This window comes from Schistocerca americana, chromosome 10 (assembly GCF_021461395.2).
Source record: "Schistocerca americana isolate TAMUIC-IGC-003095 chromosome 10, iqSchAmer2.1, whole genome shotgun sequence".
Lineage (NCBI taxonomy): Eukaryota > Metazoa > Arthropoda > Insecta > Orthoptera > Acrididae > Schistocerca > Schistocerca americana.
In genome coordinates, this window is record NC_060128.1 from 84,171,870 (window position 1) to 84,243,958 (window position 72,089).

The following is a 72,089-nucleotide window of genomic DNA, read 5'->3' on the forward strand; positions in this document are numbered from 1 at the left end:
AGACCATAACTCCAGATGTTTGGTTGCAGGATCTATACTGGGCTCCTCCCAACCAACACATGGTCATCACTGGCACCAGGGTTAAACGGTTTTTATCCTAAAACGCAACAGGCTTCCACCCTGGCTTAAAATAAGCTCTTCCTTGACACCAGTGACACCGCAAATGGCGGTGGTTTCAGGGCCAATGGAATGAACGCTAGAGGGCGTCTGGCTCTGACCTGTCCTTGAAGTGTGTCACTGTGGTGATAACTGCTGCCCAAATTCTGACAGAGCGAGGTGGTGCAGTGGTTAGCACATTGGACTCGCATTTGGGAGGGCGACAGTTCACTGCCTTGTCCGGCCATCCTGATTTAGGTTTTCTGTGATTTCCCTAAATCACTCCAGGCAATGCCGGGATGGTTCCTTTCAAAGGACACAGTCGACTTCCTTCCCTAATCCAATGAGACCGATGACCTCGCTGTCTGGTCTACTCCTCCAAAACAACCCAACCCAATCCAAATTCTGTTGCAGTTGTAGTACGATGTGCCATACACTGAACATGGTAGTTTTTCCACTCAGTAGTGTAACGTAGTCTTCTGGAGCCCAGTTTTCTAACGAGCATTTGTTCTCGTCACCACCTCTACCAGCAGTTATGTACAGTGGCTACAATCCTGCCAAGTCTTTCTGTGATATCGCAGAAGGAACATCCAGCTTCTTGTAGCCCTGTTACGCTGTATCCTTCAAACTCAGTGAGGTTTTGATAATGGTGTTTATGTTGCCTTAAAGCAATTCTTGACTAACATCAACTCACCACCTCCAATATCAAAAGTAACTAACGCTCATAACCGTTACAACTAGTATTTAATGCAAACCGGATTGGATCCTTATAGTGCCTCTACTAGTACCAGTCTTTTGGATGAAGAAACACACCTACCAATTTCCATTTATGCCGCACAACGCATGTTGGTACTGCTATTTTCTTCTGTCAGTGTATATTGCTTGCACATTGTGTGTGCTACTTGTGTAAGTTCTTTCCTGGTACAAAATCTATTTTAAGATGAAACGTATTACAATCAAAACTACTTTTCTAAACACTGCTCGCTCATTTTCTTTCTTCCTGCCTCAATCCTTCCATAAATAACTGTATGTAACCTGTACATGTATCTTCATTACATATATATCTTTTCTAGAAGGAGAGACACAGTTACAACTCATTAAAAGTCCTCATTTTTTTAATTGCTTATGGTAGGCAAGCATTTCTGTTTTCCTCACATTTTTTTGTAGAATAGATTCATTTATATTCCATTAGAAGTGTTGAATGTCTTTACCCACACTCGACATTAGGCAGACAAATAAATTAACACTAGCTCTGCTGTGTGACTTATTGCATGGGGACCTGGCTGGTTAATGCAGTTGTCGAGGGTCTCTCCAACTTGAAGCGCGCAGTCCCACCATGACGATGGACCCGAGTGCCCGGAGGCTGCTGACCTCTGCACATGCTTTGAGTGTGGAAGTGAGCATCATCCCCAGATTTTGTTTAGTAAAAACATAAATATTCTTCTTCTTCTTCTGCTTTTACGGCCTCATTGGACCACTTCAGTCAATCATTTCTGGTCCTCTTCTTTGGTATCTTCCCCTTCCGAGTGGCCCAGTATCTCTTCATTCGTTCCGATGCTTTTCGTCGTTCCTTATCTGTAAATACCCTTTTCATTGTATGTCGTTTGTCAATTTTTGGTTTAAATCTTATTTCTGTGTCCCTCAACTTCTTTAAATTTGGCGTTTTGTTCTGCAAATCATCCAGAGTTATTTCCAGTTCTTCCATATCCTCTCTTATTTCCTTAAGCCATCCTCCTTGTTTCAAATTCCAGAGTTTCTCAATAATTTTCCTTGATAATCTGGTTTCTGGTGTCCTCAGAATGTGACCACAAAAAGAGATCCTTTTCTTTCGTATATTATCAGTGATGGGCTCCAGTTCTCTGTATACCACTTCATTTGGAACTATCCGCCATTGCCCAGCTTTTTGATATTTCTTATTTATGCATGTTCTAGCAATTCTTCTCTCTACTTTTAAAATTTTGTCAATTCTGTTTTTCTGGGTGACTTTAAAAAGAGTTTCACTTCCGTATGTAACCTCTGGTTGAACCACCGTCTTGTAATGTTTTAATTTTGTTTTAATTGATAGACATTTTTTATTGTATGTAGACCATGTTAGTTTTTGAGCTTTTATCATTTTATTAGTTCTTGCTCGCCATGCAGGTTTCTCGTCCAATTTATGTGTTATAATTTCACCCAGGTATTTAAATTGTTTCACTATTTTAATTTCCCTATTGTTTACTGTGATGTGATCTATTACAAGTGGATCCGTTACCATTATTTCAGTCTTTTCAAATGATATCTGGAGTCCTAATTTTTGTGCTATATTTTGTAAGCTTGTTATTTGTTTCGTGGCTTCCTGAATATTATTAGCTAGTAATGCTAGGTCATCAGCAAATCCCAAGCAATTTAGGTTTATTTTATCTTTCTTAGTTCCAATTTTAATATTCATAGGATTTTCCTTGTACCATTCTCTCATTACATATTCAAGAGCACAATTGAATAGCAATGGTGATAAACAATCTCCCTGTCTCAACCCTGTTTTAATCGTAAATGGTTCAGATATTTCTCCTCTAAATTTTACTTTGGATTTGGTGTTTGTTAAGGTTAACTGTATCATTTTTATTACTTTACGATGAAGTCCAAAATTCCTTAATATTTTCATCATTGAAGATCTATGGATGCAATCATATGCCTTTTTGAAATTTACAAAGGTTATGACATAAATATTCATATTCTATTTTTACAGTAAATGCTTAAATCGTACAAGTGAGCCAGCAACTGTGTGGTGGAAATTGCTTAATCATAGCAAAATAAGATATAAGATATAAGCTTAAGTCAAATCAGCTTCAGGGTTTAAACAAAGAGTGAGGAACTGTTATGTCATCGGAGTGGGGAAACCAGTGATTTTTCTTATTTCCCGCCATTTTAAACTTAGGGCTGATTTCTACAGTCAGCACATGTGATTCTCGGATTTAGAATATGCCCCCATTTTAAAGCAGTTTGTGGCGTAAGGGACAAACCTATCAGATATCTTGGATCGCAATCTTGAGTTTGTGGGCCAGTGGACTGTACTCATAATTGCAGGTCCCTCATCTGGAATTCTGAAATTATACAGCTTGGGGAAAACACAGAGGCTATCTTGAATTACCATCTTGAATCCTATACTTAGCACAAGTGGCCTACTTTCAACATACTGTATTTTCAACTAATACAATAATTGCATATTTTCAGTTTCCCGCGAATTTAGACTTAGGAGAGTAGGACTCTGAGCAATGATGTCAGAGGGGTGGGCGAAAACTCTGTGGCACAATGACGTTGTTTTAAGTTTCCCACCAGTTGCTGAATTTATGGCCCTTACATAAGGCGATTGTCTGATGTGTGGGAGGGGTAATCTGCTAACAGTGAATGACATCATCAATGATGCCATTGGCAGGTAGGGATAAAGCTGGCAACACTGCAGAGTGGTCTCGGCCTCTCTCAGCTATTCTACTCATATATACTGAGACAGCTTACTTTACTACTATACCAGACAATTTTTTCTACACCAACAGTTGTGACTGAAGGATGTTTTTTGTTGATGTTCTACTTACAGAAGTAGTCGGAGAGTAGTAGTCAGAGTACTGACTGAATTTCTTCATCCACCAACCCTTATTCCACTTTTGCCCATTAAAACGTGAACGGAACAGGACGCTCTACATGCACTCGACATTTACACACAACTAACTTTTGTGGAAGGTAGAGTATGGGTGATGCATGTAAGCCTCGGTGAAACTTGGGCCTGGATCCCCAAGCTGAATTTCTGTGTTACCACCACAGTTGAATGGAGTGATGAGTATGGCTTTTCCCGTCATTCATTCAACAGTATTAAAAGTAGTACTGACAGATTCTTCGTAAAATGTGTATGAGTTAGACATAGTTGATTGCAATTGCACAAGGTGAGGCATTACCAGAGCTGCAAGGGAAACATAAAACTGCAGAGCTCCTGCGATGTGCATATGGTCAGATCGTGAATTAGAAGCCACATACAACATATATTCTCAGACACTTGCTTTTCATGATGAAAGCATTAGAAAACTAGCTTACTTTCCAAGTTTCCATTTACTGATATCATACAAAATAATTTTGTGGGTCAATTCCACATAGAGGCAGACAGTATTCAAAGCAGGGAAATTTTCTGTAAGAATAGTATTTGTCTCCATCTTTAAACTTCATGTAGGCAACTATTTAAAAATTACTCTTACGAAACTTGATGTACAGATTCAGACACATTTTAAAAATAATGGAAGCATTCTTAAATACAACAATAGGTCAAGAACTATTCACAACTTGACATTACTTTTGGAAAGAAAGGAACGAAATATACAGGTATAAAAATATTCGACTAATTCCCTTCTGTATTAAAGGTGCTGGTAGATAAATGAAATTTTGGAAACAAATTAAATTTATTTCTGCTTGATAGTTCCTTCTAGTCCATAGATGTATTTAGGAATAAGAAGTATTTGTATGTGGTTCGCTAATATTAATCAAATTTTTTTGAAATCAAAGAAAAATAGTTGCATAATTGAGCAACACAGAGCCGCTTTTTTATATAGAGAAATATCTTATTTGACATATTCCACGTCGTATCAAGTTGTCATTCGGTCAACTGCAGAGACAGGTATTTGGAAGTATACATTTTTATTGATTGTGGTTTTTTAAAAGGAAAAATAGCTAAGTTGCAGTACAGTAAAGTTGTATCGAGCTTAATTCAGAAACAGGTTAGTGGGAAAGCAATATGTCTCCCACCACTGCAAGGAGCACAGTCAGAATGAGAAGTAAAGAAACTCTGCCGAAGCATGGCACAAGTAATGAAAGTTTATAAAAAAATCATTCCACTGCTGCAAACATTGTATAGCAGTTAGTATGTAAAACGTGCAGTGGAAAGATAGTTCCACCAGACAGCTTTCTCTGTCTCTCACAATAAATGAAACCACGCCCTCACAAAGCACTCACAATAAACGCGGCTTCTAGCAGTGACAACAGGAACAGGAGATGGAACACGCCCACATCCAGGGTCTGGCTCACACTGTCCCCTCGGGCCGAGTCGCACACAAGTGAAGTCTCCCCGCAGTCCCCCCTACTTGCCCTTCTTCCGCTTCTTCTTGGAATCGTCGTTGTCGCCCTCCACATCGCTCTCTTCGGGAGGTGGCATCTTCTTGACAACCTTGAACTCGTCGTAGTGCGCCTTCCTACGCAGCTCGAACTCCAGCTTCTTCTTCTTTTCATCTTCCGTCAGCCGTTCTTCGTCCATGTCCGAGAGGTCCTCGGACAGCGACGTGTTGGAGGTGTTGTGGTTAGTCACTGCCGGGTTCTCCACCACCGTCGGCATTGTCGAGCTCAGCGACAGCAGCTTCGACGCCAGGTCGCAGGCACTCACCGACTGCAACAGAGGGCAAGCTGGAGGTAGAGTTCACACAAATAACTTTACCCTTACCTGTGCAGATGGCAGAGGGACAGTGTAGAGGTTCACTACATGGGGCTGCCAGCTGCCACATGGGGGGACAAATCGATCTGAACAGCTGAAACCACCTCGCAAGCAAATTACATACATACATATGTACGTACATACGTTAATACTTGTTCCATAGATCATAAAAAATAGTTCCAAATTCCATGAAAAGTGTGCGAGGTGCCGGGGCTAGGAGTGTATTTAACATTAAATTCTTCTCGGATCTTCATATGGAAATGATGCTCTAAGCCCCCCTTTTCTAGCTCCTACTTTTGCTGTTGCACATGGATTAAGAAGAAACGCAAACTGACTGTAACTGACCCTGCAAGTGGAGTAGAAAAGAGTTTGGCACCTGCAATAACTTAATTTGACAGAAATTAATTTGATAAAGGAAAGTTTCATTAACGTAGTGAGAAATGAAAGGGTTACTTTACTAATCCACAGAATGAAAGTTCTGTCCAAAATAACAATTTGATTTATTATGACTAAACTCAAAATAATAACAAAACACATGAAACATTTACAATACGTCAAATTGGATACTCAAATAAATGCTGTGAAGGTGAAGTTGTCCATAAACTAGCTTGTGACATTTATGACCAAGTGGTATGTGGAGCCAATTCCTTGTAACTCAAATTTTAAGAGAAACACCCAGCCATCCCAACATTAATTGCTGCTACAGTAGCGAGAACTTGGGCAATGAACATCCAAGACAGAACCACGTAATAAAAAGACGGGAACAGGCACGCTCTGCCGAGCTCTGATTATCACAGAGCAAATTCCCTAATTTGCCGGTGCTGCGGACATACATTACCAACCTGTCTTCTTAACTGCAAAGACACGATCTGGCGTATCGGAAGCGATGGCTGGTTGCTTCGACGTCCCGTCATGGTGATGATAACGTCGCGAGTATATCCCGAAACAAATTATCCTGGTCTGGTTGTTCCAGACGAAAGACTTCCTATCAATGCAAATGCGCCTCTGAGGGAGACGAAGAAGGTTCGCCACACAATCACTGATGGTACAGCGATTGATTTTAACAAGCGAAGTCACACAGTAACTCCGATACAGTCGACTTTAGCCAAAACTGCTCAAGACGGACAACATAGGCCACTTGTACGCAGAATGCTCAATTGCCAACTGTACTCGGAAAGTTACGTTGAAGTCGAAACTTCAGCAACTTCATCAAACAGTTACAATTAAATGAAAGTATCTTAGACAGCCAATGGAAGGCAGGCTGTCCAGAGCAACGAGCAGTGAGAGCTCAGTCTTGTAACCTAGTCTGACCGAAAGGCGAGAGCCGACTCTCCTCAAGAGCACCCGCACAAGTCGAACACAGAACGTTGCCGCTCCCACGACAGTGGTCGTGGTTAAACGTTCCAATCAGCAACTCGAAAACCGGCGGAAAATTCCACTCTATTGCCGACGCACTACGAGTCCACCAATGGAGATACTTGGCGCCAATTTCTGCGCCGATTTTGCTACGTCACAGAGCTATTCCCTGGGAAAGCCAATCACAGTTATGATTTTGCAGGAAACGCGGGAATTTGCCCGCCAAGACTGCCTGGGAACACAAGTCATTCCCACGCCTCGCTGGTAGCCCACCAGAAAGTGGTTTCACTAAAGTTTCTGCGAAGTAACGGAATCTCTAGCCCAGCCACTCCTCCAGGCCCCTGCGGGCGTGTCGACGCCGCTCTCATAACAATGTCGGCGTCTGGAAAGCATCCACTCGACTCCCTCACACCCATCAGCTTAACCCTTTCAAGATCAGCAGAACCTGCCTGTCACCGGACCACCCGTGTGACGAGAGACACTGCGTGGGAAGTCTGCGTGTGAAGGAATAGCAACTTTTCACCGCATGCAATTAGAGAGGAAAATCGAATTACTCAGAGTAAGATAGAAATATGAGAGGGGGCTCATGCCACCTCTCAAATGAACAAGTAACCAAAGTTCCATTTATCTAGGGTGACCAGACATCTGGATTAATCCGGATATGTCCGCCATTTTTGCTCTTTGTCAGGGGTCCGGGCAGATTTTTATAGTGCCCGGCTTTTTCGCAAAGTTGAGCGTAATATAATAATTCGTCACGTTCTATTGCTCTTTTCATAAATACTTTAACTATTGGCACAGCCTTCGTGATAAACACACACGAAGGCGGTGTTAGTTGGTGGCACCAGGATTGTCGATGTTACCGTTGATCGACTATAAGCGAATGCAAATATCGATTATTTAAAATTTTGGTTTCGTATCTTCGCTTTGCGTTGGCTAGGCTTCCTGTAGTGCATGTGTGATATGTGAGTGTAATTTTTAACTGAGTGAGTTACGTAAAATATTTGGCTATGCCTAAACGAAAGTGTACGTTTTCTGATGTCCTTTCCTGCAAATATCCGGCTTTCAACAAAAGGAGGGATGAATTTGAAGCAGAATATAAGATATATAGAGCGGAACATACGTCGCAGTGGCCAATAAAGGTAAGAAATAACTCGACATATCAACTGTCATGGTTTTATTTCATTGTTTCGTAGTCATTCAATTTATTTGTATTCGGAAGGTTGAAGTGCAGTTTACATGTCGTCAGCTGCTGATTGAATTGTAGATGTTGGTAGCAGTGCTTCGAATGAAAGGAGGTGAATGGTATTATGTTTTTCGCTTTGTAAACAATTCCGTCTTGTTGACATAACAGGACAAAAGAAGTAGAAATGTAAAGCCTTTGAAATTAAAGATGCAAAATGCTTTGATCAGTTCTGCAATTTCAGGCAATTTCTAAAAAGGAATAATGATGATGCAGAATTTAGGACTTTATCTTGTAGTAAGAAATGGGCAAAGTTTTTTTGTCACAGTAAGTAAGTTGACTGTCACTCAGAGTTGCTGAAGCTTGCTGAATACTTTTTCAGTATTCCAGGGCATAATGCTAATGCCAAAAGAATATTTTCCCTAACTGCCACACAGTGGACTGATAAGAGGAATAGATTAAACTTTGAATCAGTGGAAGGTCTGTTGATGGTCCAATATAATTTAAAAGAATTTTCATGTGTGTCATTTTACAATTATCTGTTAAGTAAGCCTAAACTTCTGCAAAAAATTGGTTACTCCGAGAAGTATCAATAATTGTTAAAGAATGTATGTATGTTATGTGTATAAATAATAAACTCATTTATTTAAATTGAACGTATGTTTGATGGTGAATACTGCAGATGGGGTTACCACCCGTCAACTTTGGACAAGTCAAATGAAAGTAGCCAATCAGGAGTGGCGTTTAGGCAGCCGTCTTTGTGAAATCTTAAAACTAGGCGTAAATATAAAAACAATTGATCCCACACTGTCACCACAATCAATGTTTTTAATTTAAAATAAAAAAAAATATTGCTCTGGGAATCACCACCGGCAGTCACGTGACTTGTCCAAAGCTGACAGGTAGTATCCTCATCTGCAGTTGACCCGTTTGATGTGTCCTCATTTTTCTTCCTTTGTCCTCCTTTTCGAAGCTGCCTGTCCTCCTTTTTAAACAGCTGCATCTGATCATCCTACATTTATCACTATTATTTGAATAATAACCAGTAGTTGAAACAAGAACCTTATACTTAGTAATTTATCAACTTACAAAAGGAAGATAGAATCTCAGTGAACTCAAAATCATAGTAAATCGCAAAATCATTATAATTAAAATTAGCTAATTAGAACCAACGATCTCAAAGAATACTTTGTGTGAGTACTCTTTGAGAATCGTGAGTAATGGCTAAGGAAAATTTGATCCATTGTCTCTACATTACGAAAGTTAGCCGAAGCTGGTGAGACTTACTTGAATCCTCGTAAATGTAGACGCGGTTAGATTGTTTTTCGAGGATTGATATCATCTACTATGACGCAGTGAAACGAAACACTGACTTCGACTATAACATCGTTTAGAATTCAGATGGAGGACTACCTTATATTAGTCCAAAGTGAACTTTTTAATTAGATAACTCGAACTCAACTCTAGTTAGGCATTGAACAGTGATAGACAATTAACTTCATTCGTAATTGCAAATGGACTCTGGAACTGGGCAATAGTTTTAAAGCAGATAATTTATAAATTCCTCCTCCCCCCCCCCCCAAAACCGCCACCTCGGAAAGCTTCTTCCTCACGGCCTTGTTAGGAAGTGATTGTTATTGTGAAATAAACCACCTTTTCGTGCCAATTTACTCATTACAAATTACAAAATTGTTTAGAGAAACAACTGTGATCTTTTGCGTGCTGCGATAATATTTGATTGAAGCGCTCGGCGCATGTATAGAAACTCTTTGACGTTAGGAAGCAATCGCAATGTTACGACTTATTAGAAATTTGAAATTACAACCAAACTATGGGGAAGTTGGTGTTGGTGGAACTGAATTGAACTTATCATTAATATTTTTATAGCAACTGTTAAACCATCGGATATAAAAGAGTTAATTACGACGAGTAGCGTAATATTGGTCACAGTTGGTGAAGTAAATATCACGCACACGTCGAGAGTTCAGTTCAGCGCAGTTTTTTGTAACGTCTCTTTACCGCTCTACCGACTATCGCCGAGTTTTTGCCAGGGCCGATCAGTACTAATCTATCAACTACCAACTAGAAAAACCGGTGACGTTACAATAAGACATTTCGTAATGATGTGAAACGTGTCACTTTACGTGAGTTATCTTTACACAAAACAATTAATCAAATTTTTTTACAGTATATCAATTTTTTCCAGCAGACCTAAAAATTCATCTATTGAGTAGGAGGAGTGGTCATTCTTTTAATTTTTATTTAAATGTTCGCTGGCTATCTGTCAGACTTGTAATGCTATTTGGCAAATGATCAAAGATTTTTGTGGGAGCGTAATTCAGCCCTTTCTGTGCCAAAGTCAGATTTAACTCAGAATAGTGAATATCATCCTTTCATCTAGTGTTGTAGCTATGCACTTCGCTTTTTTTTAATTGTGGTGGGTTATTAATAACAAATATCATAAGTGAATTTATGTATTGCCAAGGTACCGTGAATATCCTGAGTTCCTTAAATAAATGTCTGCAAGGTGATATTGAGTGGACCCCAGCTATTATTTTGATTACACCCTTTTGTGCAATGAATACTTTCTCTCTTAATGACGAATCACCTCAAAATATGATGCCATATGAAAGTAGTGAATGTAAATAGGCATAGTAGGCTAATTTACTGATATGTTTATCACCACAATTGGCTCGTAAACTGACATTTTCAATCAAGAACAACTTTATGATGCAGACTCAGATCGACTAATGTTTGAATGAGGTTATGTTGACCGAGGTCAGAGCTAACTGCCTGACGTATGCGATCTGTTTCTTTCGACCGCTACTTACCGTTGTCGCCACCTATCCGCAAACGGCGGAAGCAAGGTTGTACACCTTGTAATAAAAAAACTTTGTTAAGTTTCAATCTCCATCTGTGACGTGTGTGGCAAGAATTTATGGTTTAAATGATTGTATGACAATTACCATCCAAGAAACGTACGTAATGGAAAATAAATATTTGATCACATTGCATAGCCAATACAAATAGATTATTTCGCCTTTTGTTTTTTGCCAGTTAGATCAACAGTTTTAAACGTTTAAATATTACAATAGATGAACGAAAATAATTAAAATCAGTTAAGAATGGAGGCCAAATGAAAACAGAATAAAAGAAAACAAAAATGAGAACAAATGAAAAAGTTGAATCGGTGATGTAAATGATGTGGAAACAGATGAAAAATAAAAATTGTTTACACCATAACTGACTAAAAATAATGGTCACAGTAATTTCGATAAAGACGTAAAAAAACAGATGTGAACACTCAACCTTCAGAATACTACCCAAATAACTCGACGCTATACTATGGGTTCATTCTGAAACTGGACACTATTTTAAGTGTCTAGTACAGGCTGTTCCACCTGAAGGCAGTTGGGAACCCGCAGGTATCCGGCACCTCGTTACTGGCATATTTCTATCTCTCTTTCCCTAAATTATGGCGGCTTTAAAAGTATTGCAGTGGAATGCGAGATCGGCTAATTCTAATAGAGAAAGCCTGCAACGAGAACTGTTCGTAAGTCAGCCTGATATCTTTCTGTTATGTGAAACTTGGTTCAAATTCGAACGAACTGTTCGCTTTCAAAATTATTCTATAGTAAGGGAAGACCGTCTCGATGGCTGGGGCGGCGTAGCTATACTGGTAAAAACTTCGCTGCCGCATCGACCACACCCGTTACACGTACCTGTCACCAACCTTGGATTAGTTGCTGTGGAAATACGAACTGCCCACAAAACCTTTACAGTTGTCTCGTTGTATAACGCTCCCCACCACAGTATCGTGGAAGATGACTGGAGACAATTAATACACTCCTGGAAATGGAAAAAAGAACACATTGACACCGGTGTGTCAGACCCACCATACTTGCTCCGGACACTGCGAGAGGGCTGTACAAGCAATGATCACACGCACGGCACAGCGGACACACCAGGAACCGCGGTGTTGGCCGTCGAATGGCGCTAGCTGCGCAGCATTTGTGCACCGCCGCCGTCAGTGTCAGCCAGTTTGCCGTGGCATACGGAGCTCCATCGCAGTCTTTAACACTGGTAGCATGCCGCGACAGCGTGGACGTGAACCGTATGTGCAGTTGACGGACTTTGAGCGAGGGCGTATAGTGGGCATACGGGAGGCCGGGTGGACGTACCGCCGAATTGCTCAACACGTGGGGCGTGAGGTCTCCACAGTACATCGATGTTGTCGCCAGTGGTCGGCGGAAGGTGCACGTGCCCGTCGACCTGGGACCGGACCGCAGCGAAGCACGGATGCACGCCAAGACCGTAGGATCCTACGCAGTGCCGTAGGGGACCGCACCGCCACTTCCCAGCAAATTAGGGACACTGTTGCTCCTGGGGTATCGGCGAGGACCATTCGCAACCGTCTCCATGAAGCTGGGCTACGGTCCCGCACACCGTTAGGCCGTCTTCCGCTCACGCCCCAACATCGTGCAGCCCGCCTCCAGTGGTGTCGCGACAGGCGTGAATGGAGGGACGAATGGAGACGTGTCGTCTTCAGCGATGAGAGTCGCTTCTGCCTTGGTGCCAATGATGGTCGTATGCGTGTTTGGCGCCGTGCAGGTGAGCGCCACAATCAGGACTGCATACGACCGAGGCACACAGGGCCAACACCCGGCATCATGGTGTGGGGAGCGATCTCCTACACTGGCCGTACACCACTGGTGATCGTCGAGGGGACACTGAATAGTGCACGGTACATCCAAACCGTCATCGAACCCATCGTTCTACCATTCCTAGACCGGCAAGGGAACTTGCTGTTCCAACAGGACAATGCACGTCCGCATGTATCCCGTGCCACCCAACGTGCTCTAGAAGGTGTAAGTCAACTACCCTGGCCAGCAACATCTCCGGATCTGTCCCCCATTGAGCATGTTTGGGACTGGATGAAGCGGCGTCTCACGCGGTCTGCACGTCCAGCACGAACGCTGGTCCAACTGAGGCGCCAGGTGGAAATGGCATGGAAAGCCGTTCCACAGGACTACATCCAGCATCTCTACGATCGTCTCCATGGGAGAATAGCAGCCTGCATTGCTGCGAAAGGTGGATATACACTGTACTAGTGCCGACATTGTGCATGCTCTGTTGCCTGTGTCTATGTGCCTGTGGTTCTGTCAGTGTGATCATGTGATGTATCTGACCCCAGGAATGTGTCAATAAAGTTTCCCCTTCCTGGGACAATGAATTCACGGTGTTCTTATTTCAATTTCCAGGAGTGTAAGTCAGCTTCGTCCTCCCTTTATCGTAGCTGGAGACGTGAATGCCCACCATGTAGCGAGAAGAGGAGACGTGACAGACAGGAACGGCAGGACCTTGATAAGCGTTATCGAAGATAATAACCTAGTGATACTCAACGATGGCTCTCCTACTATGATAACTTCACCTCTCCGTAGACCCTCCGCAGCTGATGTAACTCTTTGCACCCCCTGCTTTACTGAAATATCTAATTGGTGCGTTAAAAAGGATTCAATGGGATCCGATCATCTCCCAATAGAGTTTCACATTAACATCAACTTCGATACTACGTGCATCTGTTACTCTAATAGTCCGTGGAAAATCAAGGAAGCCAATTGGGCCTCTTATAAGGAAACGGTTCGGCGGGCACTCGCAAATACGAGACGTGACTTACGAGACGAAGATGCATACCCAGTTTTACTCGATGTTATGAACGTCGCAGCTGGCATCAGCATCCCTAAGAAAAAAGAGTTTACAGTAATGAAGACCCGTTCTCCTCCTTGGTGGAATTCTGAGTGCTCTCGGGAAGTTGCGAAGCGACGACTCGCCTTGAAAACCTATCGTCAGAATCCTTCATTGGACAACTTCTTGGCTGTGCAAAAAGTGAATGCGCGAGTTAACAAATTCCTGAAGAAAAATTGGAAACAATTTTGCCTGCCCCTAAATAATGAAACCAGTATGGCAAGCATCGGGCATAAAATAAAAGCTTTTAGAACAGGAAGACTGTCTTCCTCCCCTCCTGCTACCACGGCCTGGTTAGAGCAATTCATAGATACAATCGCTCCTCCCACGGTGCCATTTTTAAACCATCGGTTCCCTGCTGAAGAAGACCGCTACCATGTTCTCCCTCGTCCTTTCTCTAAAGAACAACTCAACGAAGCTATTAAAGTATCGAGCGATAGTTGCTCTGGCACTGATCATATACACTACTCTATGCTTGCACACCTGCCTATAGAAGCGAAAGACTTTCTCTTGAACATTTTTAATCAGTACTGGATGAAGAAAGACCTCATAACAACATGGAAGACGCAAGTAATAATTCCAATTCTCAAAAGTGGTAAAGATCGAAATGTCGGTACTAATTATCGACCTGTTGCCTTGTCGTCGTGAGTTGCAAAATCACTGGAACGAATGGTAAAAAGGAGACTAGAATGGTGGCTTGAAAAAAGTAATTTGTTACCTCGGAGTCAATACGGCTTCCGAAAAGGCAAAGGGACCATGGATAACCTGTTTTTGCTTAATATGGATATCACGTCAGCCTTTCAAACGAAAGAGACAGTAGTGGCAGCTTTTCTTGACGTTAAGGGTGCATATGATCACGTACAAATACCGATACTCTTGGACAAGCTGGCAGGATGCGGAATTCCTTCACAGATGATCTACGGTATCAGTACCCCGATTACTCAAAGAACGATCTACGTCCGTTTCAAAGGTACCATGATCGGACCTTTTTATGTCTCCCAGGGCTTGCCGCAAGGTGCAATTTTAAGTCCTCTCCTGTATACTCTATATACGCACGACCTAGAACGCATACTTACTCCCCCCACAAAAATCCTACAGTATGCTGATGATATATGTGTTTATTCTACTGCTGCTTCGTATCTTCAGGCCAAAACGGCATTAAGCACAACCATCGCACACATCGATGAGTGGCTCTCTATCAATGGGCTGGAGATCTAGGCTGAGAAATCAGCAGTCGTTCCCTTCTCCACTTCGACGACAGCTCGCACTGAAGATGACATTACCTGTGGCAAGTACACCTTCCAAATAAAGTCTCACGTTCGATTTCTGGGGATGATTTTTGACTCTCGGTTAAGATGGGCGCCCCACATCCGGTCCACCGTTACCAAGTGTGAAGAAGGTAATCAGATCACTCACTCGTGTCTGGTGGGGAGCGCACCAGAGTGTTTTATTCACAATGTACCTAGGGATAATTCGATCTCGATTAGACTATGGCTGTCAATTCTACCACACTGCGTCAAAGATTCATCTCTCCAAATTTTCAATATAGAGCCATTCGTACCTGTCTTGGAGCCATGCGATCGACGCCCACCAACGCCCTTTTAATAGAAACAGGGGAGATGCCCTTGAGCATTAGGCGCCAAATGTTATCGGACAAATTCTACATTCAAGGCATGGCCATTATGGACAGTTCCGTCTATCAAAGTAGAGACTGCATTTATCGACTGTGGATTGCATCCCACAGAAGGAATAAAGTGCCAGCTGTGACACTTGGTCACCTGTCATACATTCTATACGGCGTTCAGCGCATCTGCCTGTTTTTGAATATGATCTTCAAACGCTCTGCTCCCAGATCCCACTCCATTATTTAAGTACAACCTGGCTGGACAGTACTAATGTCAACGTTGGCTTCAATCGTCTCGTTCAAGCACAATGGCCGGGTTCTCTCTGTGTATATACGGATGGCTCCAAAATTCCGCAAGAAGAGTGTACAGGATGCGCTTTTTTCTGCCTTCAGATCTAGATCCGCAAAACCTTCAAACTGCCTACGAACACTTCTGTTTTTACGGCGGTGACAGTTGCAGTTTTGGAAGCACTTAAGTTTGTCTCTAGCACTTCCTTCCCCAAGGTATTGATAGTATCTGACTCGCAAAGCGTTCTTAAAAACATTCAGTACAGTCGATGGAACAAAACAACCAACCGTTACATCGTGGATGTGATATCTGAATATATTCGCAGCACACGCACGGGCCGGACGATCCATTTGTTGTGGGTACCTTCCCACTCTGGTATCCTCTATAATGATGAAGTTGATGCATTAGCCAAACAAGCGGCAACCTTAGGCACCGTCCTGAATCTGCTCCTTCCTTATACTGACTACTTACGTGAAGTCAAGGATCACGCAAGACAACAATGGCAGGAAATGTGGAACGTTTCTCAACAGACAAAAGGCGGCTATTATGCAGTGCTACAACCTCGGATTCCTTCACAGCCGTGGTTCATGAGGACACATCTGGACCGATTCACGGTTTCTACCATAATAAGACTCCGCTTCAATCATGTCTCTTTCCCACAACATCTACATCGGATCAACGTTTACAGTTCACCAGCATATGAGTGTGATCCTGAGTCGGAAGCTGATGTCAACCACATCTTATTTATGTGCCCCAAATTTGACCGTGAACGGTTGGTCTTTCTGAAGACATTGCTGACAAGGGAACCTCCCCATCGCACCCCCCTCAGGTTTCGTTGTAAGTTGGCACAGTGGATAGGCCTTGAAAAACTGAATACAGATCAATCGAGAAAACAGGAAGAAGTTGTGTGGAACTATGAAAAAAAATTAGTAAAATGTACAAATTGAGTAGTCCATGCGCAAGATAAGCAACATCAAGGAACATATGGGCTCAGGAGCGCCGTGGTCCCGTGGTTAGCGTGAGTAGCTGCGGAACGAGAGGTCCTTGATTCAAGTCTTCCCTCGACCAAAAATTTTACTTTCTTTATTTTCGCAAACTTATGATCTGTCCGTTCGTTCATTGACGTCTCTGTTCACTGCAATAAGTTTAGTGTCTGTGTTTTGCGAACGCACCGCAAAACCGTGCGATTAGTAGACGAAAGGACGTGCCTCCCCAATGGGGACCGAAAACATTTGATCGCAAGGTCATAGGTCAACTGATTCCTCCACAGGAAAACACGTCTGATATATTCTATACGACACTGGTGACGGCATGTGCGTCACATGACAGGAATATGTTGTCGACCCACCTAACTTGTACATGGGTAAAAAGATTCTTCTACCTTGCCCCATTTAGGTTTTCTTGTGGATGTGATAATCAATCTCAAAAAAGTGATGAAAACATAAGAGTTTGTCACATAAACTGAAAATAAAAAATTAAACTTTTCACTCGAGGGATGACTTGAACCTAGGACCTCTCGTTCCGAAGCTGCTCTCGCTAACCACAGGACCACGGCGCTCCTAGACTCCCATTGTCCTTGATGTTGCCTATCTTCGCATGGACTACTCAGTTTGTATATTTTACTAATTTTTTTCATAGTTCCACACAACTTCTTCCTGTTTTCTCGATTGATCTGTGTTCAGTTTTTCAAGGCCTATCCACTGTGCCAACTTATAACTAAATCTGAGGGGGGTGCGATGGAGAGGTTCCCTTGTGAGTATGGGCTACCATCTTCCTCAATCAGCTTCTTCTCTTTTGTGTACTAAAGACGTTCGTCTGTATAAAGTAACAGTTAACTTCATCAAGAGTACTGGTTATAATCTGTGGGTTTTAATGGTGTACATAAATTATAAATATGTCTTGCTGATGAAGATGTTTCAGAATTGGTGTGAATTGTAAGCCAAGACACTTTTAATTATTTTCCAATTCAATTCAATTCAATTTTTAAAACATTATGTACAAAACTGTAACAGTTAAGCTTTTTATTCTTGTAAATATGCATTTCTGTATTTGTTTATTCAATTATGTGTACATTGTCACTATGTGTTGCCGATGGCTAAATTGAGTACACACTCAAAGGCCAAATAAACATAAAAAAAAACGCAGGTAGCAGTGGGCAGGCGTGGGCAGACAGCTGGCGTGTGGGAAGTCACACGGCGTACTGACCCTACTTTCACTGGTTCTCTCCCACTGGCGGGGGTGGGCAACTGCTAGCTCCATAGCCATAGGGCGGCTATGCGGGGTTTCCTAGAAGGGTGCAGCAGGTAGCGAAGCTGTCCTGACAAACCGGTTCTCTAAGGAGGTGTTTGCGAACTGAGCCTCCCCCCACTGCTTGTCTATTCCAGTCGCTCACCCTCAGTGCAGTGTTGTCTCCGTTTCTCAGACAGTGTCGTCGTCGATAGCTTTCATTTTTTAAACACGATCATATTTGCCATTATTGTGCTCCAACAGGAGCATTTTTCAGCTGATTATTATGTAGTTCATTTTATAAAGGTGAAATTCCAACTAGATGAACTTTGGTAGAGTCATCTATGTTAAGCACCGAATTTTATCATCTGTAGACATCAACAACAACACTAGTTATCGAGAATTTATACGTCGCATCTAACCATAGGGAAATATTCTGTAATTTCTTTCAGATGAACACGCCCATTGTCGAGTAAGTCTTTATCTAATTACTAACAGTAAACCCGGTGTTGCCCGGATATTTATTCATCCCAGTTTTATGTCAGTTCATCCCCTCTTACCTCATCTCTCTTGTCCATTTAGTCCTAACTCGTCTCCCTATCCACCTCCTCCTTCCACCCATCTGTCTCTCTTTCCACCTCCTCCATCTGCCCCACTCTCTCACAACACTTCCTCCTCCTCCTCCTCCTCCTCCTCTCCATCCTCCTCTCCTTCACCATCCATATTCGCATCTCCGTCCGCCTCATCCTCCGCTTTTTCTAAATTCACAATAACACCCCTAATTTATATATTTATTACAGTGTTCTATTAGTCATTCATCACCTTCCCCCTTTCTCTGTTTACCTGCTGCTCACTCTCTCTTTTAATCTGTTTCTCTCACTTCTCTGGATGCACCTCCTCCCCCTTCCCCGCCCCCATCAAGTTCTCCTCTCTCTGTATATCTCCTCCTCCGCCTCCGTCATGCCATCTCCTCTTTACCCGTCTATGAAAAAAATACGTATATCTGCCTACTTTCTTGCAGATTGATGGAATGATGTTGAATGTATTTAAAGGTAGGCCAACCCTCCGCCATCCAGCATACGTTGGCTTGTGTAAGTGCCTTCACCACGAAAACATACATACATAAGCCAACTCCCAAGTTGATCAGTCAAACGGTGTGTAATTCTGTTGTAAGGTGCCCTCCGCCCTACACCGTATGAAATTTCACGTAGTTGGTGAGGTTCCCCTTGTTTTAAAGATCAAATGTAGAAAATTTCATCAAGATCGGAGGAACACTGTGGCTTTTTTTGAAATCCGTAAGTAAAGTACCCTCCACCATGCACTGAACGAAGTTTTCTGTAGACAGTGAATTTCCTCTTGGTTTGGGAAATAGGAATTCATTTTTATACACCCCGCTCGCTCTATGCCGACTTGGTTGCGAAACATAAATAATAGATTCAGACAACAGAAATCGTGTAATGATTTCTGTTGTATAAGGGGCAACATAGCTATTAAATAATAGCAACGAGATTACGAGAGCAGTCACTTTCAGTGTTACGTAAAATAACGTTATACCTTGTAAATTATCACGACACAAAATGAAGATGATAAGCAATGTGGGACTTCCTTCAGCTTGCGTTTGAAACTCTCGGAGAACTCCTGTGTGGTGAGGAGGGTGGGAGGGGGGCAGCAAGTGGAGCCTCAATTTGTTTAGCCGGCCCGGGCCTCTGACAGGTTTAGTGCGCCACTGCTCGTAGGAAACCCCACGGTAGGAAACCCCACGACACCCACAGGGCTACCCGGCAGATAAGCCTACCTACGAGCGAGGTGACGGGCACTCCCAACACCTGCGACCCATGGGCAACACTGGAACCGCTTCTCTCGTGGTTCACAAGAAATCTGAATTTTTTTTGTCAGTTATCCACAAACGAAAGCCCACCATGGTAAATGGCTGCTCTGTCTGCTACCTGGGACTATACAAATAGCTTACACCACTGCTTCAGAAAGTTGATCCCATGCCTGCAAACCTCTCCTTGCGAGATGGTCATCTCTCAAGAACTGCACAGGTCAGCAGGCGACAGCACGCTAAGGTGGCCACCTCTTCAAAATGGATTCGCTACGCGCTAAGGACGAGAAAGCTTTTCTCTGTTGATGTCAAGTTACACGAGAGTGAGTCAAATGAAACCATTGAATATTTTTTTAAATATTATTTATTGTGCAGACGTGGTACAAAGCTCTATCACTTTTCAATATAATCTCCCCCCGCTCAATGCAAGTCCTCCAGCTCTTACGAAATGCATAAATTCCTTTAGAAGAAAATTCTTTCGGTAGTCGGCGCAACCACTCGTGCACCACATGGCGTACCTCTTCATCAGAACGGAACTTCTTTCCTCCCATTGCGTCTTTGTGTGGTCCAGACGTATGGAAATCACATGGGGCAAGGTCTGGTGACTATGGTGTATGAGGAAGACACTCAAAATGCAGGTCTGTGATTGTTGCAGCTGTTGTACGGGCAGTGTGGGGCCTCGCATTGTCATGTTGCAAAAGGACACCTGCTGACAGCAATCCACGTCGCTTTGATTTGATTGCATTCCGCAGATGATTTTTTCGGAGGTCTGTGTATGATGCACTGGTGACAGTGGTCCCTCTAGGCACGCAATGCTCCAAAATGACACCCTTTTCGTCCCAAATGAGAGTCAGCATAACCTTCCCTGCTGATGGTTCTGTTCGAAACTTCTCTGGTTTTGGTTATGAAGAATGGCGCCATTCCTTGCTCGCTCTCTTCGTTTCCGGTTGGTGGAAGTGAACCCAGGTTTCGTCTCCAGTAACGATTCTTGCAGGGAAACCATCACCTTCTCGTTCAAAGTGCCGAAGAAGTTCTTCACAAGCATCAACACGTCGTTCTCTCATTTCAGGAGTCAGCTGCCGTGGTACCCATCTTGCAGACAATTTGTGAAACTGGAGCACATCATGCACAATGTGGTGTGCTGACCCATAACTAATCTGCAAATATGCTGCAGTGTCATTCAGTGTCACTCGGCGGTTTTCCTTCACTATGGCTTCAACTGCTGCAATGTTCTGTGGAGTCACAACTCGTTGTGCCTGACCTGGACGAGGAGCATCTTCCACTGAAGTCACACCATTTTCGAACTTCCTACTCCATTCGTAGACTTGCTGCTGTGACAAACATGCATAATCGTACTGAACCTTCATTCGTCGATGAATTTTAATAGGTTTCACACCTTCACTACGCAAAAACCGAACAACAGAACGCTGTTCTTTCCTGGTGCAAGTCGCAAGTGGGGAGGCAATCTTTATATTGATACTGCGACGGTATGTGTGCATCTGCACTATGCTGCCACCTACAGGCCATTCTGCAAGCTGTTTGTAGCACGCTTACCAACTTACAGGATACCGGCGCGAAATTTCGATTTGTTTTTGCGAGTTTAATGTTTTCATGTGACTCACCCTCGTATTATACAAGTTGTAATAGGGTTTCAGTGGGAGCGCCACAAACTCGTGGCCGACCTAAGGCATATATCACTTGAGTGTTGTACAGGAGAGAGACAGTGAACAAATTTCAGATGGCTTGGCCGACGTTGCTAATGACGACTGATACTACGTTTGATGATGACAAATCTGCATGCGCAGCTTGTATAGGCAGATGGATTCCACATGGCTGTGCCCACTTACTCATAGACTGTAAAGTCATAGAATGCAGAGAGGCAACGCATTCCAATTACTCACCAGGGCACCTCACGTAGTCTTGTAACACAGCTAGCCGCAATGTTTCCTTATATGCACGGTAAAGCCCGCTACCTCTTGGGTCACTAGTAAGTGAGGGAGCTGCCTGTTGAGTGAAGCCGAGACAGGAGAAAAGGGAGTGACGGGGAACGGAAGCCACTCACACATATGCAGTGACTCATGAGGAATACGAAATCCTCCAGGAATGTTACTAGTGTCCTCCACAATGGACCAGCAGAACGGCTGCTATCTTTGAGACTAGTATTACCGAAGATTTTCTTGAGAGACTCATCTCATGTACACTTACGATCATTGTATCTGCATCTACATAAGTACTCTGTAAGCCATTATACAGGTTGATTCAAAAAGAATACCACAACTTTAAAAATGTGTATTTAATGAAAGAAACATAATATAACCTTCTGCTATACATCATTACAAAGAGTATTTAAAAAGGTTTTTTCACTCAAAAACAAGTTCAGAGATGTTCAATATGGCCCCCTCCAGACACTCGAGCAATATCAACCCGATACTCCAACTCGTTCCACACTCTCTGGAGATGTTAGAGAATTGGCTGTTCCCTCAGCTCGAACAAGAAGCACAACAATTCATATTTCAGCAGGATAGAGCGCCATCACATTGGCACTTATCTGTCCGTAACTACCTGAACGTCAACTACCCGAGGCGATGGATCGGCCGCCAGGCAGCCCGTGACAGAGCACTTCATCACTGGCCTCCAAGAAGCCCTGATCTTATCCCCTGCGATTTCTTCTTATGGGTATGTTAAGGATATGGTGTTTCGGCCACCTCTCCCAGCCACCATTGATGATTTGAAACGAGAAATAACAGCAGCTATCCGAACTGTTACGCCTGATATGCTACACAGAGTGTGGAACGAGTTGGAGTATCGGGTTGATATTCCAGAATGAGATTTTCACTCTGCAGCGGAGTGTGCGCTGATATGAAACTTCCTGGCAGATTAAAACTGTGTGCCCGACCGAGACTCGAACTCGTCCCGAGTTCGAGTCTCGGTCGGGCACACAGTTTTAATCTGCCAGGAAGTTTCATCGGGTTGATATTGCTCGAGTGTCTGGAGGGGGCCATATTGAACATCTCTGAACTTGTTTTTGAGTGAAAAAAAAACTTTTTAAATACTCTTTGTAATGATGTATAACAGAAGGTTATATTATGTTTCTTTCATTAAATACACATTTTTAAACTTGTGGTATTCTTTTTGAATCACCCTGTATAGTGCATGGCTGAGGGTACCTTGTATCAAAGCCGCCCATACGATAGTTGGAAGGAGGTGTAGACCTGGGATATGGTGTATTTTCATATTTAGGAAGACGAATGAAGACTTGTAAGTGGCCAAAGAAGTTTCAGTTCCGACCATGTTAAAAACCGATGTAATACCCACTTCTAAATCATTCTCGATTGTCTCTTCTGTACGAGACGAGATTTCTCTTTTCTTGTCTCTGTGATTCATACGTGAGATGCACGTTGGTGGAAGTAGAAATATTTTGCAGTCGGATGGAAATTCCGGTTCTGTGAACTCTCTCAACAAAATTTTGCGAAACGACCGTGTTCTTCTCTTCAGAGCTGCCCATTTGAGTTCACGGAGTGTTTCTCTAACATTCGCGTGTTCATCAAACCTACCAGCAACGAATCTAGCAGCGTGCCTCTGACTTGCTTCAGCGTCTTGCTTTAATTCGACTCGATTGGTCTCGCGAACACTCGAGCAGTCCTCAAGAATGGGTTCACTACGGTCTCCTTTATAGACGAACTACACATTCTAACAATTCTACGAATAACCTGCTGCCGGTCATTCGCCATCCCTACAGCCGACCTTAGGCGCTCCTTCCATTTCATATTGTTTTTCTGCGTTAGACCTGGATATTTAATAGATATTACTGTCTCAAGCAGCACATCACCAATACTGCATTCGAATACTACTGTAGTTCTATTCATCTGTAATAGCTTACAGGGCAAAATACCAGTCGCAACACTTGGTAACTGGTCGATTATTACAGAGACGCTGAACGTATTAGATGACCAATCTTCTCTGCAATATTGATTCAATATATAAAGGTGCGGCAGAAAATAAGTTGAGCGGTTCCAAAAGTCCTTAGTCATCTCTCTAGATTTGCATTCACGAAGAACACAAGATGGAATTAAATGATAACAGCGGACGCTCTTCGAATGCTAATGGGTTTTACACGGCCAGAGCAAATATCAGAATATCATGTTCAACATGAAGAAATTTAAGTTCCAGAATTAACATTAAATAAATAAAAACAAAGGAGATAAAAGCAAAAAATCGGATTGAAGAATATATTGTGAGAAGCTACTCAGAAAGACACTTTCACAGAGGGGCAGTGTAAATTGTCACTTTTAAGATTTGTGGGTGGTGGTGGTTTCAAAATGTCCATCTTTAATTGGATACATTCAAATGTGCCTATATTTCTGACACAATAAAATTGTTCTCCACCAAAACAATGATAAAGGTGTTCTTTTAACTAAGAAATTAACAACGATCTCAGTTTGTTTAATTTATTACACGAAAATGCAAAGGCCATTGTTAACAATAATAGTTTACTACCTTGACGAACAAGGTCGTGGAATCTGGAATGTGATTCAGATGAGTGGGTATTGGGATAAGGCATCTACGAGGTGCGACAATAAGGTAATGAAACTGATGTGAAAAAAATGTTGCTTACCGTTTTAGTCAAGTTTAGCGTTGTCTTCTTCAAAGTAGTTCCCTTCTGAATGCACACACTTTTTCCAGCGCTTCTGCCATTCATGTAACATTTATGGAACTCATCTTCTGTAATATCCTCCAAGACCCTCGTCACAGCTTTTTGGACATCTGTTGTCTGAAGATGGTGTCCCTTGACCGCCGTTTTGACTCTTGGAAATAGAAAAAAGTCGCACAGAGCGATGTCTGGTGAATAAGGTGGCTGTGGTAGTACTGAAATTTGTTTTGAGGTTAAAAATTGGTGTACTGACAGAGCAGTATGGGATGGCGAATTATCGTGATGCAGAATCCAATTATCAGCAATGTTGGCATGGCCACGAAGAATCCTTTTAAGAAGTCTTCCTAAAATTTCTTCGCAGTAATATTGGTTAACTGTTTGTCCAGGAGGCAACCACAATTTATGAACAATTCTCTTGGAATCAAAGAAGCACACAAGCATTCATTTCACTTTTGACTTTGACATATGAGCTTTTTTTGGTCTGGGTGATCCCTTTGAGCACCATTGCGAACTTTGGCGTTTTGTCTCTGGATCGTACAGAAAAAAAAAATAACTTTCATCACCAGTGATAACATGGCTCAACAATTCTGGATTGATTTCCGTTTGCTCAAACAGATCGGCTGCCACATTTTTCCATGTTTCTCGCTGTTGTGGTATGAGATTTTTGGGGACCATTTTTGCACAAATCTTTCTCATACCAAGATCTTCAGTTATTATTAGATGGACCGTTTCTCGATTGGTGTTCAGTTCTTCTGCAATCATTTTCACGGAAAATCTTCGATCAGATCGTAGGAGTTCACGCATCCTGGCCAAGTTGACATCCGTCGATGAGGTTGATGGTCGTCCACTGCGGTCTTCATCTTCAACATTCGTTCTGCCTTCACTAAACATTTTATGCCAACGAAAAACTTGAGCTCTTGAAATAACCTCCTCTCCAAAAGCCTTCTGAAGCTTACCGTAAGTTGTCGTCGTGTTTTCACCCAATTTAATACAAAAAGTAATGGCATACCGTTGCGCAATATTATGCGATTCCATTTCCGTGACGAGAGACACAAAAACGTTTTAACTTACTACAGGACAATGAACGACTGAGCAGTTGCATAGATGTGCCGCTTGGAGTAGAAGCAGTCTATAGACTAAGGTCAAAGATATTGTGGCTGCGCAAGCCTGCAGGGTTGCCACATCTTGCGTAGAAAATCAGTCTCATTACTTTATTGTCGCACCTCGTATATTCGTGGATGTCTTATCACGACTGTCAAAGGATAGTCTGGAAAAAAAATTTGTTTTTAATTAAAAAATGGTAGTACTACAGAAGCGTATGCGTTTGCATCCATGACTAGAGTTGAAAGCTGTTGAAACTAAATGCAAGCGAGTCTTCCACTTAAGACTGAAATTACTGAAAATCGTTGAAAATCTCTCGAACTTCCCTACAGCTCACTTTGCAGTGGCCGCTGGACCTCACCATATGTGTAGTCTGCATAGGGGAGCTGAAGTACCTCCAGAACCAGTCCTTGGCTCTGTAGCAACAGCTTCCATCTAAGTTCAGCTCTAACATTCTGCATGGTGTCTGTTCTAGGTCCTGTCTCCCTACCACTTTCGCACAACGACACTCTGAGCATGTTTTTTAGTGAATTGAGTATCTTTAAACTGGGACCTGTTGCTGGTAAGAAGACGCCAGACCACACATGACATGTAGAGTTCAGAAGAGTTCAGTGAGACTAGCGATGATATAACCAAATACTTAATGATTTCAGCATCAGCTCCACTGCACTCCCTGTAAAAGAATCTTAATACTAACTAAATTTAGTGGAAGGGGTTCAAGGCTTTCCTATTTTTAGTTAGCTGGTAAAATAACGTCGAAAAATCAGTCAAGTTTACCATTGGAATTTTTATTCTACTCACAAAACATTCTTTATAAATTGCACTATTGATAAAAGGAAATATTTTAATACAGGATGATAAAAACCAACTGCGTTCAACCAAAATGTGAACGAATATTCCCTGAATGGGTTTCCAAGTTCTATAATGGATCGAAGGATGACCTATGCCATATCACATCTATAATCTAGGTTTAAATTAAGTTTCATAAAAGAGAAAACTATCAAGATGGTCTACAGTGACCCTCAATTATCTTTAATTACTTATCTAACTTGTCGTAAATTACAGTGGCTGGTGTGGCTTTTCAATAATCATATAACAGAAAAATCATCGCGTTTCAGATTTTAACTTCAAATAGCAAATGTGAATACCATGAAGTTTAATTGACGATCGACACTAGTATTACGTAAAAAGGGGATGTAACAGATGAGACTTCAGCAGTTCTGAGTGAAGCCTTATGCACTCTTATGCAGCATCGCGTGCGTTCATTACCTTGTCGGTGGTTAGGCAGCGTCAGGGGGCGGCACAGCTCCGCTCACCTCGCCGTCTCGGAAGCAACTCTCTCCTAACTTCTCCTTACTACAATTTACCGAAGTAGGTTTAAAAAAACTATCTGGCTGTGTTTTCATCTGACCAATCAGGCTCTCAATGTCAACCTTAAGCTCCGCCTACAAAAATTCTGTCTATCCAATGAGAAACGTTATGCTTTTCGTGGTGGGGCAATGTTTTTAATATTTGCTACGTAATAGAGACGCATATAGTCTCACACTAAAACTTGCAGCTGGTGTGGTACTCTTAGTGTTATTGTAAGATCTATACTGTTCTTCTGGAGGGCTGTATCTTTTAACATGGGCTGGGGGTGGTCTTGGCGGTCGGCTGGCGACGTGGGTGTCCGTCCCTCATCGTAGGACCTTCTAGCCTACACGGCTCTGCTCTCGGCTTCTGCTCTCGTTTCTCCCCTCGGAACTGCGTCTGTCTCACGGTGGGAAGGTATGACATGCATTTAGGCGTTCTTGTGTTAGTCTGTGGTATTCCATTTGCTCAGTCATTGATCGTATTACTTTGGTTAATTTAATGTCAGGATTTATTCGGAGCTATGTGTCATATTGCCGGACTTGCTATCATGTCAGGGTTTTCATGGAAGGTGTTGGATTTGCCTGACACCTTACACACCTCCGCCAAATGAGATGCTGCTGTTGTCACCTGAGGTGGTGCCTGGCTGGACAGCAACTTCCTGCAGTCCTCTTCCGACAAAGAAGACTCAGTCCTCTGCCTTTTTCTGTTCTCATACGATTATAATTGACTTAATGACAAATACTGCCAGTGACAAAAAGTGAGAAGTTATCTTAAAAGGTATTTGTCTCTCTCCCGTACCCTCATTTCAGATGCTTCGCCAGTGACATAAATCGTAATTCTTGGCGCTACGAAACTGTCTCCTACCCTCTCCTTCTCTCTGTTTAAGCCTGAGTATCAAGGAATAAGCACAGAGCTCTATAAGCACTGCCTCAGTTACGCGAAAGGATTCGTGATTTCCTGTCAGTCAGGTCACAGTATGAGTCGATGAAAAATCATCGAGTAAAACTGAAGTGATATCTGGAATTTCCCAAGGAAATGTTACAGGCCCTCTGATGTTCTTGTATAAATGATGTAGGAGACAATCTCAGCAGCCATCTTTGATTGTTTATAGCTGAAGCTATCATTTACCATCTAGTAAATAGGTACTGAGTAGAACTGGGAAGACAAAAAAAAATGGTGGCACAGCTTAACTAAAAGAAGGAATCGCTTGATAGGACACATTTCAAAACATTAAGGGATCACCAATTTAGTACTGGAGGGAAGTGGGGGAGGTGGGGGGGTAAAAATCTTAGAGAGAACCCAATGCAGTAAGTATGTAGAGATGGGCGTAGGTTGCAGTAGTCACTCGTATGTGAAGAGACTAACACGGGACAGAGTAGCATGGAGAGCTGCATCAAACCAGTCTACAGACAGAAGAGTACAACAAAAAATGTCATCAGAAGAGCGAAATAAATGGCAAAATGATTTAGACAAAATATCAGTACGCTGCAAAAAGTGACGACTGACTGTTAGGGAAAGTATCACGTCAGCTACATGAGTACTAAAACAATTGCGTTAAATTTCGCTTACACAATAAAATCACATAAATCTAAAGGCTGTCGATTCAAGTAAATGTCTAGGAACTACAATTACGTACAACTGAAATTTGATCGATCAGATAATGTTGTGGGGAAGACGAAGCGAAGACTGTTTTATGGCGGACCACTCAGAAGGCGCAACAGTTCTAGTAGCGAGACTACCTACACTATTGGTATTCGTCCTCTACTACAGTTCATGGTATTCAAAAAGGAGGAATAGGTTTCAAACATTTATTGCTTCGAAATTACAAAAGATAGAAACAGTTCCAACGTTGCTGGAAAGAGGAAAGTCTAAATTTGTATGCACTGAATGTCAGCACCATGTGCTACGCTAGAAATATTAAAATGATGGCTCATTTCCTGCCACACACGAAGCAGCTGGTCTCTCGTTATCGACTTCCCATCTTCAACAATGCGATATCGCGGACTTTCAAGAGTGTCCGGGCGTAGGGGGGATAGAAACACGGTCTTTTACGTAACCCCACAGACACCAGTTACAAAATGTTAGGTCTGCAGAAGAGTAAAGGAAACAAAAGAAAAATTCTGAGTAGGAACTAAAATCCGTGGAGAAGAAATAAAAACTTTGAGGTTCGCTGATGACAATGTAATTCTGTCAGAGACAGGAAAGGACCTGGAAGAGCAGCTGAACGGAATGGACAGTGTCTTGAAAGGAAGGTATAAGATGAACATCAACAAAAGCAAAACGAGGATAATGGAATGTAGTCGAATTAAATCGGGTGATGCTGAGGGAATTAGATTAGGAAATGAGTCTCTTAAAGTAGTAAAAGAGTTTTGCTACTTGGGGAGCAAAAGAACTGATGATGGTCGTAATAGAGGATATAAAATGTAGACTGGCAATGGCAAGGAAAGCGTTTCTGAAGAAGACAAATTTGTTAACATCGAGTATAGATTTAAGTGTCAGGAAGTCGTTTCTGAAAGTATTTGTATGGAGTGTAGCCATGTATGGAAGTGAAACATGGACGATAAATAGTTTATACAAGAAGAGAATAGAAGCTTTCCAAATGTGATGCTACAGAAGAATGCTGAAGTTTAGATGGGTAGATCACATAACTAATGAGGAGTTTGTGGAACAACGTCACTAGAAGAAGGGATCGGTTGGTAGGACATGTTTTGAGACATCAAGGGATGACCAATCAGGTATTGGAAGGCAGCGTGGAGGGTAAAAATCGTAGAGGGAGACCAAGAGATGAATACACTAAACAGATTTGGAGGTATGTAGGTTGCAGTAGGTACTGGGAGATGAAGATTGCATAGGATAGAGTCGCATGGAGAGCTGCATCAAACCAGTCTTTGGACTGAAGACCACAACAACAACAACAACAACAACAATAACAACAACAACAACAACAGATCTGGAGGCCTGGGAGTCCACCAGCGATGAAATTCATCTTCTGCGCCTCCTCTTCCAATGGAATGGTGTCATTCAGGTAATGTCGAACGTGCTTAGAGAAATTCTCTTTGCTGTCCAACGTCCTGGAATGGTGTCTTTCAGGTAATTCTCACGTCCGACGTTACCTGAATGACACTTTTCCAAGGCGTTGGATTGGAAGAGTGGGAGCAGAAGATGAACTCATCGCCAGTGGCCTCTCACGTCTCCAGACCAATCATCTTTTATCTGTGGGGTTACGTGAAAGACAGCATATTTATCCCCTCTATTCCTGACACTGTTGAAAGTCTGCGTCATCGCATCGTTGAAAATGGGAAGTCGATAAAGAGAGACCAGCTGCTTCGTGTGAGCAGGAAATGAGCAATCGTTTTAATATTTGTCGTGTACAACATGGTGCTCACATTGAATACATAACAGTTTGAAATTTTCTCTTTCCAGGAATGTTGGAATTATGTTTCTATGTTTTTCAGCTTGGTAGCAATGAGTGTTTGAAATCTGTTCCTTCTTTTTGAATAGCTCTGTATTGTTCCGCAGTATGCGGTCCATTCCAGATAGGATTGACGGAGGACGTCTAAAAAGTTCAAATGCCTGTTTTGTATTTACGTGAAATATGGGCGACAGTTTCACGGATATGATACGCTAATTGGGGGTGGCAATAATTAAAGCATTTGCGTTTTCTCCTCTTAATGCGAAAATACGGGGTGATCAAAAAGTCAGAATGAATTTGAAAACTATATAAATCACGGAATAATGTAGACAGAGAGGTACAAATTGACACACATGCTTTGAATGATACGGGGTTTTATTAGAACCAAAAAAATACAAACGTTCAAAAAATGTCCGACAGATGGCGCTTCATCTGATCAGAATAGCAATTATTAGTATAACAAAGTAAGACAAAGCAAAGATGATGTTCTTTACAGGAAATGCTCAATATGTCCACCATCATTCCTCAACAATAGCGTTTGTCAAGGAACAATGTTGTGCACAGCACTGTAAAGCATGACCGGAGTTATGGTGAGGCATTGGCGTCGGATGTTGTCTTTCCGCATCCCTAGAGATGTCGGTCGATCACGATACACTTGCGACTTCAGGTAACCCCAAAGCCAATAATCGCACGGACTGAGGTCTGGGGACCTGGAAGGCCAAGCACGACGGAAGTGGCGGCTGAGCACACGATCATCACCAAACAACGCGCGCAAGAAATCGTTCACGCGTCTAGCAATATGGGGTGGAGCGCCGTCCTGCATAAACATCGTACGTTCCAGGAGGTGTTTATCAGCCAGGCTAACATATCGGCATACCTCTCATCCGTCACGGTAGCAGTCACTGACGTTTTGTTGTCCAGCGCCATCAGTCGTAAATTTTGTGAACTTTTGGTTTTTTTTTTTTTTTTTTTTTTTACTAATAAAACCCCATGTCATTTCAAGCATGTGTGTCAGTTTTTACCTCTCTATCTACATTATTCCGTGGTTTATTAAGTTTTCAAATTTATACCGGCTTTTCGATCACCCGGTATTTTATTGATGCCAATCTACATAGTGAGATATGATCATCGTAATAAAGCAAGTGAAGTCGGAGCTCGCACAGAAAGTTTTATGTTTTCACTTCTCCCACGCGCTTTTCGAGAGTGGAGTGGTAGATAAGTGGTTTGAAGGTGGTTCGATGAACCCTTTGCCAGGCAGTAAAGTCTAAATTAAAGGGTAGTAGTGCACATGTAGATGTAAAGTACATAACTGCCGCCGGTGTATGTAGCTACTGCAGTTTGGAGAAGGTGCATTCCTACGCAGCTACAAGAGTCAAAGAGCACATTGCTTACTCCTCTATGTATCTCGCGCAAAGAAATTAAGGTAAAATTAGGGGGATTTGAACTGATACGAAGGCCTAGTAAGTCTTCCTTGTAACACAACTGCTGACAGGAGCAGCACAGAGGGTAAGTGACAGTGTTACATGAAATAACCTTCTCCTCCACACATCGTTAAGTGGAGTATGGATGTAGTTGTGAATGTAGACGGTGTCACTTTTTGAGGACCTCCCCACATTTTGTTCAAGCGGATTTACAAGATATCTCGAGAGATGCCTTGTGACTAACCTCGGTGGTGGCGGAGGTCCCCTCGCCGAGCTCCCAGTTGAAGGGCGTCTTGGGCTCGTCTATGGCGTCGTGGCCGTAGTCCTTGTCGGCCGGGTGCAGCGTCGCGATGATGTTCATCTCGTCGAACCTGGCGCTCTTCTTGCGCTCCATTTCCTTCTTTTTCTTCTTCTTTTTCTTTTCCTTTTCTGGTAAGTGAAGAAGAAGTGGAGAGTTACATGAGGAAACTGAGGAAACAGTGAAATCAAGTACAAGGCGACGAATATACGATATTCTGAGCTGCTTTAGATACTGTATCGTAACGGTGCGGACAACAGAAAGTTTAGTGTACTCTACATGCGTACTAGAAGACCGCAGGTGCTGACACATCCGCCTGCTCTTCACTGACCTGGTACGAAAGCGATAGGGCAAACCAATTTCTTGTACAGAATGAGATTTTCACTCTGTAGCGGAGTGTGCGCTGATATGAAACTTCCTGGCAGATTAAAACTGTGTGCCGGACCGATACTGTAAAGTTTGGAAGGTCCACGCAGTCCACCGAACAGTCGACATTGAGTTAGGGAATTAAGGGCGTTCAGGAAACTTCAAAGTCGAATTGCCAGAGAATTTTTGATAGTAAAAAATACAAAAATTGGATCGCCGCGTGGTGTCCTTGTGAGTCACACTCAAGATGAACGTCCTTCACTTTTCATCACATCTGGCACTGCCCTTGACGTAGCCAACGACCACTCTTACGGAACTCAGCCTCACTTAGAAGAGTGCCGAACTGCCTAGTACTCAGGTGCAACTGGATTAAGGCTACTGTCCAACACAGGGCACCGCACAGCTAGTACTAGTTTATATGATTATGCCGTACGTCACTCATATATAAAGGCCATCAAAAAGTTTCCGTTGAAGGGTTCTGTTGCAGCGTACATGCAACGCAGTGCGACGCCGGCGCGGCTATGTAAGCTCCGACATGTATTCCCGACGAGGGTGTGGTAAATACGAAAACATGATATATGGCGAAGTTATTACCAAACGGGACCAGAGTGATGCTATTCTTTTCTTGGCTGCCGAAGGTCCAACATCGCTAGACATCCATCGGGAAATGAGTGTGTATGGGGCCAGCGCGTCTGTCGAGACGCTCAAGCAACCACCTTGTAGTCCTGATCTCCTCCCCCCCCCCCCCCTCCAACCCCCATGCGATTATCATGCCTTTGGTCTCTTAAAAAGGCCTTGAAGGGTCGACAATTGCTGTCTGATGGGGATGTACAGCAGGCAGTTACGGAAATCCTCGGCCAGCAGAACACGTTGGTGGCACCGATTCTGCCTTATTGGCTTATTGATTCAGGACTATATGCCCTTAGAAAGTAAACTTTTTGGTCGCCCCTTATAACTTCTAAGTGGCATCAATCCGCCAAACGTGGATTTAAGGGAGGGAGGACGTCAAACGGGCCGACTTGGAGCAGGAGAGGCATCACAGGACATTTTATTTTCTACTGTCTATACTTTTACAAATAAATTCATAAAATTTTGTGAGCATGACCAGGAAGGATTAAGGATTCACACTCATACCAGTTGAAGTGCAAACACATAACAAAATAATTTTTTTTTTAGATATGAAATTTCATCATTTTTTCACTTACTGTTGGCTGCATTTGTTGCTATAGGTATATTTTTCTTCACAAGTAAGAGAGACTGTTCGATGAATTTTGCACAGCATACAAATCACACTTACAGGTGTATGAAACTCTAGAATTTTCCAAATCTATTAAAAACTGTGGTAAGAATTGAGCTAATTAACTACAGAATTTGATTTTTTTCTAAACATAAAGTTTAAAACGTAACAGCTCATTCATTTTTGCATAAAGTAAATAGATTATAGAGTTTCAGACACCTTTAAGTATGGTTTGTATGCTGTGCAAAATTCATCGAACAGTCTCTCTTACTTATGAAGAAAAGTGTACCTATAGCAACAAATGCAGCCAATAGTAAGTGAAAAAATGATGAAATTTCACACGTAAAAAATTATTTTGATATGTTTTTGCACTTCCGTTGCTACGAGTGTGAATCCTGAATCCTTCCTGGTCATGCTGACAAAGTTTTATGAATTTACTTGTAAAAGTATAGACAGTGGAAATTGAAATGTCCTGTGGTGCCTCTCCTGCTCCAAGTCGGCCCGTTGACGTCCTACCCCCCTTAAGCAGGCGCACGCGCATGCAGTTACTATCCGTACACTACCATCCCACAGTACTAGCACAGTAATATCATCGACAGTACCTCAGGACAGCATCAGGATCGTATCTACATTCCTACAAAGAACCCGACTGGATATTTTAGACTACAAGTGATAGTGATTGCCGAACATGGGACTCAAGGATTGGCCAGCATTAAAATTAGTGAACGTGCCCTACAAGCAATTACGATGTATCATCTTTAGACTGAAGTTAAACTACACTCATGCTCATAAATTAAAGATAATTGCAGAATGTGGTGCCACACAACGTGGCACTACACAAAACTGGTGCTAACAGCATAGGCACATAGGGAACACACACGACACAGATCTGGTGATAAGTTGAGAAAACCGTCCCGAAACGCATGTGCTACAAAACGCCACTGTTTACGGCGCATGTACCCCGACATCAATATGGGATATGATCACCATGCACAAGTACACAGGCCGCACAATGAGTTGGCATACTCCAGATCAGGTGGTCGAGCAGCTGCAGGGGTATAGCCTCCCATTCTTGCACCAGTGCCTGTCGGAGCTCCAGAAGTGTCGTAGGTGTTTGAAGACGTGCAGCGATACGTCGACCGAGAGCATCCCAGGCGCGCTCGATGGGGTTTAGGTATCGAGAACAGGCAGCCCACTCCATTCGCCTGATATCTTCTGTTTCAAGGCACTCCTCCACGATGGCAGCTCGGTGGGGTCGTGCGTTATCATCCATCAGGAGGAAGGTGGGACCCAGTGCACCCCCCAAAAAGGCGGACATACTGGTGCAAAATGACGTCCCGATACACCTGACCTGTTACAGTTCCTCTGTCAAAGACATGCGGGGATGTACATGCACCAATCATAATCCCACCCCACACCGTCAAACCACGACCTCCATACAGGTCCCTTTCAAGGAAATTAAGGGGTTGGTATCTGGTTTCTGGTTCACGCCAGATGAAAACCCGGCGAGAATCACTGTTCAGACTATACCTGGACTCGTCCGCGAACATAACCTGGGACCATTGTTCCTGTGACCATGTACTGTGTTCCTGACACCAGGCTTTACGGGCTCTCCTGTGACCAGGGGTCAGTGGAATGCACCTTGCAGGTTTCCGGGCGAATACAGCATGTCTATTCAGACGTCTGTAGACTGTGTGTCTGGAGACAACTGTTCCAGTGGCTGCGGTAAGGTCCTGAGCGAGACTACCTGCAGTTCTCCGTGGCCGTCTGCAGGCACTAATGGTGAGATATCGGTCTTCATGTGGTGTTGTACACTGTGGACGTCCCGTACTGTATCGCCTAGACAAGTTTCCTGTCTGCTGGAATCGTTGCCATAATCTTGAGATCACACTTTGTGGCACACGGAGGGCCCGTGCTACGACCTTCTGTGTCTGACCAGCCTCCAGTCGCCCTAGTATTCTACCCCTCATAATGTCATCAATATGTGTTCTTTGAGCCATTTTCAACACACCCTCACCATTAGCACGTCTGAAAACGTCTGCACACTTACTCGCTGCACCGTACTCTGACATGCACCAACACACCTCTGCGTATGTGGACTGCTGCCAGCGCCACCGTGCGACGACCGCAGGTCAAATGCACCGCATGGTCATACCCTGAGGTGGTTTAAACCCGCAAACCGCCCCCCACGGTGTTGTTTCACCATGTATCAGCATTATCCTTAATTTAAGAGCATGAGTGTATGTAACATCTCCATTAATAAAATATTGTAATTTCTTGCTAATTGGTGTTGCGAACCTTTTTGTTGTAGTGTTGCCTAACCCCATTTGACCCTGCGGCGGAGCTGTATAGTCGCTGCGTGGAAGCAAGCGCATCATAACAGCAACCACTTTCGGCAATAAGGTATATCCCTATCTGCCACCTATTTATGTATTACACAAAGTGAATACAACAGTTTCTTTGCTGTGTGCTAGGACTTCGTGCCTGTTGGGTCACAACTGTCGAGTGCCCACATGCATGAAACTCACGAGAGAATTAGGGAATCCAAGTCTCGTGAAAAGACATTCATGGGGCAACGAGCGCAAGAGACGTACTTTCGCCAAGTGCATGCACTTGTCTAATGAGTAGTAGTTGAATTTCTGTGACTATAAGTATCTTGAATCACCTAAATATGTATGGATTACAGCTACAAACAATTTATAGTGGGACGATCAAACTGAAAATCACGTAGGAAAGCCCACCAAAGATTGCTACTCCTGTAAGATCACGTCACTGGTGCAACGAATCCATTAAAGCAATTGCTTGCACTAAACGTGTCCATGCTATTCTACAGCGCGGCTGCACAGTTTCTGATGGTTGACAAATAGAACTATACATATATGAAGATGGTATCTGTTCTTTCGGACATGTCTGGAAGAACTCACCGGCCAGTTGACCATCATCTTCAGTGAACATGCATGAACAGTGCCCGAACTCTTACGTGAATCGGCGGTAAAGCCGCGAGTAATGAGTATGATGGGCAGGAGCACTATGAATATAGTGCGGGACAATAAGCACAGTTTCAACTGTCCCCGTTGAAATATCAACGGCTGCATGCAGCTAGGGATGTTTATTTCATTACAAATAGAACTGAAAGAAGGCATCAAATAGTACAAAGAAGGGTAGCGCCTTATGTGTTACACGGAATAGGGGCGAGAGTGCCAGAAACGAGTTGGGCAAAAATACGGAAACAGAGTGAACTGAATGGATGAACATAAATGCAGATGCTAGCCAAGCCTGCAGGTTGCGCTCTTTGACCCTGAAGGGCACCCTCAAAACGTTGCCAAGCGTCAGTCGTTGTCAGAACAGAGTTCGTACTTGTGAGTGCATTATGTTACAACTAAGTGAATTCCGATGTGGGCACAATGTTGGTTCTTTCATGGTTGGTGCTTCCGTAACCTAGGAAGCAGACGTGTTTGGTATTTCAAGATTCACCATATCGTAGATGTATACAGCATGCAAGGTAGGACGAGAAACATCATCTGCTAAGCACAGCACGGACGAGAATGTGTTTTCAGTGATTGTAACAGACAGTCACCGAAGAAAATTCTGACGAAAGATAACGCGGACAGCAGCTCCAAAAGCCACTGCAGAACTAAATGTCGCGTTCTCAAACACTGTCAGCACCAAAATAACACGAAGGGTAATCCAGAAGCAAGGAACTACTGTTCCAGAGCCACACATAAATGATGCAATCGCCCATAACAGGAAAACGTCTCGCGTAAGCCATAAAACCTTGGCTACGGCGCAGAGGAGAAAAGCCATTTGGTCGGAAGTGTCTTGTTTCACACAGTTTCCAACTTCTGGCAGTGTTTACGTCCCAACATGGCTGGGCTTCGGTAATGATTTGGGGAGTCATACATTGGCATTCCACGGGCCCTATGGTTACTTTGCAAGGTTACGTTATTGCTGATAATTATGTGACTAATGTCGCTGATCAAGGCCAACCCATGATACAGTATTAGTTACCCAGTGGTGAAGCTGTGTCCCAACACGACAGGGCCACTGTTCAAAAAGGTCTCACCCACCAGTCGGCTTTCTGACCATGGGAATGAAGTGTCGCATCTCCCGTGACCGCCAAAGTCTCCAGATCTCCAGAAATTTTGGTCTTATGTCAAAGTGGTAGGTGGATCAAAACAAAATGTCCAGACACTCTGTGACCAATATGGTACTGAGACAGAGGATGACAGACTAAAGGCCGAAATACTAAATGTCTTTTTCCAAAGCTGTTTCACAGAGGAAGATTGCACTGTAGTTCCTTCTCTAGATTGTCGCACAGATGACAAAATGGTAGATATCGAAATAGACGACACAGGGATAGAGAAACAATTAAAATCGTTCAAAAGAGGAAAGGCCGCTGGACCTGATGGGATACCAGTTCGATTTTACACAGAGTACGCGAAGGAACTTGCCCCCTTCCTGCAGCGGTGTACCGTAGGTCTCTCGAAGAGCGTAGCGTTCCAAAGGATTGGAAAAGGGCACAGGTCATCCCCGTTTTCAAGAAGGGACGTCGAACAGATGTGCAGAACTATAGACCTATATCTCTAACGTCGATCAGTTGTAGAATTTTGGAACACGTGTTATGTTCGAGTATAATGACTTTTCTGGAGACTAGAAATCTACTCTGTAGGAATCAGCATGGGTTTTGAAAAAGATGGTCGTGTGAAACCCAGCTCGCGCTATTCGCCCACGAGACTCAGAGGGCCATAGACACAGGTTCACAGGTAGATGCCGTGTTTCTTGACTTCCGCGAGACGTTCGATACAGTTCCCCACAGTCGTTTAATGAACAAAGTAAGAGCATATGGACTATCAGACCAATTGTGTGATTGGATTGAAGAGTTCCTAGATAACAGAACTCAGAATGTCATTCTCAATGGAGAGAAGTCTTCCGAAGTAAGAGTGATTTAAGGTGTGCCGCAGGGGAGTGTCATAGGACCGTTGCTATTCACAATATACATAAATGACCTGGTGGATGACATCGGAAGTTCACTGAGGCTTTTTGCAGATGATCCTGTGGTATATCGAGAGGTTGTAACAATGGAAAATTGTACTGAAATGCAGGAGGATCTGCAGCGAATTGACGCATGGTGCAGGTAATGGCAATTGAATCTCAATGTAGACAAGTGTAATGTACTGCGAATACATAGAAAGAAAGATCCCATATCACTTAGCTACAATATAAGCAGGTCAGCAACTGGAAGCAGTTAATTCCGTAAATTATCTGAGAGTATACATTAGAAGTGATTTAAAATGGAACGATAATATAAAGTTGATCGTCGGTAAAGCAGATGCCAGACTGACATTCATTGGAAGAATCCTAGGGAAATGCAATCCGAAAACAAAGGAAGTAGGTTACAGTACGCTTGTTCGCCCACTGCTTGAATACTGCTCACCAGTGTGGGATCCGTACCAGATAGGGTTGATAGAAAAGATAGAGAAGATCTAACGGAGAGCAGCGCGCTTCGTTACAGGATCATTTAGTAACCGAGAAAGCGTTACGGAGATGATAGATAAACTCCAGTGGAAGACTCTGCAGGAGAGACGCTCAGTAGCTCGGTACGGGCTTCCGTTGAAGTTTCGAGAACATACCTTCACCGATCTGTCAAGCAGTATATTGCTCCCTCCTACGTATATCTCGTGAAGAGAGCATGAGGATAAAATCAGAGATTAGAGCCCACACAGAGGCATACCGACAATCTTTCTTTGCACGAACAATACGAGACTGGAATGGAAGTGAGAACCAATAGAGGTACTCAAAGTACCCTCCGCCACACACCGTCAGGTGGCTTGCGGAGTATGGATGTAGATGTAGATGTACTGTTGAGCCTTTGCCGTCTCCTATCAAAATAATTTAGGAACTCACATGCAAACGTCTGCATTACTAAACGGCGAAAACGGTCATCTTGTTACCAAGTCTCAGTTTCAGGTTGCCTATCTAACAGATTCCAAGGGCAAAAAGAAAATTGTTTTCAGTATTTCATATAATTATTGAACGAATTTAAAAATTTAGAACGCTGTCCTTAATCTAGTCATTAAGAGGTATAATCTCACGTTACAGATTTAACACCAGAAGCCAAGTATGAATGTCATAAACTGTGTATATATCTCGAGGCAGAGAAACTCATGGCGCGAAAATTACGCCAGAGTGTGTTCATCCAATGTAATTTCAGATCTTTATGAAACTTCCAGAATGAGATTTTCACTCTGCAGAGGAGTGTGCGCTGATATGAAACTTCCTGGCAGATTAAAACTGTGTGCCGGACCGAGACTCGAAATCGGACCTTTGCGTTTCGCGGTCAAGTGCTCTACCATCTGAGCTACCGAAGCACGACTCACGCCCCGTCCTCACAGCTTTACTTCTGCCAGTATCTCGTCTCCTACCTTCCAAACTTTACAGAAGCTCTCCTGCGAACTTGCAGAACTAGCACTCCTGAAAGAAATGATATTGCGGAGACATCCTCATTCATTTGTTTACAACTTTCGTGTGATACTACTTTCCTGTAGACTACAGCATCATCGGCAAACAGTCTAAGGCCGCTGTCAGTACCATCAACCAGATCGCTCATGTAAATCGTAAAAAGCAGCGGACCTATTACGCTGCCCTGGGGCACACCTGAAGTTACTCTTGTTTCTGTTGAAGTGTTCCCATTCAGGACAACATACTGCTCTATGTCTGTTAAAAAACTTTCTATCCAACTGCATATGTCACCGGATAGACCGTAATTGCGCACTTTTTGGAGCAAGCGACAGTGCGTAACTGAATCGAACGCCTTTCGAAAGGCGAGGAATATGGCATGAACCTGGGAGCCGGTATCTAGAACCTGTTGTATATCATGGACAAAGAGGATGCAAGATCCCCTCGCTTCTAAACTGATACTGTTATTACTCAGCTTAGCCGCGAATCCGTAGAGGGAGGTACATGTGACGTACAGTATAACTGGTGAGCATTTCCACCCGGAATTTGCGAGTGAAGTCGGACCTTCCTCGATCCGCCTTAGTGGATCGTGTCGTCGGATTTCCACCTATCCGTGGGCGGTGCAGCTCTCGTAAAGGTCGTCCCGTGCAGATTGTTCATTGGGGCATTGGATGTCTCTGACGGTGGAAGCTAATTATCTGAAATTGCTGTCGATCGACTTTGGGGTATCTATTTACACGAAATTAACATTCAGAATGCCGTAATATCACTTTTATTCCTATTATACCAATAATGAAACACTCATGTCACAAACTACTCGTAACCGAGTTTGGCGCACAGTCCGTATCTCTTACTAGTTTCGTCATAGTTCGTGGATTTCCGATCAAGTTCGTATTTACTAAGCTATGCATTTGTTAATGATCGGGTGTGAATTTTAACGAGGCAAAATTATGATAAATAGTTTTAAACATCCAGAGGCCCCTTCTAGTATTCATGTTGTCATGAATGACTTTAATTATTAAATATAAATAAACAAACTCGGTGACTTTGGCGCTAAGATGGCGGTACTTCCCGTCACGTATATTTCCCAGGCTGACGCTTGTTGTTACGGTCCAGCGCCGAGCCCCACCCCACTACGCGTGACATATGGTCGCTTCGTCACCTAGCCAGCCAGCCAGCCAACGTGGGAAATGCTCTCCGACTCACGAACGGCTACGGACTACAGCACTTCCTAACTATCGTGAATACATCAGTAAGAGACATTAATTTATTAAAACTGGTAAAAATGTCTTCCTCGCGTAAGAGGCACCTTACAAGGGCCAGATGTGTCTCGCACGACCGCTGTTTCCTAAAACCGTGCTTGTTTCTGCAGATGAGCTTCCCAGACTCTTAGAAAAGTCATTCTGTCTGAACACAAAATATGTTCCATGGTTCTACATCATTATCGTAGTAGAGGAGAAGTCATAAAGGAGATCTAGGGGGCAGTGGTTTGTTGACAATTCTGAAACGGATTGGCCTGCCTAGAGTCCCGAAATGTTCAAAATGTGTGTGAAATCGTATGGGACTTAACTGCTAAGGTCATCAGCCCCCAAGCTTACACACTACTTGCCCTAAATTATCCTAAGAACAAACACACACACACACACACACCCATGCCCGAGGGAGGAATCTAACCTCCGCCGGGACCAGCCACACAGTCCATGACTGCAGCGCCTCAGACCGCACGGCTAATCCCGCGCTGCTAGAGTCTCTACCTGAACCCAACGGAAGACCTTTGGAATGAGTTAGAACATCGACTTTGCTCCAGACCGCAATGCCCAATACCAATATCTTCCTACCATTCCTGCACGGACATTCGGACACCTCATTGAAAGTGTCTCCAGCAAAGTGCAAGCCTCTATAAAGGCGAAAAGCAGACAAAGTCCATTGTAATGTCCACTTATAGGAGTCCAGATACTTTTGATCAGATAGTGTATATCGGCGGGTCCGTTGATGGGGGCTGAGTTTTGGGACGGTGCAGGCTGATCTGTCGCACCTGCCTCCGGCGGCGCCTTGGGCTGCGACGGCGCGCCGGCCTCGGTGGAGCTGGTCTTCTTGAGGATGCCCTTGGCGGGGGGCGGCGGCAGCTGGACCTGCGGCCTGTGGTGCTCCCCCTCCTCCTCCTCAGAGGACGTCGACTCCTGCATGGCGGGCGCGCACGCTCTCCTGCGGGAATGGCAACAGTCAGGCAGGCGAGAATGCTTGGGAAGAAGTGCACATGTAAGCCTCATGTGTTTTGTTAACACTGAAATTAACCCCGCAATATAGAAAAGCCTGCCACTCAGGCCAGTCATCGGAAAAACCTTTTTCTGTCGTTCCTCATCTCATCTTCAGCTAAATTCAAGATCTCTACACCAACATATACAGGTACACAAACATATTTCGCAAACCACTGTAAAGTGCACAGCAGATGGTAATTGCGAATTGTGCCACATACACTACTGGCCATTAAAATTGCTACACCACGAAGACGACGTGCTATAGACGCGAAATTTAACCGACAGAAAGAAAATGCTGTGATATGCAAATGATTAGCTTTTCAGAGCATTCACACAAGGTTGGCGCCGGTGGCGACACCTGCAACGTCCTGACATGAATAAAGCTTCCAACCCGCTTTCTCATACACAAACAGCAGTGGACCGGCGTTGCCTGGTAAAACGTTGTTGTGATGCCACGTTTAAGGAGGAAAAATGCGTACCATCACGTTCCAGACTTTGATAAAGGTCGGATTGTAGCCTATCGCGATTGCGGTTTATCGTATCGCGACACTGCTTCTCACGTTGGTCGAAATCCAATGACTGTTAGCAGAATATGGAATCGGAACGCCTTGCTGGATCCCAACGGCCTCTTATCACTAGCAGTCGACATGACAGGCATCTTATCCGCATGGCTGTAACGGATCGTACAGCCACGTCTCGATCCCTGAGTCAACAGATGGGGACGTTTGCAAGACAACAACCATCTGCACGAACAGATCAACGACGTTTGCAGCAGCACGGACTATCAGCTCGGAGACCATGGCTGCGCTTACCCTTGACGCTGCAACACAGACAGGAGCGCCTGCGAAGGTGTACTCGACGACGAACCTGGGTGCACGAATGGCAAAACGTCATTTTTTTGTATGAATCCAGGTTCTGTTTACAGCATCATGATGGTCGCATCCGTGTTTGGCGACATCGCGGTGAACGCACATTGGAAGCGTGTATTCGTCATCGCCATACTAGCGTATCACCAGGCGTGATGGTATGGGGTGCCACTGGTTACACGTCTCGGTCACCTCTTGTTCGCATTGACGGCACTTTGAACAGTGGACGTTACATTTCAGATGTGTTACGACCCGTGGCTCTACCCTTCATTCGATCCCTGCGAAACCCTACATTTCAGCAGGATAATGCACGACCGCATGTTGCAGGTCTTGTACGTGCCTTTCTGGATACAGAAAATGCTCGACTGCTGCCCTGGCCAGCACACGTTCTCCAGATCTCTCACCAATTGAAAAGTCTGGTGAATGGTGGCCGAGCAACTGGCTCGTCACAATACGCCATTCACTACTCTTGATGAACTGTGGTGTCATGTTGAAGCTGCATGGGCAGCTGTACCTGTACACGCCATCCAAGCTCTGTTTGACTCAATGCCCATGCGTATAAAGGCCATTATTACGGCCAGAGGTGGTTGTTCTGGGTACTGATTTCTCAGGATCTATGCACCCAAATTGCGGGAAAATGTAATCACATGTCAGTTCTATTATAATATACAGGGTGTTTCAAAAATGACCGGTATATTTGAAACGGCAATAAAAACTAAACGAGCAGCGATAGAAATACACCGTTTGTTGCAATATGCTTGGGACAACAGTACATTTTCAGGCAGACAAACTTTCGAAATTACAGTAGTTACAATTTTCAACAACAGATGGCGCTGCGGTCTGGGAAACTCTATAGTACGATATTTTCCACATATCCACCATGCGTAGCAATAATATGGCGTAGTCTCTGAATTAAATTACCCGAAACCTTTGACAACGTGTCTGGCGGAATGGCTTCACATGCAGATGAGATGTACTGCTTCAGCTGTTCAATTGTTTTTGTATTCTGGCGGTACACCTGGTCTTTCAAGTGTCCCCACAGAAAGAAGTCACAGGGGTTCATGTCTGGCGAATAGGGAGGCCAATCCACGCCGCCTCCTGTATGTTTCGGATAGCCCAAAGCAATCACACGATCATCGAAATATTCATTCAGGAAATTAAAGACGTCGGCCGTGCGGTGTGGCCGGGCACCATCTTGCATAAACCACGAGGTGTTCGCAGTGTCGTCTAAGGCAGTTTGTACCGCCACAAATTCACGAAGAATGTCCAGATAGCGTGATGCAGTAATCGTTTCGGATCTGAAAAATGGGCCAATGATTCCTCTGGAAGAAATGGCGGCCCAGACCAGTACTTTTTGAGGATGCATGGACGATGGGACTGCAACATGGGGCTTTTCGGTTCCCCATATGCGCCAGTTCTGTTTATTGACGAAGCCGTCCAGGTAAAAATAAGCTTCGTCAGTAAACCAAATGCTGCCCACATGCATATCGCCGTCATCAATCCTGTGCACTATATCGTTAGCGAATGTCTCTCGTGCAGCAATGGTAGCGGCGCTGAGGGGTTGCCGCGTTTGAATTTTGTATGGATAGAGGTGTAAACTCTGGTGCATGAGACAATACGTGGACGTTGGCGTCATTTGGACCGCAGCTGCAACACGGCGAACGGAAACTCAAGGCCGCTGTTGGATCACCTGCTGCACTAGCTGCGCGTTGCCCTCTGTGGTTGTCGTACGCGGTCGCCCTACCTTTCGAGCACGTTCATCCGTCACATTCCCAGTCCGTTGAAATTTTGCAAACAGATCCTTTATTGTATCAATTTTCGGTCCTTTGGTTACACTAAACCTCCGTTGAAAACTTCGTCTTGTTGCAGCAACACTGTGTTCTAGGCGGTGGAATTCCAACACCAGAAAAATCCTCTGTTCTAAGGAATAAACCATGTTGTCTACAGCACACTTGCACGTTGTGAACAGCACACGCTTACAGCAGAAAGACGACGTACAGAATGGCGCACCCACAGACTGCGTTGTCTTCTATATCATTCACATCACTTGCAGCGCCATCTGTTGTTGAAAATTGTAACTACTGTAATTTCGAAAGTTTGTCCGCCTGAAAATGTACTGTTGTCCCAAGCATATTGCAACAAACGGTGTATTTCTATCGCTGCTCGTTTAGTTTTTATTGCCGTTTCAAATATACCGGTCATTTTTGAAACACCCTGTATTTGTCCAATGAATATCCGTTTATTATCTGTATTTCTTTTTGGTGTAGCAATTTTAATGGCCAGTACTGTATGTGGGCTTGCTGCTAAGCCCTTTGCTTTATAAGGAAAAGATGCTGTTATAGGTATGAAAAAGATTCTTTACTCAACATATTACCGATTGAGTTCAACATATTCCAGCTTTCTGAACCCATCTAAAAAAAAAAACAAAAAAAACAACTGTATGGACTGTGAAGCAACCACTCACTCACGGCTCTGATCTGCATTGAGACATTTGGGAATCCATTTGGCTGAAGGCTTCCTGAAGTCTAAAATCTCATGAATATTATGACGAACATGTTCTCGCGATATGCGCAGAGTTTCTGCAATTTTTTAGAAGTTATCATCCAATTATCCAGGATCTTGGAATGAACAGTATCCACGGCTTCAGGAGTTGCGACCTGAGTTGGCCTTCCAGAACTGTCTTCATCTTCAGTTAACCAATTACTGATAATGTAGTAGAAAGGCCCGTAACCACCCAGTGTGCAGGGCATGTCAACATAAATTTGTTTGGCCGTGTTCCCTTTCAAAAAAGGTACTTAGTCACTGTACGAATCCATTTTACTGTAAATTGCGCATTCACTTCGAATCTCCACAGAAAAATAAAGGCCAATGTTACTGCTACACAGTTAATATCACAGGTAACGCCAAGAAGAAGGTTTAATGCCAAAACATCAGAATTATCTACATCAGTTTTAACTAAGGAAAGCCAAGGACGTACCAACACCCCCTGTGCAAGCATCGTATGGCGTGCTGGACGTATGATTGCTTGAATGTCTTTCTTAAATAGAAAAAATGTTACACTCTTAATAAAACTTAAGTTCCATGGAGTCATACTTATGAAGTAGAAATCATCAAGTTGTGCTGAATAATCGAAACAGTGTTAGAAGACTACAAAACCTTAGTGACTGGGAAGAGGTAGTCCCACAGGGCTCAATTTAGTTCCACTCTTATGCCTCTTATATGTGAATGACATTCTACTCAACATTTAACAATTAGACCCGTAGACGATACTAGTGTTATAATAACAATTACAGGGGAAGTCCCATAAGAGATTGTTAATGCTCTTAGAAAAATTATTAAGAGGTTCTCTGAAAATGGACTCTCCCTACGTTTTGAGGAAACACACTATATTTCGTCCTGTACGATAAACAGCGTCATAACAATCATTGCACATGAACAGGAGTCATTAAATAGGGTGAAATTATCCAAATTCTCGGGTGTTCATACTGATGAAAATTTTAACTGAAAGAAGCTTATAATGAGCTTCTCAAAAAATTTGGCCCATCTACTTTTTCCTCTTCGTATAACTGCTACTCTCAAACAAACGAATCCACCTCCTGACATATTCAACCTCAGTAACGTCCGCGGAACAATTTTCTGACTACTTAGAAACAGAGTACTGAGTGCAGAAGAGTGAGCAGTAAGAGTAATACGAGTATGTGGTCTCACCCGCAGTCGCCACGTAGGTACCTCTTCAAGCATTCAAGCCTTTTAACTCCACCGTCACAACATACACTAATGCTCATAAATTAAGGATAATGCTGATACATGGTAAAACAACGCTCTGGTGGGCGGTTTGCGATTTAAATCACCTCGGGGTATGACTCCGCGGTTCATTTGACCTGCGGTCGTTGCACATAAACTGGGACCACTGTTCCAATGACCACGTACTGTGTTCTTGACGCCAGGCTTCACCGGCTCTCCTGTGACCAGGGGTCAGTGGAATGCACCTTGCAGGTCTCCAGGCGAATAAACCGTGTCTGTTCAGTCGTCTGTAGACTGTGTGTCCGGAGACAACTGTTCCAGTGGCTGCGGTAAGGTCCCGACCAAGGCTACCTGCAGTACCCCGTGGCCGTCTGCGGGCACTGATGGTGAGATATCGGTCTTCTTGTGGTGCTGTACACTGTGGACGTCCCGTACTGTAGCGCCTGGACACGTTTCCTACCTGCTGGAATCGTTGCCATAATCTTGAGTTTACACTTTGTGGCACACGGAGGGCCCGTGCTACGACCTGCTGTGTTTGACCAGCCTCCAGTCGCCCTAGTATTCTAACCCTCATAACGTCATCACTGTGTGTTCTTTGAGCCATTTTCAACACACAGACACCATTAGCACGTCTGAAAACGTCTGCACACTTACTCGCTGCACCGTACTCTGACATGCACCAACACTCCTCTGCGTATGTGGACTGCTGCCAGCGCCACCGTGCGACGACCGCAGGTCAAATGCACCGCATGGTCACACCCCGAGGTGATTAAAACCCGCAAACCGCCCGCCAGAGCGTTGTTTCGCCGTGTATCAGCATTATCCTTAATTTATGAGCATGAGTGTACAACATGACAAGGGTCCTAACGTAATATCTTTGGACACATCTGATGTTCCTTCTACTTCTGTCGGTAACATTGACTACGAGGTAACATGCTGAGACCTCACTACACAAATTTTATAATCCTAATATGTTAGCAACAATTAATGACATTAATTAAATAATAATTGAACGAGTTTCCCAATTTAAATATCTCTGTGAACACAATCACGAAAATGAAATCGAAGCAAAAGCAACGAAAATTACATACCAAAAATAGAGACTGCATACCGACTTACCCAAAATACGAGGGCCGTTCAGAAAGTAACCTCCGGTTGATTTAAAAAAATACACCAAGTTAAATAAAAATATTTCAATATATACATCTTACAACTACATCTTTGCACTATTTTTCTACATAGTCTCCACAGCGATTGAGGCACTTATCGTATCTCTTCAGAAGCTTTGAAATTCCTTCTGCGTAAAAATCACCCGCTTGTGCCTGGAGCCAGCCTGTGACCGCATCTTTGAGCTCTTCGTCGTCATCAAACCGCTGTGACCCGAGCCATTTCTTCAAATGCATGAAGAGGTGATAATCACTTGGCGCCAGGTCTGGGCTGTAAGGTGGATGGTTGATAACGTCCCACTTGGAGGACTCAAGAAGGGCCGTTGTTCTGCGAGCAGAGTGAGGATGGGCGTTATCGTGCAAAAAAACGATACCGGAAGTCAGCATACCACGGCGTTTGTTCTGTATAGCCCGTCGTAACTTTTTTATTGTTTCACAGTACACGTCTTGATTAATGGTCGTACCACGTTCCATGAATTCAACCAACAACACCCCTTTGGCATCCCAAAACACCGTTGCCATCAGTTTTCTGGCAGAAAAATCTTGTGAGGCTTTTCTTGGTTTGGTAGGCGAATTTGAATGTGCCCACATCTTTGATTGTTCTTTTGTCTCAGGGTTCACGTACTTAATCCAGGTTTCGTCACCGGTCACGATTCTGTTTAACAATGGTTCTCCTTCGTCCTCATAACGTGACAGAAAGTCTAATGCAGAGGCCATTCTTTGAGTTTTGTGGTGGTCGGTAAGAATTTTGGGCACCCATCGTGCACAGAACTTACGGTAACCCAATCTTGCTGTCACTATCTCGTACAAGACAGTCTTAGAAATCTGTGGAAAACCAGTAGACAACTCCGACATTGAGAAACGTCGATTTTCACGAACTTTTGCATCAACTGTCTAAACGAGTTCGTCAGTCACCAATGATGGTCTACCACTCCTCTCTTCATCATGAACGTTTTCTCGTCCACTTTTAAATAAACGTACCCATTCATGGACAACTCCTTCACTCATAACTCTTGGTCCGTACACGGCACAAAGCTCACGATGAATAGCTGCTGCAGAATATCCTTTGGCTGTAAAAAACCTTATGACAGCACGCACTTCACATTTGGCGGGGTTTTCTATTGCAGCACACATTTCAAACTGCCACAAAAACTAAACTAGCGCAGGTACGACGTTCACTGGACCACGGCTTGATGCCGACTGACCTGTTGAGTGCATGAACGCACAGATGGCGTCGCTACTCCCCCCACAACCCGCACTGTGACCAATCGGAGGTTACTTTCTGAACCGCCCTCGCATTTGCAACAGAAATGTCTCTCCAAGCACACAAAACTACGACATTACAATATATTGATTAAACCAGGGTGTTTGCATTGATCAGAAACAATTTTTTTGAACAGAATAACAGACACTTAAACCACTGAGAAAAAGGAACGGAAAATCGTAAGAAAAATTCTAGGCCCAAAACAGTACCGATTCAGAACGCACCAGGAAATGAAACAGTACAGAAGCATCTATAGTGTCGTTAGGAAACGGAGGTTAAGATTCTGTTATGGACACATAATGTACTTTTTACAATACGAGCAAAACCGAAGGTAGAAACGATTATACCAACTGGCGAGATGAAAACTGGTATGAAATTGGAAAGAATTACTCCAAAAAATGTTCAAAACCATGAAATCTTCATGTCCAGAATTCACAAATGGCAAGCTTCCAGAGGAAAAACGAAAGAAGATGAATGAAACACTGGAACAAAATGGACTGAAGAGCAAAAGGAAGCCCACAGGAAGAGAGTAAAAGACATATGGTCGCGGTGGAAGACAAATGCGCACTTCTAAGTACTTTGCGTAGTGCTGATGGGCTTATTCGCAAATAATAATGAAAATAGTAACTGTAGGTAGTGTACCATGTCAAACGATTTTTGGAAGTCAAGATGTACTGCATTCACCCGACAGCCTTGAACCATTATTTTCAGGATTACATCTGACCAAAACACAATTTGGGTATCGCACGATCGAAGTTTCTGAAACACATGCTAGTTGGCATGGAAGAGGCCGTTCTTGAGATAACTGTTAATGTTTGAGCTCTGAGTAGGTTCCGGGATTCTGTAACAGATGGACCTCAGTGAGGTAGGGCGATACTATTGCGGAGCAAATCTGCTACCATCCTCGTAGACGGGTGTGACCTGCGCTTCATTCCATACTCTCACAATTTTTTGTTTAAAGAATCCACGATATACACTCCTGGAAATTGAAATAAGAACACCTTGAATTCATTGTCCCAGGAAGGGGAAACTTTATTGACACATTCCTGGGGTCAGATACATCACATGATCACACTGACAGAACCACAGGCACATAGACACAGGCAACAGAGCATGCACAATGTCCGCACTAGTACAGTGTATATCCACCTTTCGCAGCAATGCAGGCTGCTATTCTCCCATGGAGACGATCGTAGAGATGCTGGATGTAGTCCTGTGGAACGGCTTGCCATGCCATTTCCACCTGGCGCCTCAGTTGGACCAGCGTTCGTGCTGGACGTGCAGACCGCGTGAGACGACGCTTCATCCAGTCCCAAACATGCTCAATGGGGGACAGATCCGGAGATCTTGCTGGCCAGGGTAGTTGACTTACACCTTCTAGAGCACGTTGGGTGGCACCGGATACATGCGGACGTGCATTGTCCTGTTGGAACAGCAAGTTCCCTTGCCGGTCTAGGAATGGTAGAACGATGGGTTCGATGACGGTTTGGATGTACCGTGCACTATTCAGTGTCCCCTCGACGATCACCAGTGGTGTACAGCCAGTGTAGGAGATCGCTCCCCACACCATGATGCCGGGTGTTGGCCCTGTGTGCCTCGGTCGTATGCAGTCCTGATTGTGGCGCTCACCTGCACGACGCCAAACACGCATACGACCATCATTGGCACCAAGGCAGAAGCGACTCTCATCGCTGAAGACGACACGTCTCCATTCACGCCTGTCGCGACACCACTGGAGGCGGGCTGCACGATGTTGGGGCGTGAGCGGAAGACGGCCTAACGGTGTGCGGGACCGTAGCCCAGCTTCATGGAGACGGTTGCGAATGGTGCTCGCCGATACCCCAGGAGCAAGTGTCCCTAATTTGCTGGGAAGTGGCGGTGCGGTCCCCTACGGCACTGCGTAGGATCCTACGGTCTTGGCGTGCATCCGTGCGTCGCTGCGGTCCGGTCCCAGGTCGACGGGCACGTGCACCTTCCGCCGACCACTGGCGACAACATCGATGTACTGTGGAGACCTCACGCCCCACGTGTTGAGCAATTCGGCGGTACGTCCACCCGGCCTCCCGCATGCCCACCATACGCCCTCGCTCAAAGTCCGTCAACTGCACATACGGTTCACGTCCACGCTGTCGCGGCATGCTACCAGTGTTAAAGACTGCGATGGAGCTCCGTATGCCACGGCAAACTGGCTGACACTGACGGCGGCGGTGCACAAATGCTGCGCAGCTAGCGCCATTCGACGGCCAACACCGCGGTTCCTGGTGTGTCCGCTGTGCCGTGCGTGTGATCATTGCTTGTACAGCCCTCTCGCAGTGTCCGGAGCAAGTATGGTGGGTCTGACACACCGGTGTCAATGTGTTCTTTTTTCCATTTCCAGGAGTGTATTATAGTAAAAACGCGAGCCAGCTCTACTGCAATTTACCTACAGAATCCGACAGAGATTTCATAGGGCCATAGAATTCTGTTTAATATTATCGATCTTAGCTATTCCTCAACGTCACTGACACGGTGTATACCACTCACATTTACAATGGTACAATAAATAAACTGGGGCAATTTTCCTGGCTCGTTGTTTGTAAAGGAACAGATGAAAACGCAGTTTGGCATCTCTGTTTTTGCCTTATTATACTTAATTTCAGCCTCTGTGTTATCCTCCTGTGTCTGGACACTAAATTTTCAATCAGAGTCTTTACATATGTCCAAAATATCTTTAGGTTTCGTGAGATCTTTCGATAAGATTCTATACCCTTGTTTTATGTCAGAGACCAATTTCCTGTCTACGCTTTGGCCTATTCCTTACCCTATTGTTTTCCCCCACATAAAGTCGGTACTAAAAGAAAATGACGGTTTTCTTCAGAGATCGTTTCCCTTCTGAATTTTGCTCTTTGTTGACAGGAAGTGAAATAACACTGTCAAACAACGCACATCTCAGTAATAGCACCTAAAATGGATCATTGACAAAAGAGTATCAACCTGCAGGACTTACTTGCAGATGGAACTCAACATGTCATTCTTAATGCAACAAACCTACAGATGTAAAGGTAATTTGCGGAGTCCCCCAAGGAATTGTGATACGACACTTACTGTTTAATTTGTATGTAAATGATCTAGAAGATAATGATGGAAGCTATTTAACACTGTTCGCAGATAATGCGGTTGTCTGCAGGAAAGTAGCAACGCCAGAAGACAATATCGATTCGCGGAATGACCTCCAGAAGACTGATGAATGGAGCAGTCTCTGGCGACTGAACCTGAACGTAAATGAATATGACATATTGCGAATACGTAGGAAAAGGAATCTACTACAATTGTTGATGACAAATTGCAGGAAAGAGTACATACTGTAAAATCTAGGTATAACTATACGGAGTGACCTTAACTGGAATGACGATATAAAACAGCGAGAACAACAGATGCAGACAGATTCATAGGAAGAGTCTGAAGGAAGTGAAACCCACGAAAGAAGTGGCTTACAAGGTACTTGTTCGGCCGATTCTTGAGTATTGTTCGTCAATGTGGGAACCTTACCACATAGGACTGAAAGAAGAGATAGAGAAGATCCAAAGAAAAGCAGCGCGTTTCGTCACGGGATCGCTCAGTCGGCGCGATGGAATTACTAACTTCAGTGGCAGGTGTTTTGCGTCACGGAGAGGTTACTACTTAAACTTAGAGGGAGTGCTTTTCGAGAAGAGTCGGATAACATATTACGTTCTCCCACATACATCTCGTGAAATGACCAAGATGAAAAAATTCGAGAAATTAGACGTAATACAGCGGCTTGCCGACAATCATTCTTCCCACGAGCCAGCCGGTGGTTGAACTAGAAGGGGGGATCAGTCAGTGGTATCGGAAGTAGCCTCGGCCACACACCGTTAGGTGAGTTGCGGAATAATGATGTAGATGTAGATATATTACAGATCTTGTTGTTGCTGAAGTTACTGACTGTTTATATGGGTAGGAAGACGAGAGATAAAAGCAGACATCTTATTCTCATGATCGAAAAGGAAGTTATAGTAGAGTTAGAGAGGTTGAATCTGTGTTAAAACTTTCGCGGGATTATGGGACGGGAGTATACACACAGCGGGAGACTTACAGAAATGCTCTTAAATTTTGCAACTGAAGCTGACTCTCAAGCCGGACTATCACAGTATAAGTGCCAGAAATTTTCATCTTAAACGAAACTTGTGGTTTCTGCAGAAGAAAGAAAGGGAAGAAGATCAGTTTTTAACGTCCCGTTGACATCAATGTCATTAGAGACGGAGCACAAGCTCGAATTGTTTGAAGGATGAGGAAGGAAACTGGCTGGCTGCCTCAAGCGATTTTTTTGCCAATGTAGTTCCCAGTATGCGGTAGAAGTTTCGCTGGGAAGCCCTTACACATTATCCATGCCGTCCTGATCTGTCTCTAAGCGATTTCCACATTTTGCAGCCCTGAAAAAAGATATCCGTGGCCTTAGATTTGCTCCGCACGAAAAGGTGCACGCCTGATTCCATAGGCAACCGTAAAAATTTTTCCATGAGGGAAACAGTGGGATAAATGTACTAACAGTGACGATGATTACTATTGAAATAATAAACAGTTTATTTACTTTTCTTCCATCTCTCTAGCTTTCATTTGACTATCCTTTATAGCTTTCGCTCAAAACTGAGGGCACATTACCATTGTATGCTCATGCAGTGTTCGATAATAAAAGCATTTAGTGACTTCCAGCAAACTTTAAACAGAATTTCAAACCTTTACGAAACTTCTTTTTCGTTGACACACTCCACAAAGCGATGAAAGGAAAGAACTTCAACGCTCACTGTATTTCCACTGTTCAACACTTCAGTATCATGACATTTTAATTTATTACTTTTTTTGCTGCTTGCTCTATTAGCAATATACTTTGCCGACAGTACCCAAGTGCAGCACTGAATGCACGAGCAAAACTATGTGGTTTTACGACACATAGTTCAAGAGATATGACGTCACGAATATTTACATGCGCAGAAAACTAGTTTGTGCTTAAGGGGGAATGTACACAAAGTTGGTCAAAGGTCGAAATTTTTTGCTATCAGATGGTTTTGTAGTATGTTAGAAATATTGTCTCAAATTTTCAGAGGTTAATTCGTCCGACAAATCATGTCAAAGCCATCTTGCTTCAACCAATACGCAACGCCAACCCCTTTTTCTACACGACTCTGTCCATGTTTGCGATATTTTGTTATTTCCTGCCATCACAGATGACGTCAGTGCAGTATTGGAGGCTGTGAGCACATTTACTATGCGTTTAATTACCATTTCTTAAAGAAATGCGTACATGTTGCAACACAAAACCCAAATGACGGCATTAATAACGTCATTATAAGAGACGTCCAAAGACAACATTTTCCTCATCAGCTGTCATTAAAATTTTCTCTTACGACGTTTTTCTGGTGCTCAGTGGTGGTAACACTGGAAGAATCAGGCCCCTTATGAGACAAGGATTTGATGCAGGCTGCTTCACTTAAGTTCCACTGAAGAAGACTGATGAGGTGCTTACTGCTAGACCTGAAATATCAGTGAAGGATATTGCGAAAAGGACACGTCAGAAGGTCAGACTAGACGAAAAGAGCTTCGACGAAAAAGCCCAAATGTGTCATTATGGACAACATTAAGGTATTTGTTTCAGGCAGAAATGCGAATAAAGTCTTTTCTCTGCATTTCCTGCAACTTTCATTTTTCAGTGTAAAGGAACATTTACTGCTGAATCATTCCCGCTGAAAAAGTGAAATTTGCTACAGTCTTTGTGGACTGCCGTACAAAATTTTTCGAAGTGCTTTACTGCCCAATTTACTTAAATGTTTGTGGAAGAAAGATTTGCATATTTTATTCGTTGATTTTAAGAAGGCCTATGATTGTATACATCGCAAGAGCCTGCTCAGCTGTTTAAGGGAGTTGTGCTGGGTCTCATTACGTAGAAGAAGAAGAAGAAGAAGAAGAAGAAGAATATATCATACAAATAAATTTAGAACAATGTTGCGAGAGCTCTAAGATTAATATTACAAAACTAGTACACAGATTTATCTAATTACTAAGAATACCCTACCACAAATTGGAAAGTGATAATTAAAGTAATCTTTGATAAAATGTTCCTCACAGTATGTGTTTCAAAAGTTTCCAGCGACGACCTGATAAATTATTTGACAAAAAAAAAAAAAAAATTGAAGAACACAACCTAGATTATAGCCATTAACAGAATGACAACATATGCAAAATTTCGTTTAATTCTCTCTCGAATAGAAAGAAGATGCATTAGGTTATATGTAGCTATGTATTTTCGCATACGTCCCACCTTAAAACAGATTTCAAATTATCCAGACTATATTCTACTATTGTTTGACAATGCGAGCACTGAGGGACTTGCAATAAATGTAACACGTAATTCCTAAACATTTCTAAAGTTTATCTCGCTTACCTGTTTAACACCAAATACTCAACACATTAACTTCTTTGTAAAGTAATCAGATGTTTGAAGCTCTCTTATACATGGTAGTTCGATTCTTTAAACAATCTTGGGTTTACTGGTTGCTACGGTAAAACTTTTCATGAATTTTACTTCTATTGTTATCAAGACCTAAGAATCTTCGGAACGCCAAATGAGTATGTGACTGTGTTTGGAGGCTTGGCTTGGGGGCAAAGGCGGGGAGGGGGGGGGGGGAGGGGGAGAGAGAGAGAGAGAGAGAGAGAGAGAGAGAGAGAGAGAGAGAGAGAGATTAAAAAATCATGAGACCCCACAGATGCAAACTCTGTATTCACTCTTTGTTCATGGTGCTCGCCTTCAAGGTAGGTCAACGCGTGCATAGAGAGTAAATATATTTCTGTGTATCGTTTTTGCGAGGCCACGCAGGAATATTCTAGAATATTCATCGGGGTGTTCAAAAGTCTCTCGGAAGTGCCGTATGATTGTTAGCCGCGCGTGGCGTATGCCGCCGCGAATATACCGAAATGAAACTCAGTGAAATACAAGTTAATTTATTGAATACTCATTTTTTACTTACAAATTGTCACATTAAATGTTGAAAGTGTCCCCCCTGTTGTTGAATACACAATTCAATTCGTCTAATCATGTTTCCAAACACAAGCTGTAACATTTCTTCTGTAACAGAAGCAGTGAAAGTGGATATTGCGGTTTTCAATTCATCGATGGATTTTGGACGGTTTTTATAGACAGTTACTTTCGCTGCACCCCATAAAAAAAGTCAAGTGATGTTAGGTTAGTTGAACGAAATTTTTGAACCATTGACAATAATGCAGTCTCTTGCCTTGATCAGTATTTTCCAGTTCTTGCACGACTGTCACTTTGTATGGGAAAAGGTCTAATTTTTTCCTTACAGCTGAGTGAGCCGTACCGACACTAAATCGATTTCCTGCGCGAGTTTTCTTACTGACTTGTTCGGACTCGTGAACATTTTATCGGAAATATCGTTAGTTTATCCTCAGACAAAACGCTAGGACGACCACTTCTCGGTGCATCTGTCACTGAACCCGTACTTCGGAATTTGTTAATCAAATCTCGCACAGTATCGCGATGTGGGAGTGTTGTCTCCGGGAAAACTGAATTAAAGGTTTGACGAACTGAAACTGGGATTTTCCGCCAGAATGGTTAGCATTTTAACAGTGACAAAAACGAAACAAACGAACAAAGGAACTAAAGTTAAAAGTTCGCGTCAACACGTAACGACACACAGCAACGATAATACTGACGCTGGCTGAGATAAACAAAACAGTGGAATGTTTGGAGAGTCCACTTGAAGGGAAGTAACCCAGGCAGGCGAACAATCATACGGCACTGCGGAGAGACTTTTTGAACACCCCGTAGAACATTCTAAACCACTCCTTAACACTGGAGATCATTGTAGCAGAATCTTGAATATTTTCACCCCTCGAAAATATATTCTACATCCACATACATACTCCGCAGGCCACGTACGATGCGTGGCAGATGGCCTGTACCACTACTACTCATTTCATTTTCTGTTCCACTAGAAAACAGAGCCAGGGAAAAAAGACTATCTGTATGCCTCGGTATGAGCACTAATTTCTCGTATCTTACTTTCGTAGCCCTTACTTGAAATTTATGTTAGCGGCAGTAGGCTCCTACAGTCAGCTACAAATTCCGGTTCCCTAAATTTTCTCAATAGCGTTCCTAGAAAGGAATGTCACCTTCCCTCTAGGAATTCTTTCTTGAGTTCCCGAAGAATCTTCGTAATACTTGCGTGTGGTTCGAACATAACGATGACAAGTGTAGCACCCCGTCTCTGAGTGGCTTCGTTGTCTTCCTTTAATCCCACGTGATACGGGTCCTAAACACTACTCAAGAACAGGCCGCAGTAGTGTCCTATATGTGGTTTCCCAAAATTCTCCCAATAAATCGAAGTCGACCATTCGCTTTCCCTACCACGATTCTCACATGCTAGTTCCACTTACCATCGCTTTACAGAGTTTCGCCAAGACATTTAAACGGCTTGAATGCGTCAAGCAGGACACTAGTAATACTGCATCCGAACATAACAGGTTTGATCTTCCTACTCATTCGCATTAATCTACGTTTTTTCACATTTAGAGTTAGCCGCCATTCATCGCCCCAACTAAAAATTTTGTTTAAGTCGTCTTGTATGCTCCCAAGTCACTTAACTCTGACACCTTCCCTTACGGCAAAGCATCAAATGGTTCAAATGGCTCTGAGCACTATCGGACTTTACATCGGAGTCATCAGTCCCCTAGAACTTAGAACTACGTAAACCCAACTAACCTAAAGACATCACACACATCCATGACCGAGACAGGGTTCGAACCTGCGGCCGTAGCAGCCGCGTGGTTCCAGACTGAAGCGCCTAGAACCGCTCGGCCACTGCGGCCGGCAACAAAGCATCATCAGCAAACAACAGCAGATTGCTGCTCACCCTGTCCACCACAGCATTTATGTATACAGAAAATATCAGCCGTCCTATCTCAATTCCCTGTGGCTCTCCTGACGATATCCTTGTCGCTAATGAACACTCGCCATCGCCAACATGCTGGGTTCTAGCCACTGGCATATCTGAGAACTTGGTCCATGTGCTCCTACCTACGCTAACAGTCTGCATTGGGGCATGGTCACAAACGCTTTTCCAAAATCTACAACAGTACCTGCTTCCTGTCTTTCATTCATAGTTCGCAGTATATCATGTGCGAATATAGCAAGCCCAGTTTCGCAAGAGTGATGCTTTCTAAAACCCTGCTATGCTAATACGTCGATAGAAGCCTTTCGGTATTAAGGAAATTTATTATAATCTAACTCACATTATGTTCAAGGTTTCTACAGAAAATCAGTGTTAAGGACATTGGTCTGTAATTTTGTGTGTGTATTCTTTTACCCTTCTTACATGCAGGAGTCACCTGCGCTTTTTTCCAGTCGCTTAGGACTTTGCACTGGGCGAAAGATTCGCGAAAAATGGAAGCTAAGTAAGGAGTCACAGTCCTAGAGCCTGTTCATGAAACCTAATCAGGATTCCATCCGGACAATGCAACTTATTTGTTTTCAACTCTTTTTGTTGTTTCTCTCTGCCAGGGTTGCCTATGACTATACCGCCTGTACAGGAGCCGGTGCGATGGTCAAAGGACAGTACGTTTCTACGATTCCCCTGCGTGACAGACTTCTTGAACGCGAAATTTATAACTTATGCTTTCGTTTTGCTGTCTTCAAGTGCCACACCAAACTGGTCGAGAATTGACTGGAAGGAAGCCTTCGACTCGCTTAGTCGTTTTGCGTAGATCTACAATTTTTACGGGTTCTCAGACAGATCTTTAGTTAAGGTATACTTCGTGCATAGATCATTGTGTAGACGCATGAATCGCTACTAACCCTTGCCCGTCGTACACTGATGCGAAGTCGAATAGATTAGAATACAAGATTTCATGCTGATCACGATAACATAGCGGCGAACATTTTACACTCATACCTGCATAGCCACAACAGCATAACCGCTATAGCCAGCAACGGGGAAACTGAGGGTACCACCGGGCTCACCATCCAGTGATAGGCGGTGGTTAGTTTTAGGTATCGTTAACGTCACCAATAAACAATATAATTTGAGTCACATTTTTAGCTATTATTCACGGAAATACTTTTTTATCCTCTCCTGTGTACGAGAAACAAAATTCTACCTCTTTTTGTTTTGGTGGGAGTTTTCCTTACGATGGTCTACAGTGTTGTCCATTAAGCCAAAGAATTTTTTTTTACGATACTAGATTCGTTATTTCATATACAGGATGAGTCACCAACTATTTCCACCAAGAATAACTCCGAAAGTATGATAGGAGCTGAAAAATTTGTGGGACAAAAGTTGCATGGGGCAACGGGGGCCATAATATGACGTTGGTATTTTGTTGCTTGATGGGGTCTCTTCAGAGATATGCAGTTCAACTTTGTTTTTTAAATGGGATGCTGTAGTTTGGTACTTATTTTCTGATAGCGGCTATCGAGAGGAATCCAATTATGTGTAACAGTAAGGTCTTTGAGCCTCAACGAAGGTCACAAAGGTGGCATGAACGACCATTTACAGATGGTTTTCGAAGTGATGACCATTGGTATCAATTGTTGTTGTTGTTGTTGTTGTTGTTGTTGTGGTCTTCAGTCGTGAGACTGGTTTGATGCAGCTCTCCATGCTACTCTATCCTGTGCAAGCTTCTTCATCTCCCAGTACCTACTGCAACCTACATCCTTCTGAATCTGCTTAGTGTATTGATCTCTTGGTCTCCCTCTACGATTTTTACCCTCCACGCTGCCCTCCAATGCTAAATTTGTGATCCCTTGATGCCTCAAAACATGTCCTACCAACCGATCCCTTCTTCTACTCTTGGTATCAATGCGGTGCTGAAATCTTCTCATCATGGATTGAGCGGTATTCCTTATCACATCGGCACTTATCGAAGCACATGCTCTGACAATTCTCTCTCGCATATATTAAGGTGTACTTGGAATGTCTTTATAAACAATGTCTTTTACGAATCCTCACAAGAAAAAAAAATCCACAGGCGTCAAGTATGGCGAACCAGCCGGCCACGACACATCTCCTCCGCGTCCAGTCCAACTATTTGGGAAGTGTCTCTGCAAATCATTTCTAGCTGTCAGCGAAAAATGTGTCGGACACCCATCGTGCTGATTCCACATTCTGTTCGTTGTTCCTAAAGGTATTTCTTCCAATAACAGACCTAATGTTTCTTGCAGAGTTGTGATGTACTTCCTACCATTAAGATTTCCATCGATGAAATAGGGGCCTAAAATTCTGTCCTCCAGGATTAACATTTCCGTGGTTCGTGAATGTAGTCTCGTCAGTAAACAAAACCAAATTAATAAATGAGTCATCCCTCTGAACCTGAAGTTGAGCCCATCGGCAGAATTCAATGCGACGCATACAATCTGCACCAGTTAATTCTTGGTGGAGACTGATATGGTAAGGTTACTTATGGCGATGCAGAACACGAACAACACTGCTCTGGCTCATTCCAGATTCCCTTGCGATTTGACGCAACCTCGAACCACAGTAGCGAGAGTACCAATTTCCGTTTCCTCGTTAGTAACTTTCCTTTGCTGGATATGTCTCCGATGTGTTAAAGATCCAGTTGTTCTCAATTTATCACACACATATTTAAATGCACGACGTATACGGTGAGAAGGTTGAGGATATCTTTCAGCGTGTAAGTCTCTGGCTCTCACTGAATTTCGTTGGCATTCTACGTAAATGAGAAGCATATCGACTTGTCCTTCGAAGGAATACATCATTCACATTCGCTTGAATCGACGATACTAGACTTACCGTTCCTATTTGTGTTGTATTGGAAAACCGGCGTATGGTGTTTACAAGTCAATGGATGGATAGGTCGTATTCGTCGAATATTTACCATTTGCACGATATACGAGAGAGAATTGTCAGAGCATGTGCTTCGGTAAGTTCCTAAGCGATAAGGAATACCACTCAATCCATGATAGTAAGATTGCAGGAATGCATTGATACCAATGGTCATCACTTCGAACAGCTCCTGTAAATGGGCGTTCATGCCACCTTTTTGACCATAGTTGACCTTCAAAGACATCATTGGATTCGTTTCGATAGTCGCTATCAGAAAATAAGTACCAAACTATAGCATCCCATTTAAGAAAACAAAGTTGACCTTCATATCTCTGACGCGACCCACGTAGCAACAAAAATCAACGTTATATTATGGCCCCCGTTGTCCCTTGTCCCACAAACTTTTCAGCTACTATCATACATTCGCAGTCATTCTAGGTGGCAATAGTTAGTGACTCACCTGTATATATATAGCTATAGTTCTTCTTGTGATACCTGTCTCAAAGTTTTTCTGATGTGTGTATGTATTCATAAATTTGTATCGCAGTCTCCAATTAACCTCCATAGCTAAATTTTATTTTACGACACCAGCCTCAACCACCTTAAGACAAATATTTTTTTATATGTTCATGCTGTTCATTGTGTTATCTGTTACAGCTCTAGAGATTCTTTTACGATGCTCAATTCGTTTTCTTTGCGGTAAATATTTCTCTTATTAATCTGTGACAGTATCTGTAACGCGAAATGTTTCTTTTCCAAATGCAGTACATTCCAGTAGTAAAAAACGGTTGTTTTAATTTCGTATCAAAAACTTGCCTAGGATATAAGGTTACAGTTTCCATGTCGTTTACGTCATCTGATGTATGTTCACTACATCACTGACCGTTGGCTAGTAAAACGTTTTCCACTTTATCCAATATCAAATTCGATTATATCCACGATAACCCAGCCACTGACAAAGCAATCGCCCATCACTACACCGTCAGAACTCATTGTCAGCTCTTTTTACACAAACTCGTATATTGACACACGAATTCAGGAAACATATCTCTCTCTCTCTCTCTCTCTCTCTCTCTCTCTCTCTCTCTCTCTCTGTACATTTCCCCAACACATAAAATCACGTGACGAATTCATAAGAAACAAAAGACATGCGACAGTTCGTAGCTTAGCAACGCTACCGACTGCTGTTTCTAGCGAATTAGTGCACGGGATATCGTACGCCTAAAAGAACGTTTGCGCACTGGAAAAACACAAAGCGGAGCATAGACTGCCCATGTGGAAACGATGACAGGCATGCTGAGGTAAAGGAAATAACAGCAGACCGCGAGTAGAGCGTATAAGCATAGAAAGTGTTGTTTTTTTGGCTCCTGTTTGTTCTAACACTTATTTCCGTTCTGTTTCAGGTAAGTGCGTCGCTACGATTATTAAAATGGGCCCGCAGTTCCGTAAGTACATGTATCTGGTATACTTCGTGTATTACTCACTAATGTAAGGGGTGCCAAAAATATTTCTCATGTAGTTTACATACTTTTAGTAATTTAAACTGTTAAAAAGTTTACAACGATGCGCTCTTCACGGACTCTGTTACTGTTTTTTATTCAGGTTGACATTTTTGACAAAGAGCAACAACGAGCAAGTTTTCAACAGTGAAGTTCGTTAAACAGTCAAAACTCGCATATAACCGTCACTTCATTGATTTCGATTAGACAGTAACTTCCAGCATTTCATGGGATGAGATTTGGCTTACGGCTGGTTCATCATCAAGCGTCGTAACTCTGCCTGCTGGCTGGAACCTTGTATGTATGGTAATATACTGACGTTACGGACAATATTAATTGGTAACCTTAGACTTTCCGCAGATGATGGTATTGTCTATATTGAAGTACTGTTTGAAAGTAGCTGCCTAAATATTCGGTCAGGTCTTGATTGGATTTAAAAGTACTGCTAGCATTGACAACTACCTTTAAATGTTTAAAAATTTAAAACTGTGCACTTCACAAAATGAAAAAACTTAGTATCCTGTGACCATATCAATGAGTCACAAATGTTATAGTCAAATGGCTCTGAGCACTATGGGACTTAACATCTGAGGTCATCAGTCCCCTAGACTTAGAACTACTTAAACGTAACTAACCTATAATATTGTCTTTGAACTCTTCCATTTGGTCCGTGTTTGCATAGAAAAACAGTAATATCAGAAACTGAGTCCACCTTTATGCAAAACACCTTTTTATTAGTTTATTTCTTTATTATCCCAAACTAGTTTCGGCGACGAATATCACAATCATCAGTGGTTCTTTTTTAATCTAAAACATGCAGAAAATGGTATGGTTGTACAAACACAGTAAAACATTATTACATTTTTGCAAATCGTCTATTCAAATATAGTTTTATATTGATACTTTCATACTACCTTATTTATTGTATGTTACAGCATGTTTTATGCAATTATTGGCGCTGATTGTGACATATTTTCTGTGCTCTTTTTTTTCCTCTTGCCGTCTTTTTACTTAGCGAACATCATGTCATCTGTAGCCATATGAGTGGCTGTTAGTACACAAATACTAAAAGGTGAACTTCGTATGTCAGCACTTTATACTTTGGATATTGGTAGTGTTGTGGAAACCAGTTATTCTGGTGTGTATTGATTATTGCTTAGCTAATCGTGTACTCACGCTCGTTAGATGGTATGTGGCTGCTTTTTACACAGAAAAACAAAACTTTTGCACTTTGAACAAAACTCATGAACAAAAACTGCTCTAAAACCGAGACACAGACACAACACACATTCCATGAACACTTGATTGATTTTACTGACGTAACACTCACCACAGACGAACAACAGCTACTTGAGAAAGGCCCAGAATACAACTTGAACACTCACAACACACATAAGACTATAGATAATCTTATTACTGAGACTGAATACATCACTGGACAACATGAAAAAACTAACACTCAAGATTTCAACCTAGGCCTAACAAGAGAACTAGTGACAGAGGAAATGAAACAAATCATCAGAAAGAACAAACCATCCACAAACACAAATAAAGAGACATCTGATGAGAAAACCATAAACAGTATACACAGAAAACTAAAACAACACAATGCTCTCATCACCAAGGCAGACAACGGGAATGCCCTGGTCTTAATGACAGAGACAGAATACACTGAGAAAACAGAAAAATTTCTGGCAGAGAATGAAATAAGCAAGCTAACCACTGACCCAACATAAAGATACCAAACAAACGTAAAGACTCTCTTAAAAACATCACACAGAACCAGACAAAAAGAATGACACAAAAGAACCCTACAGCTCCACTCTTAACAAGCCTGCCAAAGGTCCACAAACCCCTCATCCCAGTCAGGCCAGTGGTTGACTTCAGAAAAGCCCCATCTTACTTACTAGGGAGACACATGCACACATTCCTACAGAAGACATACGCATACTCAAACAACAGAAGCATCAAAAACACAGGAAACATGATAGAGAAAATTAGGAATGTCAACATCCCCCCCAACAGCAAAACTGGTATCTTTTGACATAACATCAATGTACACAAACATACCCACTATAAACATTATAGAACAACAGCTAAAATGCAAGAAATTCCCAGATGCACATATAAATGAAATCTCATCCATCCTTAGGCTAATCACAGAACAAAACTACTTCACTTTCAACAACAACTTCTACTTCCAACAAGCGGGGCTTCCCATGGGGTCCCCCATCAGTGGAATCTTACCCAACATTTTCTTGGACCATATAGAGAACACAATATTCAATAACATTGTAAAACAAGAAGGGTACAAAATAATCTACTGGTACCGATATGTGGATGACACAATCCGTCTTGTAGATGAAACACATAGCAGGATAGAAGAGCTCCACAGTAACATCAACACAGTACAATCACAAATCCACTTAACAATGGAAATGGAAAACAACAAGAAACTAAATTTCTTGGATCTTACAATCACAACAAACAACCACCAACATGAATTCTCCATCTACAGAAAACCAACATACACAAGCACTGTTATCCACAGCTCATCCAACCACCCGACAGTGCATGAAGATGCCAGGTTCACACACATGCTCCACAGGATAAACAGAACACCTCTTAAACCAGGAAACTACACATAGGAACTAAACACGATAAAACAAATTGCTGTTGAAAACGACTACAAAACAGACATCTTAAACAAACTCAACAACAAGGTGAAACGAAAACATGCAGCACAGACAGACAACACAGCAGACCACACAGCAGACCACACCTACTTCAGAGAAAAAGAGAGAGATGGTGCAGACTAACATACAATAACAAAATATCACATAGAATAGGAAACATCTTAAAAAAGCAAGGGATCCCAATAACATTCAGAATAAACAATACAGTTCAGAAAAGACTAAGACCAGTCAGAAAAACCTCAGACAAATTCAGCAACGTTGGAATATCTCAACTCACTTGCAACTCATGTCAGGCCCACTATATAGGACAAACAAGCAGAAATTTCCGAACAAGGTACACAGGGCACATGAGAGCTGTTTTTGCAGAGCATCTAATGAACAAAAACCATAACCCCGCTACGCTAATATCGAAAACCATCTACGCATTCTGAGAAACAGCAACAGTCTATACCGACAACTAACAATATAAGATAATTACCACATACCAAAGGCTATAGTCTAAGGGAAAAATGTAATAAATGAAAACACAAGAAACAAAGAAAATAACCAGTGAAATTAGGACGAACAAATATTCGAATAGACTGTTTGTCCTTTGCAGACGACTTGGTTATTCTAACGCAGGACATCCAAATTGCTCAGAAACAAATAGAAATTCTTAAAGAAACAGCAGAAAGAGTAGGTCTCCAAATCTCATTTGAAAAAACACAGTATATGACTAGCAACAAACTGGCACCCAAACTTTTGGAAACTAAGTATGGAAAAATCAAAAGAGTTTCGCAATTCAAATATTTAGGTGAAACAATCTCAGAGACTGGTCTAGAAAAAATTGGAAATGAAATTCGTTGTCAAAAGATGGAGACAGCTTTTAGACTTACAAAAGACATCTACAACAAAAAATGTCTCTCGAGGTACTCTAAATTGAGACATTACAACACGATCATAAAACCAGAGTGCCTTTATGGGGCTGAAACGCTAATTTTAAACAGAAAAAAGGACATTCAAGAAATCCAAAAAAGAGAAAGAAAAGTAATCAGAAAAATTCTAGGTCCAAAATATACTGAAGAAGGAACATACAGGCTAAGAGCAAATAGTGAAATTCAACAATACACCAGCATATATTCGGATATGAAAAAACGCAGACTAAAATTTTATGGGCATATTAAAAGAATGGATGCTACCAGACTAACTAAACAAGTAGTGGAATTCTACGAAAATCGAAGTAAAGCTAAATTTGAAACAATAAAATGGATTGCTGCTATAAAAGAGGACATGAAAGAGGCAGATATAAAACAAGATGAAATTCAAGACAGAAAATTATTTAGGCAAAAAATTCATGACTGGGTAGTTGGTCAAGCTGAAAAACCAAAGAAAACTGGAACCACATGGTCTGATGAAAGGAAAAGAGCTCATTCCGAGAGAATGAAAACAATTTGGGCAGAGAGAAAGTCCAAAAGAAAATAACTGAATGCCCCGTGATTGTACTTCGCGTGGTCCAGTAGGGCCCAAACGTGAATAATAATAAGAAAACACAACACTCTCCAACAACACACTCTTTACCGCTCTGAGAGAACTGACCAAGGACACAGAACAGAAAGCACACACACGCAGAAGAACCACTTCGCAATCACACACAGAGACATAAATAATGAACAGAAGTCGTCGTAATTCGCGCTACAGTTTTTCATAGCCTTTCTCGCCAATTTCGATACGCCTCTCGCGACACACGCGAACAGGAAGATGGCGTAATATTCTGGATCAGAAACAAAGCGCAAAAGTTTTGTTTTTCTGTGTAAAAAGCAGCCACATACCATCCAACGAACGTGAGTACACGATTAGCTAAGCAACAACTCAATACACACAAAAATAACTGGTTTCCACAACACTACCACAACCCAAAGTATATACTGCTGACATACGAAGTTCACCTTCTAGTATTTGTCTACTAACAGCCGCTCATATGGTTGCAGATGACATGACGTTCGCTAAGTAAAAAGCCGGCAAGAGAGAAAAAAAAGTACAGAAAATATGTCGCAATCAGCGCCAATAATTGCTTAAAACATGCTGTAACATACAATAAATAAGGTAGTATGAAAGTATCAATATAAAACTATATTTGAAAAGACGATTTGTAAAAATGTAATGTTTTACTGTGTTTATACAACCATACCATTTTCTGCATGTTTTAGATTAAAAAACCCCACTGATGATAGTGATATTTGTTGCCGAAACTAGTTTGGGATAATAAAGAACTATACGAATAACAAGGTGTTTTACATCAAGGCGGACTCAATTTCTGATATTACTGTCTAACTAACCTAAGGATATCAGACACATCCATGCCCGACGCAGGATTCGAACCTGCGACCGTAGCAGCAGCGGGGTTCCGGACTGAAGGGCCCTGAACCGTTCGTCCACAGCGGCCGGCGATGGAATAGTGAACTCTTACAAATATCTGGGTGTCATACTTTGTAGGAAAATGAAATGGAATGAGTGCATAGGCAGTGTCGTGGGCGAAGCAGAGGGTAGACTACGGTTTATTGCTAAAATACTGAGAACATAGAGCCAGACTACAAAGGAGATTAATGCAAAACATTCGTGCGACTACAATAGTGATCAAGTGCATGGGACCCACACCAAATAGGCCTAACAGGAGAGATAGAACGTACACAGAGAAGGGGCACAGATTTGTTTGACCCGTTTGAGAGTGTCACAAGAGTTGCTGAAAGAACCAAATTGGCAGATCCTTGAAGACAGACGTGGATCTATCCCAAAAAGCCTTGTTACAAAGTTTCAAGCACCAGCTTTAAATGGCGACTCTAGGAGTGTACTCAACCCTCTACGTATCGCTCCAATAGGGATCATGAGGACAAGATTAGATTAGATTAGTTAACAACACGCACAGAGGCATTTAAAACATCATCCTTCCCGGCCTTCCAACGTGATCCAGTGCAGTGGAGCCTACCCTCTGCCATGCACTTCACAGTGGTTTTCAGAGTGTAGATGTGTATGTAGACTTTCTACATATTGTGTGGAGACTCATTCAATGGTTTTGCTGTAAATGACTATGTCGAGGATACCTTCCAGTACAAACCGCTCACTTTTATAACTTTGTTGCCAGGAAAACTTTCTAACCACTTACTGGGTCCTAATTGTGATTTATGAAGTAGGGAAGTAATTTCATAAAATTTATATATTCAAACTACAGGAAGTTAAAGCATATAATAATAATTTGTTATCGTTGTTGTTGTTGTTGTTTTTGTCTTCAGTCCTGAGACTGGTTTGATGCAGCTCTCCATGCTAATCTATCCTGTGCAAGCTTCATTTCCAAGTACCTACTGCAACCTACATCCTTCTGAATCTGCCTAGTGTAATCATCTCTTGGTCTCCCTCTACGATTTTTAACCTCCACGCTGCCCTCCAATACTAAATTGGTGATCCCTTGATGCCTCAGAATATGTCCTACCAACCGATCCCTTCTTTTAGTCAGGTTGTGCCACGAAGTACTTTTCTCCCCAATTCTATTCAGTACCTCCTCATTAGTAACGCGATCTGCCCATCTAATCTTCAGCATTCTTCTGTAGCACCACATTTCGAAAGCGTCTATTCTCTTCTTGTCTAAACTATTTATCATCCATGTTTCGCATCCATACATGGTCACACTCCATACAAATACATTTAGAAGAAGACTTCCTGACACTTAAATCTATACTCGATGTTAATAAATTTCTCTTCTTCAGAAACGCTTTCCTTGCCATAGCCAGTCTACATTTTATATCCTCTCTACTTCGAACATCACCAGTTATTTTGCTCCCCAAATATCAAAACTCATCGACTACCGTAAGTGTCTCATTTCCTAATCTAATTTCCTCAGCATCACCAGATTTAATTAGACTACATAATCCTCGTTATAATTAGTTATCAAATATTTTATGCCCAACTTTCTCTAAGTTTGACAATAAATCTTTGTAAAGGAACTTAGACAAGTTGACTATGCTTTGCTTTACATTTTGCATATATAGCAGCATGAATTGTTATGAAACTACATTTAGGTACGGTAATTACATTATTAATGACACCCATAAGGCTGTTGCTGAGAAACTAAATAATGAAAACCTGGCTCAGTTTTTATAAGGAACAGACTGTCTCCTCTTTCGGAAATATTAAGTAGCTTCTTTCGTTAGTCATAATGTGATTAACGGCATTGAAGACTGATTCCACAAGTATGAGGTATGGAAAGGTATCAAACTTTTATCATTTTCCAGGTATTTGGATACGAAACCAACATTTTTGAAATTTTGCCATAGGTTTTCATATCCATCACTATCTAATTTTTATTTACTTCCTTCATCACATCTAATTCCTAAAAGTTCTTGTCACGCTTTATCTCCCTCTTCAATTTTACAATGAAAGAAGTTTTCATCGAGTCACAGATCTTTCTTTCGAAATATTTTCAAATCGTTTTTTCAAGTCCAGTCAACGTTTTGTAGGTGCCTACTGAATCTGTCTATAATCTCAGGAGTTACATGATCTTTTATAATCCAGGAAAATTATCAACTTCTCTCTTCTATAGTTTGTAACGAAATAGTCCGTCACTGATAATGAATTAATACTTTGGTAACCTACAAGCCTATCAGCTGCCAGAAACCGCATAGCATCATCAAAACTCTGTAAAATCTCTGCCAAATAAAAGGTATGTTCCTCTCCTCGTTTTAACTGCTGACACTGATTGGTGCCATTATTGTCAAAAATTCTATGACGTTTTTATATAATGCTACAAAACTACCCAGAGATGTGTCCCTTCACAGCCGCAGAGTTTCTGCGTGCAAAAGGAACCTAATAAAATCATCATTACTGTAGCGGAAAAGTACCTAAATATTCTATCACGTTTTGAGTTGGATTTTATCTTATTCACGGCTCGATTTATTACAGTTAATGATGAAAGGAGACTTGTACTTGATGTCTTCTTAAAAGGTGTTGCGTATAAGCCACGTGATGAATATATAAACCATTTTTCACTTATTTCTTCATATGAACAACAAATCCACGGTAACGACCTACCACTGATGGTGTTCCGTGAGTAGCGCATGCAACAACCTTATTCTTCCAATATTAACTGCCATTTCTCAAATTCATCAATTCGTCATTTTACTATGCTGTCGCTTAGGGGCAACGTATATTCTCGTGCGCTACTGTTGAGGTACATTTGTTTACAGAGAACATTATTACAGTTTTTCTAATATTATAGCTTTTACTAATTTTTGCAAAAAACTGTGAAGTGCAAAAAGTGGTAATTAATCCGTCTTCATTCTCTGCGTGTTGTTTCTTAAACGATACAAAGATCGTTGAAGGATTTTGAAATTTTTTCTATATTTTCTGAAAATATTCAACAGGCTTGTCCTTATCATTTGAATGCTTTGTGGAAAGATGTCCTCGCAATCAACTTGTATTCATTGACTTATTGGATAATGTTTTATAATGTAACAAAAAATGTATGTATGAAACCAATTTTTAGATAATCTGGCAAACAACTGCGAAACTATCTGTTTTTTAAGACAGTGTTTCATAATATTTTGTTTGAAGCTCACAAATCTCACTGCGTACTCACAAGGCTGGTCAAACGATAATTGGGTTCGAACGACGTCGAAATTTCCCAATACCTTGCAGAGATTGGTACACTATCGAGTGCTCCTCGAACTATCACGAGACATTTGAAACACTCGGCGCAAGAGCAAGCGATCGCCGTTAAGTTAAAAAACTTGCCACCTGTACATGCTATAACTTTACTTGAAATCTGAAATTTTCGTAAAATGCATTTAGAAAACATTTAGAAAACCACTACACAAATTCCTTTCGTATTCGAACTTATTTACAGTAAGAGTTCATATACAGAATTTATAGATACCACATATAAACATTTAGGGTGATTTTGGATGTGGAGCTAATAGGTAAAGGAGTAGATATTGTCCTAAAATATATTACCCGACTCTGACCCCTTACAGTGTTTTATTTATCAGAGACCAAAATAATTTCCCAAGTAATTGCAAACCAACATTTCTATTCATATTAATACTTTTATCAAAATATGGACAGACAGAAAGTTAGCATTGGTTGTAATACCATCTGTCTTGTTTATTGCACGTCTAGATTCCATCTGGCAGAGTAGCTATCATCAGTGTGTTATAGGTAGTAACGTAGACTCATCATAATTATAACAACACATATTCCAGTGGAACTTACGTATGTACAAGCATTAGTTAGGATCTGCTTTCTGTCCTGGATTAAATCAGGATCGTGTCGCACAAACATTTCCATGGAAATAATCATAATATTAGAATAACATTTTTAGTCAGCTTAGATAAAACAATTAAAAAAATTAATTGGGAACTGAATGCCTAGTAAAAGAAAATAAAACTTATTTAATTGACTGATTTCGATCGTAAGAATAAATAACAACGGCAAACCCGTTGTGAAAATATTAACAGCACTTGTCTGCTAAAGCCCGATACAGAGCCCATATAATGCTTGAGAAATAGACTGCATCGCAACAACGATTACCTATTTATAAGTGGCTGTGTTTACATATGACATGCATTCTGTAAGATATTGCTGCACTGTTATAATACACTGAAGAGCCAAAGAAACAGGTACACCTGCCTAATATGGTG

The 72,089-nt window shown here is 42.5% G+C and overlaps 1 protein-coding gene across 1 annotated transcript; it reads right to left on the reverse strand.

The window, feature by feature from the left end:
* Positions 1–5,191: 5,191 nt before the first annotated feature.
* LOC124552252 (protein phosphatase inhibitor 2-like) lies at positions 5,192–42,265 on the reverse strand. Its single transcript, XM_047126534.1, has 3 exons — positions 42,115–42,265; positions 31,967–32,151; positions 5,192–5,494 (listed from the first exon to the last, which is right to left on the reverse strand). Exons 1-3 carry the CDS (start codon positions 42,263–42,265, stop codon positions 5,192–5,194), a joined length of 639 nt encoding a protein of 212 aa, XP_046982490.1.
* Between the last annotated feature and the right edge of the window lie 29,824 nt (positions 42,266–72,089).

Excerpts from the sequence above, each read along its gene's own strand:
- LOC124552252 (XM_047126534.1), bottom strand. The coding sequence starts at position 42,265 with ATGCAGGAGTCGACGTCCTCTGAGGAGGAGGAGGGGGAGCACCACAGG. Across the intron at positions 32,152-42,114 it reads CAAGGCGCCGCCGGAGGCAG|AAAAGGAAAAGAAAAAGAAG; the intron begins GTGCGACAGATC and ends TTCACTTACCAG. Across the intron at positions 5,495-31,966 it reads GGACCTCCGCCACCACCGAG|TCGGTGAGTGCCTGCGACCT; the intron begins GTTAGTCACAAG and ends CCTCTGTTGCAG.